We start from the raw sequence: 60948 nt of genomic DNA, 5'->3' as shown, positions 1-60948 counted from the left end.
AGCTGCGGGGGAGGGGGGAGGGGTGCTCCATTGTCAGTGCATATCCTGGGGGGGGCCACGAAGGTGTCTGTATAATGATGCCCCCCCTTGTCCATCCATCAAGTGGCATCTGGTGCCAGGAGGGGGAAGTGGGTGGCAGCTTTGGGGCCTACATTCCACAGTGTGGGGGGGGCAGGGCTGGTTGGGGGGATCCCCCCATTGCTGATGAGTGATGGGGCATTTCCCCTCTTTGCTTGAGACACAAAGAGTTAAACAAACCGGTAGGGGGACCAATTCCAGGCCCCACCCCCACGCCGCTCGGGGGGGGGCAGTCTGAGCCCCCCACCCTGATACGTAGCTCGCTGCCCCTCGAGGTTGGATTTGGCACAAAACAGAGTTTTGACAGCAAACTCCCATTTGGGGGGAAGCGGGCAGAGAGGGGCACGGTGGGGCAGGTACATTCAGCAGCCTGGCTGCCCCCCTGCTTGCCCCCCATTGTCTGAGTCACTGTAAAAAAATTGTCCAGAGAAGCAAGTTCTTGTGGGGGCACTCGTGGGGGGAGGGATCCCCAAAATGCTGGCTGTGCCTCCCCCCGTCCGGGCGCCAATGGGTCTCTGTGTCCCCCAGAACATGCCTGGCGCATGCGTCTCCCAGCCAGGCTAGCGGGTGCGGGGGGGGCGATGGCCTGGCGCCACCCCATGGAGTCCCTGATTGCTGCGGGGTGGGTCCCCGCCTCAGTTCTCAATGGGGTCTGGAAGAGAAAGAGAGAGGAGCAGAAGGACAGAGCAAAAAGACCTGGATCAGCCCCACACATCCATCACCCCAATACCCGGCCCCTTCCCTGTCCCTGGATCAGCCCCATGAGCCCATCTACCCCAGTATCCTGCTCCTCCCTGCCCCGCTGGATCAGGCCCATGGGCCAGGCCCATCACCCCAGTATCCTGCCCTCTCTCTGCCTCTGGAGAACCCATGGGCCCATCTACCCTGGTATCCCGCCACCTCCTTGTCCCTGGATGAGCCCCAGAGGCCCATCACCCCGGTCTCCCGTCTCACTCACTGGCTGTGGGCGCCAGCTCGGCCTCGCGGGGGGCCAGGTGGGGCTCGAGGGCGGGGGAGACGGTGAAGCGGGAGAAGCGCAGGGCATCCATCAGGCTGGGCTCTGCCCCCTTGGCTGGGAGCAGCACGGGGGGCGGCGTCGGGAGAGCCCCCGAGCTGGGGTCCGTCACCATGGAGACGAAAGATGGGTTCTGGGCCATCAGCGGGAAATCGTCGTCCCATTCAAAGCTGCCACCTGGGGGCAGGGGGAGGGTGAGAGGGGGCATGGCCAGCCCCACCCCACTGCCAATGGCCCCTCCTCAGGGAGGGATCCCCACTGGGGCCGATGCCCCTTTTCCCATTGGTCAGCACAGCTGACCTCCCCTCCCCTCATTGGTCAGCATGGCTGATGTCCCCTCCCCAATTGGTTAGCACGACCAACGCCCATTTCCCCATTGGGCAACGCAGCCAAGGCCCCCTTCCCCATGGGGATATGTGGCCTGTGTCTAGCCCCCCATCTCCTCCTGAGCCCCCTTGAGCACCCACCTCCCCCTGGCTCAGCTTCCTCCCCTGCCGCCTGCCTCGGGGCACCCTGGCAAGGGGGTGTCGACCGGCAGCTGCTGTTTATGGCTGTATGCAAATGAGCATTTTAAAATAAGCAAATGAGCCCATGAAATAATTGGTGATGGCTTAGCCCCGCCCACCCCCTGGGGAGCCATTCCCACCCCCGTGGTGCGGGGCTCACTGAATCCGTCGGCGGGCGGGAAGGCCTCGAGGGCAGGCTGCCCCGTGGGGCCCTGGGTGGTGCCGCCCTCACCCTCCGGGCCGCTCTGTGAGCTCAGCTCGTTGGTGGGTGTCTCCTAGGAGCAGAGGGGGGAGAATTAATCCATAGGCCCCGCCCACTCCCGGCCTGGCCCCGCCCCCTTCCCATCACCCCCACACCCATGGCTCCTCCCTATTCCTTATCCCCCGCCTTCCTACACCAGACTCGACCTGCTGCTCTCCTGGCCCCGCCCTCCATCCCCCAGGCCCCGCCCACATCCCTGAGGCCCCACCCACATCCCCAGGCCCCGCCCACATCCCAGGCCCCGCCCTCACCTGGTCAAAGAGGTAGACGGTGAGGTCGTCGAAGAAGGACACCACCGTGCGTTTCCGGTCCAGCCCCAGTCCCCCGGGCCCTGCCCACATCCCCCGGGCCCCGCCCTCACCTGGTCGAAGAGGTAGACGGTGACATCGTCGAAGAAGGACACCATCTTGCGTTTCCGGTCCAGCCCCAGTCCCCCAGGCCCCGCCCACCTCCCCCGGGCCCGCCCACATCCCCCGGGCCCCGCCCTCACCTGGTCGAAGAGGTAGACGGTGACGTCGTCGTAGAAGGACACCATCTTGCGTTTCCGGTCCAGGCCCAGTCCCCCGGAGCCCGCCCATATCCCCTGGCCCCGCCCACCTCCCCCGGGCCCAGCCCACATCCCTCAGGCCACACCCTCACCTGGTCGAAGAGGTAGACGGTGACATCGTCGAAGAAGGACACCATCTTGCGTTTCCGGTCCAGGCCCAGTCCCCCGGAGCCCGCCCATATCCCCTGGCCCTGCCCACCTCCCCCGGCCCCGCCCACCTCCCCCGGGCCCCGCCCTCACCTGGTCGAAGAGGTAGACGGTGACGTCGTCGTAGAAGGACACCATCTTGCGTTTCCGGTCCAGCTCGGCAGCCCTCCTCGGCCGAGCGCGGGGACTTGAGCAGCCCGCGCAGGTTGCGCCCTGTCGTCCGAGTCGCTGACCACGATGGGGACGCCCCCGGCGCCCGGCGCCTCCTCGTCCTCCTCCTCCTCGCCCGGCCCCGGCGCCCCCCGCCCGGCCCCCTCCTCCTCCGGCGCCAGCCCCCCCGCAGCCCTTCCGCCCCCCCGGGCCGGCGAAGGGCTGCAGGCTCAGCGGGGGCAGCGCCAGAGACAGGCGCGAGACCTTGGCTGCAGGCGGGGATGGGGCAGGGGGAGAGAAGGGGGGGCAAAGGTCAGGGTCAGGGTTGAGAGGTCAGGGTCGCCTCCCCCCCATCCATCCCTGCCACCGTCCCCGCCGCCCCACACCCCCATCCTCCCTCCTTCCACCCCCCCACACCTCCCTTCCTCTGTCCTGCAGAGGGTACCCTTCCCCCTCACACGGTCCCTCTCCCTGCCCCCAGATGGCACCCCCTTCCCCCCCAGATGGTCCCCATCCCTTCCCCCAGATGGCACCCCCCTTCCCCACCCAGACGGTCCCCATCCCTTCCCCCAGATGGCACCCCCTTCCCCCCAAGATGGTCCCCATCCCTTCCCCCAGACGGTCCCCATCCCTTCCCCCAGATGGCACCCCCCTTCCCCCCCGACGGTCCCCATCCCTTCCCCCAGATGGCACCCCCTTCCCCCCTAGATGGTCCCCATCCCTTCCCCCAGATGGCCCCTATCCCTCCCCCCAGACGGTCCCTGCGCCCTCCCTCCGATGGCATCCCCGGCCCCTGGCGTCTCCCCACCTTTGATGTCCTCGCTGCCTGGGCTCCCCGCCGTGCTGAAGTCCGAGTGGGGCTGCGGCTGCTCAGACGCCGGGTCGGCCCCCTCGGGGCTGGGGACAGGGGCCTCCCCGCTCAGCTCCGGCACCCCCTGGCCGTCCAGCTGCCCTTCCTCGCTCTCCGCCCCTTGCTCCTCTTCCTGGGGTGGCCCGCCTGCCGCCTCTCCGCTGCCCCCTTCCTCCTCGTCTTGGGTGCGCTGGGCCCCCTCGGGCTCCAGGGCCCAGAGCCGGATCACGGCCTCCTCCTTGGCAGCTGGGGCCCCGGACGCCGGGGTCCTTGGGTCCCGGTAGCTGCAGAGCAGGTTGCGGGTGATGTTCTCCCGCAGCGACACCAGCAGCTGCTCCTTGCACACCTGCACCACGAAGCCGGCCTCTGTCTTGGCCAGCTGCCCCCCGCCCTGCCCCGCTGCCGGCACCTCCTCCTCCCCCTGGCCCCCCTCTGCCTCGCCGTCCGAAAAACAGGCCAGCCCCCGCCCCACGTCCACCTCCTCCTCCATCCCCGGCGTCGCCTCCGACAGTGTCAGGTCGCTGGTGGACTCCGAGAGGGGCGTGGGGGGCAGCTGGGGGGCGTCCCCTTGGCCGGGCAGCTCCCCGTCCTCTTCCTCCTCGGTCCGCGCCTCGGCCTCCCGGACGAGGAGCTCCGGGGAGAAGGTGCTCTCCGTCTCGTAGCCGCTGTCGGGGAACTTCTGGCCCGGCGAGGAGAAGCGGGAGGCCGGGCTGCAGCCCTCGGAGGAGCTGGCGTTGGAGGGGAGGTCCAGCGAGTCCCCGGAGTCCAGCGGGCCCTTCGGCCGGCCCGCCAGGGCCAGGCCGATCTGGGGGCCGTCCGCGAAGCCGTCCGCAGCCTCGGGCACGATGGCGATGGTCTCCTCGTCGGTGCTCTCCGCCAGCGTGGCCAGGGGCGGGATCTCCACCGGCACGATGGTGCTGCAGCAGGCGGCCGTCAGGCCGGGGAAGGGCGAGCCCGGCGGCCGCCCGGCCGCCCCCCGCTTGGGGTAGTCCTGGAGTTCGTAGCTCACCACGGCCGCGCCCATCAGCGGGTCGTAGAACGCCGAGGGCGGGGGCGGGGCGAGCGGCCCGGCCCCGCCCTCTCCGGCCCCGGGGGGCCCCTCCCCCAGCAGGATGGGGCAGTCGGCCAGGGAGCCCCGCTCCACCTTGAGGGAGGAGTCGTCCTCGGTGCCGTAGCTGTCGCGGTGGGGCCGGGGGATGGGGGCGTGGTTGCTCCAGCCGCTCACGACCTCCCCCCGGCCCGGGGCGCAGCGGCACCGCCCGCCCCGGCTGCAGAGCGGGCAGAGCAGGGGGTTGCGGCGCCCGCCCCCCCCCGCTGCTGGCGTCCTCCCCGTCCGTGCTGCCGGCGGAGCTCTGCTCCTCCATCAGCGAGGGCTCCCGGTCCCAGGGGGGCGAGGGGCGGAACTCCGAGGGGTCCCCCGCCAGCGTCTCCCCGGCCCCCCGCTCCTCCAGCCCCTCGCAGTCCCAGCCGTGCTGCTGCTCTTCCAGCTCCCGGTACACGTGCAGGAGCGACTCCCCCAGGAAGACGCCCCCCGGCGCCGGCTCCGTCAGCGAGGTCTCCTGGATCTCGGCCCGGAAGGGGTTGGCGCCACGCCGCACCGGCTCCCGGGACGCCGAGATGAAGGGGTTGGTGGCACCGGGGGCCCAGCTGGACGGCCCCTCTGGCAGGAGGTGGCGGCGGGCTGGTGGCGGGGGGCTGCCCCGGCCTGCTTCAATGGGGTCCCAGTCGGAAGGGAAGAGGGGCTCTGGCGGGGAGCCGGGCACCCCGTACTGGCGCTCGTAGACGGGGCTGGGGGTGCAGACAGTGCCCTCGGGCCCTTCCCCGTCCCCGTGCTCCTCCAGCCGGATGTAGTACTCGCTGCTGACCGAGGGGCTGCGGGCGCTAATCACCGGGACCACGCTGGGCGTCTCCAGGCTCTGCCGCGCGGGCGCCTCGTAGAAGGGGTTGGCGCCGGGCACGGCCAGGCCGCCGTTGCTGGAGGGGGCAGCCCCGGCCTTCCAGCGCCCCAGCCGGGCCTTCTCCCACATGTACTCGAAGTTCAGCCCCCGGCTGCTCTCGGTGACCGTCAGGACATCGTCCAGGTCGGCCCCCTGGAAGCCATCCAGCAGCGGGTAGGCCGAGATCTCCTCCGAGCGGCGCCGGCTTGCGGGGGAGGCGGCCGGCGAGCGCTTGGGCTTCAGGGCATTCCAGCGCCACTCGAAACTCTCCTCCGCCTGCGCATGGCAGCGCTCCGTCAGCAGGTAGGTCAGCTGCAGGTGCAGCTCCTCCAGCGTGGGACGCTGTGGCGCCGGCAGCCAGCAGGACTGCATCACCTCGTACCTGCAATGGGAGGGAGAGGGGGCGGTCAGGGCAGGGAGGGATTGAACAGTCAGAGAAGAACAGTCGGAAAACAAACAGCTGGAGAGGTGGAAGAACCACCAGAGGGAGAGAGAGACAAGAGTCAGGAATAAGCCAGCTGTAGAGACTGAAGAACAGCCAGAGAGACACAGAAGGACAGGCAGAAAACAACAGCCAGAGAAACAGCTGGAGAGAGGTGAAAGAACAGTCTGAAAACAACTGCCAGAAAGAGACAGAAGAATTGGAAAACAGACAGAGCAGTCAGAAAGTAACAGCCAAAGATACAGAAGAACTGTCAAAAAGAAGCAGAACAGCCAGAAAAAAACTCAGAGAGAGACAGAAGAACAGGCAGAAACAGAAGAACAGTCGGGGGAAAAAACAGCCTGTCAGAGAGAGACAGAAGAACCGTTGGAGAGAGAGAAAACAGTCAGGAAATAACAGCCAGAGAAGAGAACAGCTGGGAAGAGAGGCAGAAGAACAGTAAGAAAATACCAGCTGTAGAGACAGAAGACCAGTTGGTAACAGAAGACAGAAAAAATCAAGAGAGACAGAAAAAAAACAGTCAGAAAGCAGCCAAAGAGAGAACAGGCCGAAAATAACAGCCAAAGAGACAGAGAACAGTCAGAAGCATCAGCTGGAGAAACAGAAGTCAGAAAGAGCAAGAGAAGGGAAAACAGCCAGAGACAGAAGAACAGCCAGAAAAAACAAACAAACAAACAGAAAAGTAGAAAGTAAAATCTGTAGAGACAGAAAAACAGTTGGAAACGGAAGAACAGTCAGAAAAACACAGCTAGAGAGAGGGAGGCAGAGGACCATTCGGAAAACAACGGTCAGAGAGAAAGAAGAACAGTCAGAAAACAACAGCCGGAGACACAGAGCAAAGCAGGACAAGATGAACGGCGAAATGAAGCAGTGATGGGGCCCAGCAACAGCCCAGCCAGGAACCACCCACGGCTGTCAGCGATGGAAGAGCCCGTCAGGCGCACACCGAGTCCGGTGGTCCTCAGCCCTTTGGAGCGGCTGTACCAGGCTAGGGTCATGGCCAGCTAGCTCCCCACAGACCCAGCCGCTTGCTGGGACCTGCCGGGGAGCTGGGGCGGCTGTGGGGCAGGGAGCCAGCGCTCACCAGTAGTCGGAGTAGGGCAGCTTCAGGCGTGGCTTGGCCAGCTTCATCTGCTGCTCTTTGATGACGAAGGCGAGAACCTCCTCGTCCGACAGGTGCCGGTAGGGCTGGCTGCCGAATTCAAACAGCTCCCACATCGTCACCCCCAGGGACCTGGGCAAAGCAGGGTTACGGGGTGAGTGTGGGGACCCCTCGCCCGGCGCTGAGATGCAGCTGCTCTGGGGTGAGGCGCGGAGGCTGGGTATACGGGGACCCCTCGTGTGGTGCTTGGATGTGGCCCCTGTGGGGTGGAGTGCAGGGGCTGGGTATACGGGACCCCAGCGCTGGGACGCAGCCCCTCCGGGGTGGGCACATGGGCTGGTTAAACGGGGACTCCTCACCAGTGCTCAGATGCGGCCCCTCTCGGGTGGGGCATGGGCGGGGGTATATGCTGAGACGCAGCCCCTGTGGGGTGGGGTGTGGGGGCTGGTTATATAGGGACCCCTTGCCCGGTGCTGGGATGCGGCCCCTCTGGGGTGGGGCGCGGGGGCGGGTTAACAGCCACGTAGAACAGGTAGCTCTGAGACAGTGCTCCCGCCAAAGCTTCCCCCTTACTGACCCTTTGCCCCTCAGGCTGGGGGCGGCCCCGGCTGCCCGGGGGCTCGGCAGGGGGCAGAGGGCGCCAGGACACAGTGCGGGACTCACCAGACGTTGCTCTCCTTGCTCTGATCCACCACCACGAGCGTCCCGTGAACTTCGTCCAGCAGCTCCGGCGCCGCCCAGCGCAGCGGGATCCACAGCCGGTCGGGGGTGATGTAATAATCCTCCTGCACGGGGGGAGAGGGGTCAGCACCGGGCAGGAACCCCCCTGAGTCCCCTGAGCCAGCCAGTCCCTGGCCTGGGGCCGGGTGGGAGCCGGCGCCCCCTAGAGGGGAAAGGCCCCATGACCCATTTCCCACCCCCCTGAGCCAGCCAGTCCCCGCCCTGGGGCCGGATGGGAGCCGGCGCCCCCTAGAGGGGAAAGGCCCCATGACCCATTTCCCACCCCCCTGAGCCAGCCAGTCCCCGCCCTGGGGCCGGATGGGAGCTGGCGCCCCCTAGAGGGGAAAGGCCCCATGACCCATTTCCCACCCCCCTGAGCCAGCCAGTCCCCGCCCTGGGGCCGGATGGGAGCCGGCGCCCCCTAGAGGGGAAAGGCCCCATGACCCATTTCCCACCCCCCTGAGCCAGCCAGTCCCCGCCCTGGGGCCGGATGGGAGCTGGCGCCCCCTAGAGGGGAAAGGCCCCATGACCCATTTCCCACCCCCCTGAGCCAGCCAGTCCCTGCCCTGGGGCCGGGTGGGAGCTGGCGCCCCCTAGAGGGGAAAGGCCCCATGACCCATTCCCCACCCCCCTGAGCCAGCCAGTCCCCGCCCCACCCCAGGGCTCGCACCTTGTAGTTGTTGTGCGAGAGGCCATAGTCGCCGACCCGGACGGTGAGGTCGGAGGTCAGCAGGCAGTTCCGCAGGGCCAGGTCGCTGTGGGGGAACGTGGGGAGACCCCAGTCAGCAGCCGGCAGCTTCCCCTGGGGACACCCCACCTGAGTCACACCTGCCCTGGGGAGAGCGCTACCTCCCAGACACCCCCACTCTAATCCCTCCATCCCCCTCCCCTCCCGGAGGTGGGATAGAACCCAGGAGTCCTGGCCCCCAGCCCTCCCTGCTCTAACCACTAGACCCCCCCTCCCCTCCCAGAGGTGGGATAGAACCCAGGAGTCCTGGCCCCCAGCCCTCCCTGCTCTAACCACTAAACCCCCCCTCCCCTCCCGGAGGTGGGATAGAACCCAGGAGTCCTGGCCCCCAGCCCTCCCTGCTCTAACCACTAGACCCCCCCTCCCCTCCCGGAGGTGGGATAGAACCCAGGAGTCCTGGCCCCCAGCCCTCCCTGCTCTAACCACTAAACCCCCCCTCCCCTCTCGGAGGTGGGATAGAACCCAGGAGTCCTGGCCCCCAGCCCTCCCTGCTCTAACCACTAAACCCCCCCTCCCCTCCCGGAGGTGGGATAGAACCCAGGAGTCCTGGCCCCCAGCCCTCCCTGCTCTAACCACTAGACCCCTCCTCCCCTCCCGGAGGTGGGATAGAACCCAGGAGTCCTGGCCCCCAGCCCTCCCTGCTCTAACCACTAAACCCCCCCCTCCCCTCCCGGAGGTGGGATAGAACCCAGGAGTCCTGGCCCCCAGCCCTCCTTGCTCTAACCACTAGACCCCCCCCTCCCCTCCCGGAGGTGGGATAGAACCCAGGAGTCCTGGCCCCCAGCCCTCCTTGCTCTAACCACTAGACCCCCCCTCCCCTCCCAGAGGTGGGATAGAACCCAGGAGTCCTGGCCCCCAGCCCTCCCTGCTCTAACCACTAACCCCCCACTCCCCTCTCGGAGGTGGGATAGAACCCAGGAGTCCTGGCCCCCAGCCCTCCCTGCTCTAACCACTAACCCCCCACTCCCCTCTCGGAGGTGGGATAGAACCCAGGAGTCCTGGCCCCCAGTCCTCCCTCCTGGCACTAACCCCCTGAATCCCCTCCCCTCCCGCAGCCGGGAGAGAACCCCGGCGTCCGGGTGCTCACCTGTGGATGTAATTGTTCTTGTGCAGGTGCAGCAGCCCCAAGGTGAGCTCATAGGCCATGCGCTGCAGGGTGCCGAGGTCGCGGGTCAGCAGGTCGGGGGTCAGCCCCTCGGCCTGGCGCTGGGCTCGCAGGTAGCGCTTCAAGTCGCCCTGGGGCAACGGGGGAGGGATGGGGGGGAGGTCAGGCAGGCCGGGGCACAGATGGGGGCACCGGGGACCCCGTGGGGGCCACCGTACCCCTCCAGCAACCGGGAGCAACCTCAGCAACCACAGCAGCTGGTAGAGTGGGGATTCCCCACCCAGCTTCCGGCAGCATGGGGCTATGACACACAGGTCGGCAGTGCGCACTGCCCCCAGGAGAGGGCGCACTCCCCTTCTCGGACAGACACACACACGCAGAGCGGGGAGTTCTGCTCCCAGCCACCGGAGAGCAGTGGGACGACACACACACAAAGAGAGCCATTCTGAGCCCAGCCATCAGGGGACACACACACACACAAAGCCATCAGGACACACACACACCCCCCCCACACCCCCACAGGGCTGTTCTGAGCCCAGCCACGAGGGAGCAGCGCTGCGCACCCCCCCCTCCCCATCCCCACGCAGCCCCCGCCCGCGCTCACCAGCTGGCAGAACTCCATGATGAGCAGGAAGGGGATGGTCTCCGTGCACAGCCCCAGACACTGCAGGATGTTCGGGTGCTGAAGGCTTCTTCAAAGCCGGGGGGACAGAGAGAGAGAGAGAGAGAGCACTGTCATTCCCCATGGCAACAGCGGCACCCGGATGCCTGGGTTCTATCCTGGCTCTGGGAGGGGAGGGGAGTCTGGTGGTTAGAGTGGGGAGGGGGCTGGGAGCCAGGACTCCTGGGTTCTCTCGGCAGCTCTGACAATGATTTAGTCTGGGCAAGCCCCTCCCCCACGTGCCTCGATTTCCCCCTCCGCGAAGTGTGTGTGTGTGGGGGAGAGGCTCCTGCCCTTTCCACAGGGGGCAGAAAGTTTCCCAAAGGGCTGGAAAATGCTGTGGGATCCTCAGTGGAGAGGGGTGGGGGACGATCCCAGTGACTAGCTCCTCCAAACCCTTCGCAGATCCTCCCCTACTGATGGGCTAGGGAAGGAGGCGTGGGGGGGGGGGGTGTGTGTGGTGATTTTTAGCGGTGGGACTTTTATCTCGACGCTGTGGCTTTAAACACAGGTGTGGCAACCCCTGGCCCCAATCTCAGTAAGTCTGGGTTGAAACAGGACCACCATGGGCTGCTTTCACACCACTGCATGATACAGGTTTCCTCTTATCTTTGTGCTCTAAGGATGCTGAGATGTGACTGCTTCTGGGGTGGGGCGCGAGGCCTGGGTATACGGGGACCCCTCGCCCGGCACTGAGATGCAGCCACCTCTGGGGTGCAGCACAGGGACTGAGTATACGGGGACCCCTCGCCCAGCGTTGAGATGCAGCCACTTCTGGGGATCCCCCATCCCCTAATTACCGATAGGGCTGAGCCTCCGACAGGAACTTCCTCTGCTCCAGGGGTCCGGCGCTGACCCGGAGCTCCTTCACCACCACCTGGGCTGGGGTGAAGTCAGAGAAGATCTCCCCCAGGATCACCTAGGAGACAGATCTGACAGTCATACCACAGGGTCTGCACCCCAGTGGGGCCCAATCCCCCCCCCATGCTTCCGCCTGTGGTGGGGCGCCCCCACTAGGGGAGCAGATTAGCGTGCAGTCTCTGAGGCCCGTCCAGCCCTCGGCCTCTCTGGTGCGGGGGCTGCTGAGACCCCGCAAACTTGTTTCACACAGGGGCAACAAAATGGCGTGTCAGATGGGAACAGCTCCCCGTCACTAGAGCGGAAAGGCCCTGAGCCCCATTCCCACTCCCACCCCAAACCAGCCAGTCCCTGCCCTGGGGCGGAGTGGAAGTTGGCGTCCTCTAGAGGGGAAAGGCCCCGTGCCCCATTCCCTGCCCCCTTGAGCCAGCTAGTCCCCGCCCTGGGGACAGGTGGGAACTGGCTCTCCCTGGATGTGACACCTGTGGAGGCCGGGGGGGGCGGGGAGCAGGTAGCAAAGTGGCAGGGGAGGCGCACTCACCTTCCCAAACCAGCCGTTCCCGATCTCCTGCAGGTAGCTGAGGTGCTGCCGGCTCAAGCCCAGATGCTTCACTAGGTCTGGAAGGGGACACAGGAGGGTGAGGAGGGGCTGAACCCTGCCAGCACCTCCACCGGGGAGAAGGGAGCTCCCGTGACGGCCCTCTACCCACCTTCATCCGATCCCTCCTCCTAGCAGGAAAGAGGTTAGGACCAGGGGGTCGCAATCCTCCTTCAGAGGCCCCCAGGAGGCTGGGTCATCGGCTCCTCCGCAACACGGCTTCCAGAATCACTGGCTAATCTAGAACCATGTTCCCAGAGTCACCGCATCCCCATTGGGTCATCTAGAACATGGCTTCGAATGGAGCGGACACCTCGATTGCTAGTCTAGAATGTGCTTTCCAGAGTCGCTTCATCTGCACCCACTCATCTAGAACCTCACTGGTCTAGAATCGGGTTGCGAGAGTCATTGCACCTGAGAACATTTTTTCGAATATACCCCTAGTGTCATAGACTAATCTAGAACATGGTGTCCAGAGCTGCTTTGTCCACACTAGTTAGTCTAGAACATTACTTGTCTATAAAGAGATTTCCAGAGCTAGAACATTGTTAGTCTAGACCCTCTTTCCCAGTGTCATTACTTCCACATTTGGTTAGTCTAGAGTCTGCTTTACAGTGTCACTGCTGCCTCATTGGTTGGTCTAGAACCTGCTTTCTTGATTTGCTGCATTTACATTGGCTACTCTAGATCCCAGCCTCCAGTCACTGAATCTTCACTGTTTAATGTAGAATGTGGTTACCAGAATCTCTGCGTCCTCATTGGGTAGTCTAGAACATGGTCTGTGGTCTTTTGCCCTATCTGCTGATCCAGAATGTGGCATCTAATGCCATTGTGTCCCGGATGCTAGTTCAAGGCTGCAGCCATTTCAGCCCCTTTGTCAGGTCTAGTTTTGACCTAATAAATAATTAGTGGCTGATCTAGATCCTGGTGGGTCTACACATAGTGTCTCAACACTCACTGGGTAGCTTAGAACCTTATTTCCAGAGCCATTTCATCCCCATTGGCTAGCCTGGAAACAGAGTCAGTCCATCTCCACTGACCAGAATAACCTCTTCCATGTTGATTAGCCTAGAACCAGAGCTTTCTCATCCTCGTCAACTACCTAAAATAAGAGTCACCACATCCCAGTTGACTAGTGTAGAACCAATGCCTCCCCATGGACTAGCTTAGAACCAGTACCACCAATCGCACTGACAAGCCTAGAACCAGAGTCTCCCTGCCTCCATAGACTAGTCTAGAACCAGAACTCCCTCTTGCCCATTGACTAACCAAGAACCAGAGGCACCCAGTCTCCATTGACTAGCCTAGAACTAAGCTAACATAGCCCATTCCCACTGGACAACCAAGAACCTGGTTTTCCAATCCACCCCATCCCCACAGTCCAGGCAGGTATCACACCCAGTTGGGAGACAAGCATGTCCTCTACCTGTCTTGGGCATCTGCTGGCTGGGAGCCGGGAGCGAGACCTCAGAGAGCGGCAGGATGTAGACGTCTGGGATGGACTGGGACGATGAGGTCTCCTCGGCGGGTGGCGTGTACTCCCCTGAATACTCCTCCCCATCCGGGTTCTCGAACTCCTGCAGGGTGCAAGCAGACAGGGACGCATGGGGACCTGGGGTGTCGTGTCTCTCTCTACTTGCTCCCTCCTTTCTAGGGCCTATGTCTCTCTAGGCACAGGGCCTGGGAACCACAAATCCCAGGGGTGGAAGGCAGGTGGTCCCGGGCTCAGAACAGGGGTGTTCCAGGTGTGTGGTTTTCCCTTAAAAGGCCAGTATGCCCTGTGACACCCAGCTGTGCTCCTCCCCAGCCACAGCCACCTCTCACCTTGAAGCCAACATCGCCCCGTTTGCAGCACAGACAGGTGAGCAGGAGAAAGATGAAGGCCAGGAGACCCGAACAGGAGATCAAGACCACGGCATATGGGGGTGCAAGAGGGAACCGGCCTTGGGACAGACCATCTAGGGGAGAGAGAAATGAGAGTAAGAACTCGCCCGGCGCTGAGATGCAGCCCCTCTGGGGCGGGGCACGGGAGCTGGTTATACAGGGATCCCTTGCATGGCACTGAGATGCGGCCACCTCTGGGGCAGGGCGGGGGACTGGTTAGACCACTGTGCTCAGCTATTGATATAACAGCTCATTTCTGCATAGCTCCCACACGGTCGTTAATTCAGGCCCCCTCCCCACTCTTGAAGACCACTGCCCAGACTCCTCTTCCCCCCGTCACAACATGCCCCAGTGGTCCGGACCCTCCCCCATTCCTGGGACTGTCGTGATTGAGCTCTGTGGGGAAAACCCCATTGGAACCGCTACCAGTTCCGGGCGTTACAGGGCAAATAACGCCCAGTCCCCGTTGAAATGGTAATTCGTGGCAAATGCAGGATTTAGGGAGGGGGCGAGGGATGGTTGAATGGATGTGGAGTGCGGACAGACAGACAGACTTCTCCGAATTCACCCATCAGGAACTGGGCCAAGACCCCTCCCCAAATCACTGACTAGGAATTGGGCCTTGATCCCCAACTGCCCCACTAGTAACCGGGCCAAGACACTACCTGCAACTCACCCACCGGGCACCAGGCCGACAGCTCTTGTACCCCAAATTACCCCTCCCGAAACCTGACCCAAAACCACCCCCAAACACCTGCTCTGGGGACTGGACCCAGACACGCCCCCTCAACCAACTTGCTGGGAACCAGGCCCAGGTCCCACACACTCCCGTCATACCAGGGTGCCACAGATCAGTGGCCCAACAGGCCCAGCTGCCCGAAATGTGGACCTCTCCCCTCCCCGCAAAATCCATAACGCACCCCCCCCACCAGCACCCCAACTCCCAACACCCCATCCCCACCCTCCTGCCGCCACACAAACACATGTCACTAGCCCGGGACTGACTAAGCCGCTCTGTGGAGGGGACAGGCCTGGCCACCTAAGAAGAGAAACTTACAACCCAGCCACGGGGGAGGAAAACCCCCATCCCGACCCAGCCCCCCAAATGACACACAAAGTGATGGGGTCGTGTCGGCGGAGGGGACGGGCGCGCAAACTGGTGGTGCTCGATGGAGGGGTGGAAAGCAGGTGGAACAGAAGTAAGGAAGGAGAAATGGGACATGGCAGGGAGGGAGCAAAGGAAGGGAGGAAGGAGGAAGGGGATGGCAGAGGGATGGAGTGAAGGAAGGGAGGGAGAAGGAATGGGACTGCGGAGGGATGAAGGAGGAATGGGATGGCGGAGGGAGGGAGCGAAGGAAGGGGACGGCGGAGGGAGGAAACGAAGGAAGGGATGGAGGAGGACAGCGGATGGAGGGAGCGAAGGAAGGGATGGAGGAGGGAGGGGATGGTGGAGGGAGTGAGCGAAGGAAGGGATGGAGGAGGAAGGGGACGGCGGATGGAGGGAGCAAAGGAAGGGATGGAGGAGGAAGGGGACAGCAGAGGGAGTGAGTGAAGGAAGGGATGGAGGAGGAAGGGGGTGGCAGAGGGATGAAGGAGGAAGGGGACAGAGGATAGAGGGAGTGAAGGAAGGGATGGAGGAGGAAGGGGACGGCGGATGGAGGGAGCAAAGGAAGGGATGGAGGAGGAAGGGGATGGCAGAGGTAGGGAGCAAAGGAAGAGATGGAGGAGGAAGGGGACGTCAGAGGGAGGGAGCGAAGGAAGGGATGGAGGAGGACGAGGACGGCGGAGGGATGAAGGAGAAAGGGGACGGCAGATGGAGGGAGCGAAGGAAGGGATGGAGGAGGAAGGTGACGGCGGAGGGAGGGAGCAAAGGAAGGGATAGAGGAGGAATGGGACGGCAGAGGGATGAAGGAAGAAAGGGACGGTGGATGGAGGGAGCGAAGGAAGGGATGAAGGAGGAAGGGGACGGCGGAGGGAGGTAGTGAAGGGAGGGATGAAGGAGGAAGAGGACGGCGGATGGAGGGAGTGAAGGAAGGGATGGAGGAGGAAGGGGACGGCGGAGGGAGGGAGCGAAGGAAGAGATGGAGGAGGAAGGGGACGGCGGAGGGAGGGAGCGAAGGAAGGGATGGAGGAGGACGAGGACGGCGGAGGGATGAAGGAGAAAGGGGACGGCAGATGGAGGGAGCGAAGGAAGGGATGAAGGAGGAAGGTGACGGCGGAGGGAGGGAGCGAAGGAAGGGATGAAGGAGGAAGGGGATGGCGGAGGGAGGTAGTGAAGGGAGGGATGAAGGAGGAAGAGGACAGCGGATGGAGGGAGTGAAAGAAGGGATGGAGAAGGAAGGGACGGCAGAGTCAGGGAGCGAAGGAAGGGATGGAGGAGGAAGGGGACAGCAGAGGTAGGGAGCGAATGAAGGGATGGAGGAGGAAGGGGACGGCGGATGGAGGGAGCGAAGGAAGGGATGGAGGAGGAAGGGGACAGCAGAGGTAGGGAGCGAATGAAGGGATGGAGGAGGAAGGGGACGGCGGATGGAGGGAGCGAAGGAAGGCATGAAGGAGGAAGGGGACGGTGGATGGAGGGAGCAAAGGAAGGGATGGAGGAGGAAGGGGACGTCAGAGGGAGGGAGCGAAGGGAGAGATGGAGGAGGAATGGAATGGTGGAGGGATGAAGGAGGAAAGGGATGGCGAAGGGAGGGAGAGAAGGAAGGAATGAAGGAGAAAAGGGATGGCGGAGGGAGGTAGCGAAGGGAGGGATGAAGGAGGAAGGGGACGGCAGAGGGATGAAGGAGGAAGGGGACATCGGAAGGAGCGAGTGAAGGAAGGGATGGAGGAGGAAGGGGACGGCAGAGGTAGGGAGCGAAGGAAGGGCTGGAGGAGGAAGGGGATGGTGGAGGGAGGGAGCGAAGGGAGGGATGAAGGAGAAAAGGGATGGCAGAGGGAAGTAGAGAAGGGAGGGATGAAGGAAGTATGGAGAGCAGGTTAGAGCAAATAAGGAAGGGATTGAGGAGGAATGGTAAGCAGGTTACAGCAACGGAAGGGATGAAGGAGAAAGGGGATGTCGGAGGGAGGGAGCGAAGGAAGGGATGAAGGGGGAAAGGGATGGCGGAGGGAGGTAGCGAAGGAAGGGATGAAGGAGGAATGGGACAGCGGAGGGAGGAAGGAGGAATGGGGTGGCGGATGGAACAAGCGAAGGAAGGGATGAAGGAGGAAGCGGACGGCGGAGGGAGGGAGCGAAGGAAGGCATGAAGGAGGAAAGGGATGGCAGAGGGAGGGAGCGAAGGAAGGGATGAATGAGGAAGGGGATGGCAGAGGGATGAAGGAGGAATGGGACAGCGGATGAGGGAGCGAAGGAAGGGATGAAGGAGGAAGGGGATGGCGGAGGGATGAAGGAGGAATGGGACGGTGGACGGAGGGAGTGAAGGAAGGGATGAAGGAGGAATGGGACAGCGGAGGGATGAAGGAGGAAGGGGATGTCAGAGGGAGGTAGTGAAGGGAGAGATGGAGGAGGAATGGGACAGCGGAGGGAGGAAGGAGGCATGGGACGGCGGATGGAATGAGTGAAGTAAGGGATGGAGGAGGAAGGGGATGGCGGAGGGATGAAGGAGGAATGGGACGGTGGACGGAGGGAGCGAAGGAAGGGGATGGCGGAGGGAGGGAGCGAAGGAAGGCATGAAGGAGGAAGGGGATGGCAGAGGGATGAAGGAGGAATGGGACAGTGGATGGAGGGAGCGAAGGAAGGGGATGGCGGAGGGAGGGAGCGAAGGGAGGGATGGCAGAAGAAAGGAAAGCAGGTTAGAGCGAACAAGGAAGGGATGGAGGAGGGATGGTAAGCAGGTTACAGACAGAAGGGATGAAGGAAGCAGAGGAGGGATGAAGAGGTGGAAGGACCGGAGGGGGGTGATCCGCCAGGGGATCTGTCCCCTCCGCATGCCCAGACGCCGGGGAGGCCGTCCAGGCCCGGGGCTCACCGTTCTCCAGCGGCGCTGCCAAGGCTCTGTCCGGGTTGAAATACGACATAGAGGCGGCCAGCAGGACGACAGGCCCCTGTCTTAGCATTGTCGGGGCTCGGCGGGCATCGATCGGCGGGGGCCACCGGCGGGGAGATGGCCTAGGTCCGGGGAGGGAGCGGGGGAGACCCGGGGTAGGGAAGCCAGGCGCGGGCCCCGCCGCCTGAAACGGGGGAGGTGCGCAGGACAGGGGGGGCGCGCCCGGTGGCTTTCACACATCCGACGGGACGAGGGGGACCCGGGCCAGAGGGCACCCCGGCTTCGCATCTCCGGGAAGATGGGCCGGCCTGGCCTGGGCTGCTACCGGGTTTTCATCCCGAAGCATCTTCCTTCCTTCCTCCGCCTCAGGGCCCCCAGGGGAAGGAGGGAAGGGGCCAATCCGCCCAGCGGAGGGCTGGCGGGGGCCAAGCGATAGGAAGGATCAGGCACGGGCTATGCCCATGCCAACAATAGAGTGGGGGGAGAAGAATTGGGGAGGGTGGGATGCAGGGCGGAAAGGAAGACTGGGGCGGGGGAGGGGAGATCCCGGCCGACGTCTGGGTTTCCCCCCCTTTTCCAGGGATGGGGGGGGGGCGGGGAAGTGGATGAGGGGGGGAAGGGGAGAAGAAAAGGAGGATCAAATCCAATGGGAGGCTGGCTGATTTCGGCATCCGCCTGGCTGGGGAGCGGGGCTGCTGGAATTGATGGAGACAAGACCCACCCCCTTCGGACAGACCCCCCCCCCCAGTCACCTCCGGGCTCGCTGATTGGGCCCAGGAGCTGTCCGTCAGGGCCAGAAGCCCAAAGAAAGGAGAGAGGAAGGGAGAGGGGGGAGGGCGGAGAGATGCAGGAGATGGAGGGGGGGAGCGTCTCCATGGTTACCTTCTCCCTGGTACCAGCCTCAGCAGCACTGGGGCACTGTGGGAGAGGGATGGGGAGGGAAGGCGTGTGTGTGTTGGGGGGGGTATTTTGGGGAGAGGGTGGAGTTTGGGGGTGCAGGGTGTTGGGGGGAGCCGCCGGGGGATTCCCCAAGCCAGAGTGTGGGGAGAGAGCTGGGTGGAGGTGTCATGCGCAAACACACGCAGTGTCACATACACAATGGGCCACACACACACACACAAACATACACGGCTCGCACACACCCTGACAGTGTCAGATACACACACGGCTCACACACACCCTGACTGTCACACACACACAGCTCGCACGCACCCTGTCACACACACACGGCTCACACACACTCTGACAGTGTCACATACACATGGCTCGCACACACCCTGACAGTGTCAGATACACACATGGCTCGCACACACACTGACAGTGTCATGCACACACCCCCTGACAGTGTCACATACACACATGGCTCATGCACACACACTGACAGTGTCACACACACATCGCTCGCACACACACTGACAGTGTCAGATACACAAACGGCTCACACACACCCTGACTGTCACACACACATGGCTCACACACACCCTGACTGTCACACACACATGGCTCACACACACCCTGACAGTGTCACATACACACATGGCTCATGCACACACACTGACAGTGTCACACACACATGGCTTGCACACACACAGCTCATACACACCCTGTCACACACACATGGCTTGCACACACACTGACTGTCACACATATGTGGCTCACACACACTCACAGTATCACACACACCCAGCTTGCATGCACACACTGACTGTCACACAGACACACCCAGCTCGTACACACACTGACAGAGTCACACACACACACACAGCTTGTACACATCCCAACAGTGTCACACACACAGTTCATACACACCCTGACAGTGTCACACACACATGCCTCATACACTCACTAAGCGCTACACACACTTGGCTCATACACACCCAGAGTGCCACGCAGGCGGCTCATACACACACTGACACCCTCACACGCAGACATGTCCATGTGATGTCTCATACACACACAGAGTGTCACACACACATCCTGGCTCCTGCATACTCACAAGGCCCCCCCCACACACAGCGTCACACACACACACAGAGTTTCACACACCCACACAGTCTCTCTCTCCCTTTCACAGAGAATCACACACACACGTGAAGTTTCACGTACCCATAGTCTCTCTCTCTCTCTTTCACACACACACCAAGTCTAAAACACAAACACACACACAGTGTATCACACTAGCTAAGCAAGGGGCCTCCAAATGCCCCTGAAAACAGGGCACCCTCCTTGAGTGGGTGTGTTTCCAGGGTGGGGTGGGGGGGCACCAGGCTCGGTTCTTGGACATGTTTATTATCAATGACCCGGGAGCAAACAGAGCACCCCGTGCCGATAACGCCAACGACCCGCTGATGGGGGCTGCGGTAAATGCCGCCGAGGACAGGCCACCGAGACAGAGCGACCAGGATCGCTGGGGGCACGCAAAAAACATGCACTGGGCTTCGGTGAAATGCAGAGTCCTCTGCCCAGGAGCAAGGAACCAAGGCCCGTGCTATTGGACTGGACGGGGACTCGGTGCCAGGACGCGGCATCTGGAAAAGATCTGGGGTCTTGTTGGAGAATCAGCTGACCACACGGGCACTACGGCCCAAAGGGGTAAGGCCAGCTGGGGGTGCACAAACAGGGGGATCTCGAAGAGTTTATTTCACCTCTGGGTTTGGCCTTGGTGCGACCGCGGCTGGACTCCAGGAAGGGCGGTGCTCAGTCGATAGGGCCCTATCAAATTCACGACCATGGAAAACATGGCATGGACCGTGAAATCTGGTCTCCCCCGTGAAATCGGTACAGCATAAGGTAATATGAGATTTCACGGGGGAGACCAGCGTTTCTCCAGCTGGGGGGCCTGAGACAAAAGGGGGTCATGGGGAGGGGTCACAAGGTTATTGTAGGGGGGTGACGTTATCGCCACCCTTACTTCTGCGCAGCCTTCAGAGCTGGGTGGCCGGACAGCAGCAGCTGCTGGCTGAGGGCCCAGCTCTGAAGGCAGGGCTGCTGTCAGCAGCAGCGCAGAAGTAAGGGTAGCCAGTACCGCGGCCCCCCTACAATCACCTTGCGACCCCCCTTTTGGGTCAGGACCCCTACAATTACACCAGCATGACAGTTCAGAGTTGAATACCTGAACTCACGACATTTACAATTTTTAAAATCCTATGACCCATGAAATTGACCAACATGGACCATGAATTTGGTAGGGCCCCATCAATCGGCGAGGGGGCCAGAGAAGAGTTCTCTCATGTGGGGAACAAATATTTAATCACGGGCTCCTCAGCCTGGCAAGGGATGGTTGGAGCCTGATCCCACGGCTGGAGGTTGGAGCTAGACGCATTCAGATGGCAAATCGGGGCCGGGTTTTGAAGAGGGAGGGGAAGTTACCAAGGGGCCTGGTGGATTCTCCTGCCCCGGCAATTACTCAGCCCAGGTGGCTGGTTTTGGGGATCTGCTCTCGTCAACCGGGAATGAATTCAGGGCAGCACCCTGGGTGGGGTCATACAGGAGGTCAAATAAGCTGATCGCAAGGGTCCCTGCTGGCCATGAATCTATGAACCTAGGAATCATGGCATCAGACACACACACACAGCCACCCACACCCCCCCCCCAACACAGCCAGGCAGGGGCGGAGGGCGCAGTCCCAGGCCGGTAGTCATCCTGGTTGGGGGCGCAAGATGTGTTGGGTGCAGTTGAAAACCACCCCCCACGTGCACACACACACAGGGAACCAGCACCGAATGTGAGCAAACATCTCTCATGCATCCAGCACCCCTATGCTGGGATCCCCCCTCATCCCACAGCCCCCCCCACCCGCTGGGATCCCCCCTTCCCTCCCCTCCCAGCCCCCTCCCCTGCTGGGTTCCCCCTCCACCCCACAGCCCCTCCACTGGGATCCCACTCCCCTCCACACCACAGCCCCCCTCTGCTGGGATCCCACTTTGCACCCCTGGCCTCTATCACAGCCCCCCACCCCGCGATGCTGAGTGGGTAGCATAGAACCCACAGCCCCACTGCTCAGCCCCGCCAGGGGATCGCTGAGAGACCCCGGGGAGCTGAGTCAGTTTCTAGATGGGGCACAGGCGGGGGGGGGGAGCTGAGAGGAATGTGATGTCATCATTGTCACAGACAGACAGACTCGCGTGCGCACACAGTCTAGACACACACACCCCCAACCACACAGACACACACAACCCCAGCCACACACACACAAATACACAGAACCCCAACCACATAGACACACAGACATCCCCACCACACAGACACACCCACCCACAACCACACAGATACACAACCCCAACCATACACACACACACACAACCCCAAACACAGACAAGCCCAAACACACAGATATAACCCCAAACACGCAGAAATATAGAAACAACCCCAAACACAGAGATCCAACCCCAAACACACAGACACTTTCATACGCACAGACAATCCCAAATATACATGCCAAACACAAACACACAGACACTCACACAACCCCACATACTCATGCACACATGCACAAACAACCCCAAACACACACACATGTGTATGCATGCACCTACAACCCCAAATACACACCCAGAGACACACACAAACACACACAGATGCACCCACACAGACCCGAGTGTGCACAGCCACAGAGATGCCCCCACACACAGCCACAAACATTCCCACACACATAGGAGACACACAAACTCCGCCCCCCTCACCCCAAGTGCGCATGAAGAAAACAGCCGCCACAAACACCCGTCCCCCCTCACACACAGCCACTCCCCCACACTGACTGCACACAGACAAATACCACCTGCTACTGCCTGTCTGCATCTCACTCGTCTCTGGGCAGGGCAGTGGGGGGTCTAGTGGTTAGAGCAGGGGGACTGGGGGTCCAGACTCCTGGGTTCTATACCTGGCTCTGGGAGGGGAGTGGTGTCTTGTGGTTAGAGCAAGGGGGCTGGGGATTCAGCACAGTCGGCTTCTCACACAAATACCAGGTTAGGAGAAAAACACCCAGTAAATCAGCAGCTTAATTCTCTGCCATTTGCGGTGGCTGGGCACTTTACAGCTTTCCCAATGAAAAGGGAGATTTACAGGCTCCCGGCTCAGCCTGGGCCACCAGCCACGGGCTGTGTCTGGGATGGGGGAGCGGGCCAAGGGGAACCGGCCAGACCTCAAAGGGCTACAGACACATGGCCCTTCAGACTAGTCACCCCTGACTGCAGCGGGGGCAGGGCTGGGTTCTGATCTCAGCTAGACCAGTATAAAATCCACGCAATCAGACCCAGGCCTGGGACGGGAGGATTCGTTAACATTATTCTCTCCACTCCAGTTCCACTGTCCATTTCCATTGAGATGGTCCCTCTACCCCCTCCTTTCTGCTGCCTTTTTCCTCCTGCTCTTTTTCCTCCTAAACTTCCCCTAAGACAGACCCAAACCCTGCGAAAGGTTTGGCGTGAGATGGGGGGGATCCGGTGCTTGCAACCCCTCTCTTCCTTTTATCATACACTCAACAGCTTCCAACGTTTTCTTTGGAACTTGATCTCAATCCCACCCCAAGGGTGGCCATGCCAAGGTCCCCACCACACGCTGGGCACCTCCCATGTGATGCCAGGCGCTCTGGCCTCCCACCGGCTGTGGCTCATACTGGGTGGAGCAAGTCTACGATCTACAGGCCATGGTCGGTTGGCAACTAAAATAAACCAGCCTGGACGCATCACACCCCCAGTATCAGACTGCCCCAAGTGCGCCGAGCACCAATTAATTCAAGCAAGGTCCATATGCAATGCCCACCGAAATCAGGGGGGAAACGCCCACTGATGGGTCAGTTCTCCAGCCGGTGACTTCCCTGGAGCTAGGCCGATTTATGCCAGCCAGGGACCTGGTCCCACGGGTCGTGCTCTGGTTTATGAGGTCTCACCCTGCTCCCACTGAATCTAGAGCAAAACCCCTGTGGGTTTCATGGGGGGGGCAGGACTAGCCCCAGTCTGGGGAGTGACGCACGGGCCATACAGAGGCTGCGTTATCTAGGGAATCATTTCCCAAACAAGGGGTCCCAACCCACCAGTGGGTCGCAGGGAGATTCTAGATGGGTTGCCTTAGTGAAGGGAAGGGGGTTCACCCCCACACAGCAATGGCGGCCGCTCCCCCCTGGGACGGGAGGAGGGTTCACCCCCCCCACAGCAATGGCGGCCGCTCCCCACTGGGACGGGAAGGGGGTTCACCCCCACACAGCAATGGCGGCCGCTCCCCCCTGGGACGGGAGGAGGGTTCACCCCCACACAGCAATGGCCACCCCCAGCCACTCTCCCACGCGCGTACGACCCTCTAGGAGTCTCTCTCTATGACCCCGGGAGCATTCAGTCATTGGCCAGCGGGTGGCGCGAGGCACCGCCCTCCATTGGTCATCGGGGCCCGGCGGCGCCCGGCCATTGGTTAACGCTTCGGAGGGCGGAGCCTTTCCCGTGCCCTATATAAGGCAGCCCCCGGCTACGCCGCTCTCTTTTTTTTCATCCGCCATCGCTGTGGCTGTTCGTGTGAGGTGAGGCCAGGGCGGGGCGCGCTGGGCCGGGGACGGGTGGCCGCAGAGGGGAGGAGGGCCGGGCCGGGCCGAGGGGGCGAGCGCGCGGCAGAAGGCGGGCGCGCGGGGCTCTCTGCGGGGCCGGCGCGCATGCGCAGAGGCGGCCGGCGCGCTAGCGACACGGGCGCGTGCGGCCCCTGGGCCTGGCGCGCGCTGCTCCTGCAGCGGGAGGGGTTTGCAAGGGGGGAGGGGCACAGCACGTGGCCCGGGAGGCTCCTTCCCCCAGCCCCGTGCATTGTGGGGGCGGGATTCGTCTCCCCCCCCCCCCCCCGCACCCCCCCCGCCTGGTGCAGCGGGGTCGGACAAGTGGCTCCCCCTGTTGTGCCTCAGTTTCCCCACCTGCAAAGCGCCCGGAGCGCTGCGGGGTTCTCGCAAACAGGGCTGCGAAGGAGAGACCAGCTGCGCCCGAGCCGAAGCTGCCCCCGTGCCGGCCCCCAGGGCACCCCCTACACACCCCCCAGATGCCCCTGTCGCTTCCAGCCTTGCTGCGGGCTGGCCCGCAGCGCCTCCCTCTTCACCCCGGCACGGCAGGGGCCCTGGGCTCTGCTGGCTGCAGGGGCCTGGCAGCCCTGGGGCCCCTGTCCTCGTGCATGGTGTCACCCTTGCCCCTGATTCCTGTAACGAGGGTTGGGTCCGCGGCACCGTGCAGTAGGTTGTGTAACTGCTGCGCTTGGTGCTGTACAGATCCCCAACAAAGACTCCCCCTCCTAGGGCTTGTGGGTCCCAGCTTCATAGCTTTGCTGACTTCATTGCACCCACCACGGGCTCCTGCAATCCCCCACCCTTATGCCAGGGGCTGTATGTGCCACCTTCTCCAAACGAGTGTCCTGGTCTGACAGCCTGTCCTGGTCTGACAGCCGTTCCCTCCCGGGAAAGGCTGCACCCTGGGTTTGTGGGGTGGCTGGGGATGCAGCAGAATTGTCCTGTCTCTTCCTAGCTCATTCCCTCTGCCTCTCCCGCAGGGCCGGAGCCCACAGCCTTGGTCGCGATGCCCGTTGCCAGGAGCTGGGTGTGCCGGAAGACCTATGTCACCCCCCGGCGCCCCTTTGAGAAATCCCGCCTCGACCAGGAGCTGAAGCTCATTGGTGAGTTTTGGGGGTGGGGTGGGGGGGAATCAGGCTGGTGCCTGGCTGGAGCTTAGCAGGAGGCACTGTGCTGTGGGGGGGGGCTCATAGGGGGCACTGCTCCAGGGAGTGGGTCAAGGGTGCTCTCCCTTGGCAGTCAGGGCTGGCCCTGGGGCTACATTAGGGGGTGCTGGGCTGCAGGAAGCAGGGTGGGGGGGCTCAGCAGGGGGCGCTCTCACTCGCAGTCAGGGCTGGCACTAGGGTGTTAGATGCACCCTAGTGCCAGCCCTGTGTTAGATGCAGCATTAATGGCCCAGTGATTTGTTTTCTGATCTTTAGGAGATTTAACCCCATTAAGCCAGGTAATATTCAACCTGCTGCCTCTCTAGTCAGTAGGATGCAGTCCTGAACTGTGTCCCAGTGCCTGGTGAGGGGTCCCCCATATAACCAGCCCCTGCGCCCCACCCCAGAAGTGGCTGCCTGTTGGTAACAGCTCTGCTCCTCCCCAGGTGAATACGGGCTGCGGAACAAGCGTGAGGTTTGGCGGGTGAAGTTCACCCTGGCCAAGATCCGCAAGGCGGCCCGTGAGCTGCTCACGCTGGATGAGAAGGACCCCAAGCGCCTCTTTGAAGGTAGGGGGGCAGGATATGGGGGGTGACATGGTGGGGGGTGCTGGGAGCTGGTCCCAGTGGATGTCTGAAGTTGGGAGGGGAAGGGGCAGGGTCCCTGGGATCTGACTCCTGTCTCACCCCCCCCCCCCCCAGGCAATGCCCTGCTGCGACGGCTGGTGCGCATCGGGGTGCTGGATGAGGGCAAGATGAAGCTGGATTATATCCTGGGCCTCAAGATTGAGGATTTCCTGGAGCGGCGCCTCCAGACCCAGGTCTTCAAGCTGGGGCTGGCCAAGTCCATCCACCATGCCCGGGTGCTGATCCGCCAGAGGCACATCCGGTAGGGCAGCCGTGTGCCACGCTCTGTGTGTATGGGGGGGTGGGGGAGTCTAGTGGGTTACATCAGGGGTGAGGGCTGAGAGCCAGGACTCCTGGGTTCTCTTCCCTGGCTCTGGGAGGGGAGGGTCTAGTAGTGGGTTACAGTAGGGGTGGGGGCTGGGAGCCAGGACTCCTGGGTTCAGTTATTGACTCTGCCACCTGGACCTGCTGGTTCGCTGGGGTGGTATCTCCCCCGGCTGGTGAGTTCGTGAGGAGGGGCCATGTGGCAGGCAGGTCAGTGGCCCCGTTCTCGGTGATTGACCCTGCCAAGGACCCAGGGCAAAGCTGATCCCAAGGACGTGGGGAGTTTGGCTGTTGCTCCGACCCTCCCCGTGCTAAAGCTTTGCTCTTGCTGTGTTGTGTAGCCCTCCTGGATGAGCCTGTGAGGTGCATGGAGCCCCCTGCCCAGAGGGGCAGGCTCTGGCCTGGGGAACCCCCCGGTTGGTCTAACCCTGCACTCCAGGTAGTGGGCGGTAGGGCCGCCCATGTCGGCAAGGCTCACTGCGGCAGAGCCGTACACCTTGCGAAGGGCCAGGCCGTTCCACCAGCCCCCTGCGCTTGGGGCTGCTGCAAAGGTAACGAGCCACCGCCTGCTCCGTGCCCCACACTGGGAGGGGTCTGCCAATGGAGATTGGATCCCAGGGCTACCTGGGAATGGAGCTTGGTTCAGTGGGACCTGGTTCTGATCTCGGCTCCCCTGGTGTCAATCTGGAGTCACTCCTCTTTTGCAGTGGGAATAGGGCTGGCTTCTGATCGCTGCTCCCCTAGCATCAATCCAGAGGGTCACCCCTTTTCTTTGGACTCTGGATTCACACCTGGTAACAGCAGGAGCTGGCTTGGAGCGTGAGGTGGAGGGGACTGGGAATCTAGGAGCAGCTGATGTGCAGCTGGCTCTGGGGAGTGTCTGGGAGGAGCTAAGAGATGGCGAAGGGGTGGAGCATTTTCCCCAGGGGTTGCATGTTAAATCCTGAGGGGTCCCGTTGCCCCAGAGCACTGTGGGTAGGTGGCTTCCTGTGCCTGCCCTCACCCCTCTCCCTTTCCCCAGTGTGCGGAAGCAGGTCGTGAACATCCCATCCTTCATCGTGCGCCTGGACTCGCAGAAGCACATCGACTTCTCGCTGCGCTCGCCCTATGGGGGCGGCCGGCCTGGCCGTGTCAAGAGGAAGAACGCCAAGAAGGGGCAGGGTGGCGCCGGTGGGGCGGATGAGGAAGAGGAGGATTAAAGGCCTGGGCGGCTCCCCTTGCTGGGCAGCCTGCATTGCTGTATCTCTCAATAAACCAGTTTGGAGTGGAGCTTGTACTGGAGCTGAACTGGACTCCCCCCGCCCTGGGATTGGGCTGTTAGTGGGGTCCTTGCATTGGGGCATCAGGGCTGCTGGACCCCAGCCTCACAGCAAATGCTCAGACCTCTCTTGTGCCTCACTTGGGGGGTGGGGGAGGGCTCTGGGCTGTGAGCGGGAGGCCCTTTGCAGTGTCTCCTGGGCTCTGCAGCAGGCAGTTTCCCCAGCTTGTTCTGTCTGGAAGTGAGCCCTGTCCTGCCTGCTGCTTGCCCTTCCCCCCCTGCAGGCTGCACCGGCCCTTGGAAATAAAACTGGGGCATGGACCTGCTGCCTGTTTCCACACTGGGGGTGTGGTTGGGTTGGAGGGTTAACCCTGATCAGTGGCTGGCTGATGCTAATGGGGGTGGAGGCTACTCCCAGGGAGGGGCAGGAAGGGGAAGTAGCTGGGGCCTGTGTCACAAAGGCCATAGGGCCCAGTTCAGTATGGCTGGGCCCTCCCTCTCCCTGCCCCCCAGCTCAACACTGGGGGAGGAGCTTGGCCTGTTTGTGCCCTGGGCTGGGTTCTCCAGGTGCTGGCTGCTTCAGGGACATTTCTAGGATGCCTCTGTTCTGGGGTTAGACTGGGGCATTTGGGGGGGGGGGTGAAGAGGAGTACCCCTCCCTCACACTGAATGGTCCCCTGGGTCCTAGCCCCTCTGGCCCAATGCTGCCCCAGCCAAGCTTGGGGGTGGGGTGGGGGGAGAGATGTGCTGGGGTCTGGGCACATGGGTAGGAGGTGTGCCATGGCCTTGGGGGCTTCAAGAAGAGGGGAAAGGCCCATTCTCTGAGGGACTTGAGGTGGGACCCCTGCCCTGCTGTTTCTTGCCTCATGGCACTGGGGGATGCCAGGCTGCTGTCAGCTAGACCTCACTCCCCTCGTATTGTGCCAGAAGCTGGCAGTGGGCACACCAGGATGGATCAGTGGGTGGTCACCTGTTGTGTTCATTCCCTGGGGGGCACCTGGCCCTGGCAGAAGTTAGGGTCCAGGGGTAGCTGGACCTTTGGTCTGACCCAGTCTGGCTGCTCTTCGCTCACCCCAGGAGTCCTCCTGGCCTGAGAAGGGGGCTGGGGCCCCTGCCTGGCTGAGAAGCAAAGGGGGCAGCAAGCAACTGGCTGGACGGTGGCTTTATGGGGGGGCTGGTTAAGGAGAAGGGGGTGAGACCTGCCCTGTCCCCAGCACCTGGCGCTGTATCACCTGGGGGAGCCCCACCCCCCAGAGGGAGGTGGGTCCAGGGCTGGAACCTGCTGGGAAATGAAGGTGAAAGGCTGGAGCTGGGCCAGGGATGGGAAAGGGGGGGTTGGGGGAACAGCCCTGGGCTGTAATAACTGGCACAGTGCAGCTGGGGGCCCCCCCCACGCCGGCCCCTTGACCCTCAGCCCAGCTGCTGGGGGAAACGAAAGCCGGAGGGGGGGGAAGCAGCTGGGTTTTTTCCTGAACCGTGGAGCGACTTTCAGTAACTTTGCTCCCCTGAGTCAGCGGATGTGGTGCCAAGAGCCTTACGGGAACAGCCGGGCGCGGAAGGGGGTCAGGACGGGGTCAACTCTAGATGCAGCAGCCCCTGGGGTGGGGCCCGGGGGGGCTGTTTACAGGAGGATCCCTCAACCAGCCCTGAGCTGCAGCCACTGCTCCGGGGGGCACCAGCCCGGCTCTGGTCCCAGGCCTGGGTCTTGGCTGGCTCATGGGGCTTTTCCCTCTTGGGGTGTGGGGGCTCTGAGGGGCTGCCCCTGTATCCCCCGGGTCCCAGGCATCCCCAAAGCAGTGGCGGGAGGCAGGGTGCAGCAGACCGAGGTTTATTCTGTCCCGATGCAGCGGTACAAGCCCACGGCCCAGCCCGGCTGGTAGTGACGGGGCCACGAGCGCTCCTGGGGGGAAGACGAGGTCCGTGAGGTTGGCGGGACGCCCTCCAGGGGATGAGGTGGGAGCCCCAACACGGGGCCACGGTCCGCTCTGGCTCCTCTGGCTATAGGTGGGATGTAGACCCCATGCCCTCCCCAGAGCTGGGGAGAGAACCCAGGAGTCCTGGCTCCTAGTCCCCGCCCTCCAATCGCTAGATTCTGCTCCCCAGAGTTAGAGAGAGAACCCAGGAGTCCTGGCTTCCAGTCCCCACCAATTCCTGTGTCCCCCTCCCAGTTCTTATCCTGGGTCGCAGCCCTGGCCCAAAGAGCCCCATCCACTCCAGGCCTTTCTCCCCCTCCAGTCCCGTCTCTCCCACACGCCGGAGCTGCCAGGGGGCTGATGCCAGTCTGCCCCCCCCCCCACCCCCGGTCTCTCCCAACCCTGTGGTGCTGGGTTTTCCACAGGGTGTGGGGTACAGGCCCCTTCCCTGGTCTTCCTCCCGCTGCGCTGGAAATACCGGGGGTGTCCCAGAGGGGGTCCTGCTCTGGGGTTTCCTCCCCTGCCCCACCTGTTACGGGAGGCTCCCTGGACCCCCCCCACCGCCTCCCCTGAGCGTTGGGGGGGCGTCCCCCCTCGCTCCTCTCCCCTCCCGCTGGGCCGACAGTTCGGTAGGGCCTGGGGCGTGGCCCCCTAGCAGCGCAGGGAGTTGCGCAGGGCCCGGGGCACGGGCAGCCCCTCCAGATCGGGCCCCCCCGTCCCTGCCCGGACGCTGGCCCGCACGGCCCGCCGGCACAGCTCCTGCAGCGAGGCCACCTTGCAGCGCAGCGGGCGGGCCAGGGCCAGGGGCTCGGGGCGGCTGCCCCGGGCCTCCAGGTAGCAGGGGGCCCCCGGGTGCCCGGCCCGCCCCAGGTAGTGCTCTACCAGCTGCACCACGCAGGCGAAGGCGGGCGGGCCGGGGGCCCCCGGCTGGGTCTCCAGGTGGAAGGCGGCCCCCCGCTGCTGGATGCGCAGGTTGGTGATGCCGGCCCCGGTGCGGAGGCTGAGGGTGAAGAGGTGCCGGGGGTCGGAGGAGTCGCGGACCAGGAAAGCCCCCGGCGGGTGGGGGCTCAGCAGCCGCTTGGCCTCCGCCCCCGACAGGCTGCCCCAGTAGAAGCCGCTGGCCTCCAGCCGCTCCAGCGCCGTCTCCACCCGCTCGAAGTCCCCGCAGAAGCTCCGGTAGCGGTAGGACGGGCCGGGGGGCCGCGGGGCGGGGGGCCGGCTCATGGCGGCCGGGGGGTCCGGGCAGCAGCGCACGCAGGGCCAACACAGCGGGACCATCGCGCTGCCCAGGCCGGATTCTCCTCCCCCCCCCGCCCACCCCGCTGAGTCCTCCGGCTCACCGGGGTCCCTCCCGCGGGATCATCTGTGGAGAGAAGGGGGGAGGGGGGTCAATGGAAAGGGGGGGGGTGGGGAGCCCGGGGTTGCGGGTCGGGAGTGAGGGGCGTCTCAGGGCAGGTACCTGCAAGGTCTCGCACAGAATCCAACACGGGCTATTAACGCTCCCCACGATCTAACGACCCTGGGGCTGGGGAGAGAACCCAGGAGTCCTGGCCCCCAGCCCGCCCCGCTCTAATCACTAGACCCCACTCCCCTCCCAGAGTCGGGGAGAGAACCCAGAAGTCCTGGCCCCCAGCCCCCCCCCCCCGCTCTAATCACTTGACCCCACTCCCCTCCCAGAGTCGGGGAGAGAACCCAGGAGTCCTGGCCCCCAGCCCCCACTGCTCTTACCACTAGACCCCACTCCCTTCCCAGAGTCGGGGAGAGAACCCAGGAGTCCTGGCCCCCAGCCCCCACTGCTCTTACCACTAGACCCCACTCCCCTCCCAGAGTCGGGGAGAGAACCCAGGAGTCCTGGCCCCCAGCCCCCACTGCTCTTACCACTAGACCCCACTCCCTTCCCAGAGTCGGGGAGAGAACCCAGGAGTCCTGGCTCCCAGCCCCCCTTCTCTAACCAGTCTAGTATTGGAATCACCTCCAGGTGTCGAGGGGTGTGTGTACACTTGTGTGCTGGGATTTCTGTGCAGGACACACACACACACAGCGACAAAGGTGCACACAAGCGGGCTCAGACACACATGTACCCCACAGAAACATACCCTTAGAGTCACCTACAACGTCCACCCCACACACACACACACACACACACACGCGTACACAAACGTCACACTGTGGCCAGCCAGCAACACACAGCAAACTGCACCCCATACAGTTACACACAAACACACACAAAACATACACACACTCACTCCCAGAAGCACCTCTGCATACCAGGGATACACACACCTAATCACACCCCACAGAAGGACATACCTAAAAAGCTATGGTGTGTGGGTGCGCGCCTGCCGCCCCGTGCTGGAGGGGATGAGCTCTGCGCTGTGTGTGTTTGTATACACACCATACCCTTAAGACGCACCCACAAAATATACACACAAACAAACCACCCCCACATCCACACACTTATAACACACGCCTCAGAAACCCCATCGCAGATCTACACACGCAACGTATTATTCCATATAATTATACACACACACTGAAAACACACCTGTGCAAACACAAGCATTCACAACAACCCATACACACACCCTCTCACACACGTATAACATACAAATGCACACAGATATGGTAAACACAAAGAGAAATGTATATCTCCTGTATGTCTGGTTTCTTTGTGTACATTATACACAAAGCATGAGAGGCATAAACACACACACACAATATACACACACAGAGAGGAGTGTGTGGAACACACTCATGGACAAAACGTGTACATTCACACCAACAAAATATGCAAACATACTCATAACATATACAAACAAAATGTACACCCACCCACTCAATCCTCCCCTTACAAAATGTACACACACAATCCTCCCCTCCCCACACAAGATGTACACATGCACGCACACACAATGTACACACACGCTATCCTCATACAAAATGTACACACAGTACACACACACTCCTCCCCGCACAAAATGTACACTCTCACACACACAGTGTATACACTCACACACATACAAAATGTACACACTCACACAATCCTCCCCACTCAAAATGTACACACACATACAAAATGTACACACACACACCTCCCCACACAAAATTTACGTACACACACACACACACACAATCCTTCCCACACAAAATGTACACACACACCTCCCCACACAAAATTTACGTACACACACACACACACACAATCCTTCCCACACAAAATGTACACACACATACAAAATGTACACACACACACCTCCCCACACAAAATTTACGTACACACACACACACACACACACACACAATCCTCCCCACACAAAACGTACACACACATACAAAATGTACACACACACACCTCCCCACACAAAATTTACGTACACACACACACACACAATCCTCCCCACACAAAACGTACACACACATACAAAATGTACACACACACACAATCCTCCCCACACAAAATATACACACACATACAAAATGTACACACACATACAAAATGTACACACACACACCTCCCCACACAAAATTTACGTACACACACACACACACAATCCTCCCCACACAAAACGTACACACACATACAAAATGTACACACACACACAATCCTCCCCACACAAAATATACACACACATACAAAATGTACACACACACACAATCCTCCCCACACAAAATGTACACACACATACAAAATGTACACACACACACAATCCTCCCCACACAAAATATACACACACATACAAAATGTACACACACATACAAAATGTACACACACACACAATCCTCCCCACACAAAATGTACACACACATACAAAATGTACACACACACACAATCCTCCCCACACAAAATGTACACACACACACCTCCCCACACAAAATTTACGTACACACACACACACACAATCCTCCCCACACAAAACGTACACACACATACAAAATGTACACACACACACAATCCTCCCCACTCAAAATGTACACACACACACAATCCTCCCCACTCAAAATGTACACACACATACAAAATGTACACACACACACAATCCTCCCCACACAAAATGTACATACACATACAAAATGTACACACACACACAATCCTCCCCACACAAAATGTACACACACACACAATCCTCCCCACTCAAAATGTACACACACATACAAAATGTACACACACACACCTCCCCACACAAAATTTACGTACACACACACACACACACAATCCTCCCCACTCAAAATGTACACACACACACAATCCTCCCCACACAAAATGTACACACACACAGAGACAGACACACACCCCACCACAAACTCTTCTGCTCTCTGCCTGCCGCTGCCCCAGCCCAGCAGCCCCAGGGAACAGGGAGCAAATCCCACTTTGTCTGTGTGTGTGTGTGGGGGGGGGAAAGGGGAACAAACATTTTAAGGCTGCGCCAAATTCACTCCCTGCTCCAACTTCCTCCAGGAAACCCTGAGGCTGGAACAAACCTCCAGCTCCGGGGGAACAGGAACTCTTGTTGGGCCTAAAAAACAAGAAACCCGGCGGGTAGATTATTTCAAACCAAGCTCTTATAAAAAACCTGACCCTATGAAATGAACGAAGGGCCTGAGCTGCGTCGTGCTCCACGAAATCGGGGAGCCCAGTTCTGGGAACCCTTTTCCTAAGGCTCATGCAAACCCTCCCGGATCAAAGCCTCGAGCCTGGCACAGATTTCCTCACCCGCTTGGATTTGTCCCATTGATTGCAGTGAAACACACTCCCGCACGTCACTTCTTTGGATGTACCGGGGCCCAGAGCCAGTGTGACGGGCACCCGCGGCCCGGGCATCCCAGTGTGAGCCCAAGTAACTACACTAAATGTCAAAAAACCCAACCCGTCAACTGGCCCCAGCTAGCAAGTGTGAAAAACCGTGACGGGGTGGAAGGTAACAGGTGGGGATATTAGACAAAGCCCTGAATATCGGCATGGTCCTTATAAAATCGAGACATCCAGTCCCCCATAACCCCAAATAACTAACCTAAAACCAATGTTAAAAAAACCCCAAACCAGCCTAGAAACTGACCCCAAATAACTAACCTAAAACCAATATTAACCCCCCTACCCCCAACCAGCCCAGAAACTGATCCCAAATAACTAACCTAAAACCAATGTTAACCCCCCACAAACCAGCCTGGAAACTGACCCCAAATAACTAACCTAAAACCAATGTTAACCCCCCCACCCCCAAAGCAGCCCAGAAACTGATCCCAAATAACTAACCTAAGACCAATATTAACCCCCCACAAACCAGCCTGGAAACTGACCCCAAATAACTAACCTAAAACCAATGTTAACCCCCCCCACCCCCAAAGCAGCCCAGAAACTGACCCCAAATAACTAACTTAAAACCAATGTTAACCCCCCCACCCCCAAACCAGCCCAGAAACTGACCCCAAATAACTAACCTAAAACCAAGGTTAAAAAACAAACCCCAAGTGTAAACTGACCCCAAATCAGTGGGATATTAACAATTAACAATTAAGGAATGGCAGAATTAAAACAGTGGCAAAAAGAGACAGGTCAGGAGGGTGGGGGGGGGGGGGGGAAAGAGGACAAAAATTGCCCTTAAAAAAAACCAAAACCCCGTGAAAACTTTAAAATAATCCCTTTAAACCAGGCATTGGAAAGCTCTTCCTTCAAATCAACCAGCCCCCAATTTCTCCCAGGCAGGCCCCTTCTTAATGAGGATTGTTGTTATCCTCATTAACAGCCCCAGCTCCTTGGAGCAGGGAGTTGGGTGTTGCTAAAAGTACCCTAAAGTCCCATTGTCTTGCCGGCTACTCTGCTCCATGGGTGACGGGGGGCAGGGGGCAGCGGGGCAAATTTGGGGGCAGTTGTGCCAGGGGTGCCCTAGGTCCAGGCCCCCCACCCCTGGGCAAAAAATAAAAACTACTTGCAAAATCCCCTGGTGGGTAGTTTTTGTGAGTGTCTGCCCACGGTCGCTCCCGCCCTCCCCCCCCCGCCCGAAATAATTGCCCGTTTTAACTCACCCCTTTCTGATCCCAAACCAGTCCAGATTGATGCGATTTCGCTCGCCGCCCGTGTAGACCTATTCTGGCGTGATGGGAAGGGAAGCTATTCCTGGAGTCCTCGCTGGGCAGGGGGGGGGGGGGGGGGGGGGGGAGGGAAACAAAGCAAATCAACTCCACTCCCCCAAGTCACAGGAAAGCCTCCCCCTTGGGGGGCACATCCTGGCCAGGCAGCCGGCCCCCCAATCTCCCGGGGGGGGGGAGGGAGCAGGGCCCCTGGAGAGGGGAGCTGCCGGGAAGCCGCGGTAGGCACCGCAGGGGGAAGGAGGAAAAACCACTTTCCCTTTCGCACAAGCAGGAGGCTTGGATGCTTTGGGAGTTGTGGGTCTGGGGCGGGGGGGTGGGGGCGGCACAGGAAAGGTCTTTCCCCCCCACCTCCCCCGCCCAGCCCGGCCCCTAATCTCGTCAATTTCACACCCCACCCCACCCCACCAATTCAGGCTGAAATTGACACGCGGCCAGAGTCTCTCCTGGCTGGACTGGGGAGGGGGGGGTGTATCCTGGGGTGGGGGTGGGGGGGTCTCATATTTATTTTTGTGAATGGGCCCCATCCCCATCCCATTGGCCACAGGGGGTGCTCGGGGCCGGCTGGCTGGGCTATGATTGGCAGGCGGAGCTGGGTTAACCCCCCCAGGCTCAGGGTGATTCCTGGAAGTGTGCAGGGCACTGTTGGTAAAAGGGAGGGGATGTTCGCCGTGGTCCCTCCCCCTCGCTGCCTGCACGGGGCTGAGGGACACCGGGGAGGGGGCAGGGCTGGCTTTCCTCCCCTTTCCCTCCTGGGGGGGGAGTCCCGTAACCCCCCGCCCCCGCCAAGAAACACACAGCCCAGGCGTTAACCCTTCCGCCCAAGCACAGGGGACGGTCACAGACCTTCCCAAAGGCTGGGAGCGGAGCTCACCCCCCCCTTCGGCTGCCCCTTCCCCCCCCCACTGTCCCCCCCGCTTCCCCCCTGCCCGCTCCCCTCTCCCACCTCCTTCCCCCCTCCTCCGTCTACCTCTTCCCTCCCTGCCCTCCCCTCAATCCCCCTGCCCCGCCGCCCTCTCCCACCTCCTTCCCCCTCCTCCTTCGTCTGCTCCTCCCCCACCACTGCGCTCCCCCCGACGCCCCTGCCCGCTCCCCTCTCCCACCTTCCCCCCTCCTCCGTCTACCTCTTCCCTCCCTGCCCTCCCCTCAATCCCCCTGCCCCGCCGCCCTCTCCCACCTCCTTCCCCCTCCTCCTTCGTCTGCTCCTCCCCCACCACTGCGCTCCCCCCGACGCCCCTGCCCGCTCCCCTCTCCCACCTTCCCCCCTCCTCCGTCTACCTCTTCCCTCCCTGCCCTCCCCCCAATCCCCCTGCCCCGCCGCCCTCTCCCACCTCCTTCCCCCTCCTTCTTTGTCTGATCCTTCCCCCCCAACTGCCCTTTCCCTCTGAGTCCCCCCTGTCCCGCTCCCCTCTCCCACCTCCTTCCCCCCCACCTCCGTCTACCTCTTCCCGCCCTGCCCTCCCCTCAACCCCGCTGCCCCTCTCCCACCTCCTTCCCCCTCCTCCTTCGTCTGCTCCTCCCCCACCACTGCGCTCCCCCCCGACGCCCCTGCCCGCTCCCCTCTCCCACCTTCCCCCCTCCTCCGTCTACCCCTTCCCTCCCTGCCCTCCCCTCAATCCCCCTGCCCCGCTGCCCCTCTCCCACCTCCTTCCCCCTCCTCCTTCCTCTGCTCTTCCCCCCCACTGTTCTCCCCCCTGCCCCACTTCCCTCTCCCACCTCCTTCCCCCTCCTCCTTCATCTGCTCTCCCCCCCACTGCGCTCCCCCCCGGACTCCCCTGCCCACTCCCCTCTCCCATCTCCTTCCCCCTCCTCCTTCTACTTTGTCTGTGCTTTCCCCCCTTTCTGTCCTACCCCTCTCCCTTTGTGTCCTTCCCCCTCCCTCTCCCTCTTTCTTTCTTTGCACTTCACATTTTTCTCTTTCTTTATCTCATCCCTGAAGTCCCCCACACACACGGGGGGGTGGGGGCAAAAAGGGGCCAGTCTCCCTGGCCCTTCCAGGGCTCCACTAAACCACCTGGCGGAGGAGAGGGCTGCGCATTGTGGGTGCCCAGGAAGTGGGGCTGAGACCCAACAAACTCATTACACACACGAGTCACCCAAGAAGGACTTTTGGTATCTACTGATCTAGGGCTGGATCTCAGCTGGCGCCCCCTAGAGGGGAGAGGCTTCCTGCCCCATTCCCCGCCCCCCTGAGCTAGCCAGTCCCTGGACTGTGGCCAGATGGGAGCTGAACAAGGGATATAACGAAAAACCATTTAAAATCTGGGGGCCTGCTGGTGCCCCCCGCTGGGGGAGGGCACCCCGCCAATACCAGCCACTATCCCCCCACCTCCAATAGAGCAGCAGGCATAGTGGCCCCTGTCTCCCAGAGAGAGAGTCTGGGGGAACCTCTGCAGAACCCAGGAGTCCGGAGGGAGAATCCCTGCTATCCCCCCCACTGAGGTTCGGCCACCCCTGAGGTATTGGGGAGTGGCCAGGGGGTGTCAGAGCCCTATGGTGGAGTAGGGGGGTTGACGGATGATTGACAGGTGTCAGTAGCACCTGGCTGGGTGCTCAGTTCTCCCTGCTGCCTGTTCTCAGAGCCAGGTCCCGGGGGTCCTGAGCCCTCGCTGGGTCTCCTCCATCGCCGGCCCCCAGATGCGGGCTGGATGCCTGAACACAACCCATGGCCCTTTGCTGGGAATTCACCAACTCTTGCAACCCTCCCCTGGGGCCAGCCAAGAGCCCTCACCCCATGGGGCAGATGGGGAAACTGAGGCACTGAGAATGGATTTGTCCACAGCTGTGGCAGAACTGGGCTGAGAACCCAGGAGTCCTGCCCTCTCACAACCACTATACCAAGCTCAAACGACTAGACCCTGCTCCCCTCCCAGAGGTGGGCATAGAACCCAGTAGTCCTGGCTCCAAGCCCCCATCCCCATCCTCTTCTCTTTTTCCCCTTTCACTCCTTGCCCCCCTCCCTTCCCCACGCCATGTGCAGGAACCCTGCTCACCCCCCACCCCCCACGACAGGTTCCCCTTTGGCTGCAGCTGGTTGGCAGTGAGTTCATTTCATTTCCCAGCCTGAGTGACACACACAGGGCCCCAGAGGATAGCGTGCGAGAGGGACGCCCCATCCGGCCCCAGTGCAGGGACTGGCTGGCTCATGGGGGCGCGGAATGGGGCACGGGGCCTCTTCCCTCTGGGGATGCCGGCTCCCATCCGGCCCCAGCACGGGCACTGGCTGGCTCAGAGGGGTGGGGAATGGGGCGCGGGACCTTTCCCCTCTAGGGGGCGCAGCTCCCATCTGGCCCCAGCACGGGGACTGGCTGGCTCAGCGGGGGCGGGGAATGGGGCGCGGGGCCTTTCCCCTCTAGGGGGCACCGGCTCCCATCCGGCCCCAGTGTGCGGACTGGCTGGCTCAAGGGGGTGCGGGGCCTTTCCCCTCTAGGGGGCACCGGCTCCCATCCGGCCCCAGGGCGGGGACTGGCTGGCTCAGGGGGGTGGGGAATGGGGCACGGGGCGTCTCCGCTCTAGGGGGTGCCGGCTCCCACCCAGTAGTGTTATCCCTGTTCTGTGGCCTTCACGCTGGGTCTCAGCCCCTCTCCCAGGTGTCTCCCTCCCACCCCCCAGGCATGACACCCCGTGGTAACACCTGTCCCCCGTTCCACCCCAAGAGAGAGGCCCAGTCCCAGAGGTCCCTTCTGCCCCTTGCTGGGGGTGGGGATGGGGGTGCATCGGTGGAGGGAGGAGCTGTGTATGTTGCTCTGGGTGGGTGTGTGGGGGGGGTGCTCCAGGCCCACTTACCCCCGTGGCACACACAGTCGTGGGGAGGGGAGCCCTCCCACGGGGTTTCTGGCTGGCCCGGTGTTTACAAGCAGCTGGTTCCTGGCAGAGGCGAGATGCCGGTAAGGCCGCCGGCTTCCTAGCAGCCCTTAGCGGAGGCACACGGCAGAATGCTAAACAGCAATCACAACAAAGGCCGTGCGCCGGGGGGGGGGGGCTGCCGGTCGCTCCCCAGAGCCCCCCCCATTGCCATCAAAGCACCCTCCCCCCTGCCCACGAGGGTTCTCCACCCACTCCCCTGTTCGGCCCTTGGCGTCGGTGCCACCTGGCAACCCGGAGCTGAGGCCTGGCAGCTCGGTGCATGAGTGGGGATGGGAACGGGTCTGCTAGAGCAGCTCCCCCACCCCTGCAAGGGCCAAAGGGGGGGGAGGGGCTGCCAGGGGGGATGTCAGAGTGCGGGGCATATGTTTGTGTGTCCCGGCCACCCCCTGCTGGAGGGAACCAGGAATGCCCTGCTCTGTGTCGTAGCCCCCACACTGCTCCCAGCTAGCGGGGATTCCCCGGTCGGCCCAGCGGCAGGGCCCGGGGCCCCTGTGGGGAAGGGCCAGGCGGGCGGGGGGCTGGAGCACCAGGTTACACTGCTTCCGGGCCGGCCGTTCTCTCCTGCCCGTGCCGCTCGGCCAGCTCGGTCCCCGGGCCTCTCCGGTTCGCAGCCACCGACTCTCTGGGTGGAACAGCTGCCGCACCCCACCCCAGAGGTGTCACGTCCCAGTGCTGGGCGAGGGGTCCCTGGATACCCAGCCCCCGCGCTCCACCCCAGAGTGATCCCACCTCCCCCAGGTGAAACACACACTCCCGGCGCGGGTACAGGGGGGCTGCAGGGTGCCCGGGGGAGGGCAGGTTTGTGGTTCTGTGTTTATTACAAATCTGGAGATTAACAGGATACAAAATAACACAAACAGCTGCCACAGCGTGTCCCCTCCCCCCTCATGGCGCTGAGCCCTCCTGGCCCCCCACCCATGGGGCTGGGTGGGGCGGCACCAGCTGGAGGGAGGGCTACGGGGGGGCTATAAGCCGAGCCCGTTCTCTGGGGGGGGGAATCAATCTGTCACCCCCTGGTGGCCGCCGCTCCCTGTCCCGTCGCTCTGATGACTCCCCCTGGGTTCACGCCGTGGGGGGGCGCCCCTGCACCCCCGGCTCACGCTGATGGCAGGACGGGCTCGGGGGCAGGGGTCGGACACCCCCCGCTTGGCCTACAGCACCTGGGTGTCCACCTCAGCGTAGTCGGGGTCGGGCTCCTGGGGCTGGGAGGGGAGAGAGGCAACGGGGTGCTAACACCAACCCACACACATCAGACTGTTCTGATCCCAGCCACTAGGGGGCAGCGATGCCCCCCACAGCTCCGCCCCCCATGCACAGTTGCTCTGACACGCTCTGTCCTGTCCAGCAGGGGGCTCCTGAGAGCTGCTCTTCCCCCTGCCCCCCAGGGAATCCAGGATCACCCCCCCCTCCCCCCGCCCGCTCACTCCAGCCCACAGAGCCCCATGGGGCAGAGATGAGGGAAATTCCCCCACCCTGGCAGCTGCCCCCCATGGAATTCCGCTGACCCTCCGCAAATCTCATGCAAACGTTTGCAGGATGGTTTGAGGGGGTCAAGGTGAGTTTGCGGGGTGCAGGGTCAGGCTCTTATTCTCTGTGTTCTGGGTCTCCCGCCCCTCTCGTGGGGGAGCCTCGGTGCTGATCCCCAGCTCCGGTGTCTGCCCTGAGGGGGCACGGGGGAGGGGAGGGTGAGAGACCAGGCAGAGTCTGGGGGGCCAGCGTCAGAACATGGCTCTAGTGGGACCTGTGCAGGGCTGGATGGTGGCTGGGTGGGGGGAGGCTGGATGGTCCATTGGTGCTGGGGGGGGTGGTGAGGAGTGGGGGCCGCTTACCAGGACATCCAGCTCCTTTCCTTCGCCGATGAGGGTGTCTGTGGAATAGACACACACACACACACCTCGGTGAGTGGCTGGGTCCCTCACCCCGGGCCCAGCTCCCCACCCCCATCTGAGCCTTTTGCAGGCTGGCCAGCCTGCCCCCCAGCGCACTGGGGTGGGGCAGGGTCACTAGCCCCATGGTGCAGCAGGGGAAACTGAGATACAGAGTGTGGCAAGGGTGCCCCCAAAGGTACACAGTGAGTCAGGGGTGCACCCACATCAGCATTAACCCCGCCCCCCCCAGGACACAGCCCCTGCCAGGGGACACCCGCCCTTCCCCCCTGCTCCATGGCTGCCCCCTCATGTGTGACTTACAGACTGTGGCTGCAGCGTTGGACTCCCTACTGGGAGAAAGAGAGAGCGAGATAGTGATAGAACCCAGGAGTCCTGGCTCCTAGCCCCCCCCCCCGTTGTAACCACTAGATGCCACTTCCCATCCCGAGTTGGGGAGAGAAACCAGGAGTCCTGGCTCCCAGCCCCCCTGATCTATCAATTAGATCTCACTCCCCTCCCAGAACCCTTCCCTCCCAGAGCCAGGGAGAGAACCCAGGAGTCCTGACTCCCAGCCGCCCCCAATCTAACCATAGATCCCACTCCCCTCCCTGAGCTGGGGAGAGAACCCAGGAATCCTGGCTCCCAGCCCCCCTGATCTAACCATTAGATCCTAGTCGCATCTCTGAGCTGGGGAGAGAACCCAGGAGTCCTGTGTCGTGGGGCAGGTAGATCGGGGGTGAGGAGCAGAGCTGGGTCTCACCTGCTCTGTCTTGGGTCTGGTGCTTTCCCTGCAGGGACACGAAGCAAAATCGTCCATGAGTCGACCTGGATCCCCATGTACCAGCCCTGCCCCCCAGCCCTATAGGGCAGCTGGGATGGGGGGCCCAGGAGGGAGTCCCACACACCGCTCTGCCCGGGGAGCCCCGCCCCCTCCAGCTGCGGAGCCTGGATACCTTAGAGACAGGTCCCTGCCCCCTGCAGCACAGCGCCCCCTAGTGCCCCCATTGCTCTTCTTACTGCAACACGGTGCCCCCTAGTGCTGCCCATGGGGTCTGGGGCCCGCTCTCACTGTAGGGTGACCAGAAGTCCCGATTTTAGAGGGACAGTCCTGATTTTGGGGGCGTTTTCTCACATAGGCTCTTATTACCCCCCACCCCCTGTCCCGATTTTTTACCCTTGCTATCTGGTCACCCTCTCTCACTGTCAGGGGAGAGCACCCCCCTGAGGCCTGTCTCCCATCCAAGCCGTGACCCCTTCCCAGCCCGGCTTAGCAGCGGGTTTAACCCTTCCCTCGCTGGGCGGGGCACTCACTTCCTTGGGTGCTTCTGTAGCAGAGGAAGGCCAGGAGGAGAAGGAGGAGGCCGGCGGCCGCCGCGCTCACCCCGGCCATGATGCGGCGGGTCAGATCCGGTGCTGCGCTTGGTTCCGATCCACCTGGGAAGCAGCACCAGGCCGTGAGCGCCATGAGCGGCTGGTTCGTTACCTGCTGCCCCAGAGCCTTCCCCTCAAGGACCCAGGGACCCACAGCAGAATATTCTGTGGGGCTAATGGGGGGAGGGGCAGGAGCAGAGGGGATTCTGGGTAATAGTGGTCAGGGGGTTCCCTCCCAAAGGCAGAGGGCTGTACTGGGGTGGGGGCAGAGTGTGTGTGGGGGGTCTACCTCAGGCCCCATGCTTGTGAAGCCAGCTGGGCCCAGATCCTGCATCACCCGCCCCCCTGCCCTCGGGTCCTGCCCCTGTCCTGGAAATTTCTCAGCAGCTTCAGCTCACTTCTGCATAGGAACCATATGGGTAGGGGGATGGCAGTTGGAGGGGGCTTCTGGCCCGAGAGGGCGCTTTGAGATCATTGGGAGAACTGTGCCCTGGTGAAGTGATCAGCAGCGGAAGATGTAACGGTGTTGTCATTGGAACAGCCATCATTAGGTTCCAGAGTCAGCAATATGTCACTCTGAATCAGTGGGTTCAAGTGTTAACGCCATGTCTATCTGCATTCATAGGTTCCAGGGATAATGCCACACTGGGCAGCACCCCTGCAAAGGGGGATTCCTGCTTCTGAGCCATTCCCCAGGGCTGTCTGTAGACTCAGGCAGACAGATGGGATACACGGGATCATTATCCCCAGTGCCGTTCTCCAGGGGGATACGCACTGAGCTGTGCCCCACACGGGTGGCTTTGTGGTGCCAGTGGGCAGCATAGCAACCCAGTTTGTGGGGCCACCGAGGTGGGATTGTTTCCAGGGCTGGTTTGATGTTGATTACCCCCCACCAGCCCCGGTACCTGGCCCCATGCTGCCTGGGCAGGTGGAAGCAGGCATCGCTCCTGACCGAGTCGGGTCAGTTCCCTCTGAGGGAATAGAACCAGCGTCTGTCGGGGCAGGGGACAGGGGTTAGAAACCTGGAGCCCTAGTGTCTGTGGTTAGTTATACGGGGACCCTCTCCTCCCCGCAACCGGCAATGGTGGCTTTTCCCCGGGCTGAGCCGACGTCCCTGGGGAGAGGATGTGACCCAGGGATTCGGGCTGGCTCAGCGGCCCTGGGATCCCAGAACAGGGAGGATCGGCCCAGTGAGACCCTAAGCACAGATACAGCCCCTGCCTGGCTCCACGGAAACTGAAACCAAAATCATTACTGACTAGTATTAATCACCAGGAGCCCCCATCATGAACCAGCTGCCCCGTGTGCTCGGAGCTATACGGACAAATGACACAGAGATGGTCCCTGCCCCAGCCAGGTGCCATTCCCCCCTGGAGTCACTGCAGAGCAGGTCTGGGAGCGGCTCTTCCTATTTCAGAGGAGGAACATCCCTGTGTCTACAGAGGTACAGGTGAGCTCGTCTGCCCAACGGGGCTGTATCGATCCAGGAGGCGCGAATTCCAACAGCCCAGACTCGCTCTGAGATCACGGGGGGGGTTGGGAACGACACAGGATTCAACATTTGGGTCCAGTTATCACGTAGACAAGGTCTTAGTCCATCTTTCCATCCCTCACCAGATGTGCTCCCATCTGTCCACCGCCCTATGTTCCCAAGGACCCACATCCCCACCGACCCGTGGCCGTCCGTCCCCATGGATCTGTCCATCACCCTCTATACAGAAGAATTGAACCCATCAGTTCTGTCTGCAGGGACCAGCCCCCTCCAAACGGCCCAAAAGCCCCGTGGGCATCTGAGCGGGGAGCCCCGTTCCCTGGGGGATGAATTGTTCCATTTCTCCCACTCACCTTCTCCCGCCGGCTCCATGGGCAGGTGGGGGATCCGGCTGCTGGCGCCCAGCTGGGTCAGTTCCCTCAATGGGATGCAAACGAGCATGGGCTGGGATGGGGGAGGGAGGCAACCGAGCTCCGAGCCATCAGCCCTGAAACTCCAGCGGCTGCTGCCACCCCCTAGCTGGGGAACCCCCCAGTGACTCTGTCCCCGCTCCCCACCGGGGGGTCCCTTCTGCTGGGTCCAGGGCTCAGGCCAGAGCCTGGCCCTGAGCATCCCACTGGGGCCAAGACCCCCTGAGGGTTCGGCTGTGGGAGGGGCTGCGTGCGGGGACGCCGAGCCAGGACCCTCACCTACTACCACCAGCAGCACAGGGTCGCTGGGCTCGGACCAGAAGGGCAAGTCCCACTTGGTGCTATATTGGCAGCTGTAGCCTCCTCCATCTCCCCCGTCTGTGGGACCCCCGGGGTGAGGCTATCCGTTGTGGGGAAGCTCTCCCAGGCCCTGTCCCCACCAAGCTAATCTGGCATCTTTCCAGTGACACCCTCCCCCCCGCATATGAAATGAATCTGTGGTGGGGGAGGTTTCAGATGGGGCATTTGCTTTGGGGATCTGCCCCTGTCCCAAGCAGACAGCCCCTCGTGGCTCCCCCTCAGGGCGGCTCCTTGGGCTGCACAAACCTGCTTCTGGGGGGGTTGATGGCGATTTCCTGCCCCCAGTACTGGTACCTGGTCCCATGCTGCCTGGGCGGGTGGGAGCCAGCGTCGTTCCCAGCTGAGTCAGTTTGGTTCCCCCTGCGGGAATAGAACCAGCGTCTGTCAGGGGTGGGGCACAGCGGAGAGAAAGCTGGAGTCCTGCTCTCTGTGGTTGGTTATACAGGGAACCTCTCCTCCCCCAAACAGCAATCGCGGCTCTTCCCTGGGCTGAGCTGGCGTCCCTGGGGAGAGGATGGGACCTAGGGACTCGGGCCAGCTCAGCACCCTGGGGATCCCAGAATGGGAAATATCGGCCCAGCAGGACCCTTAGCGCAGATATAGGCCCTGCCTGGCTCCACAACAGCCGGAACCAAAATCATTACTGACTAGTATTAATTACCAGAAGCCCCTGTCATGGGCCAGCTCCCCCATGTGCTCGGAGCTGTACAAACACAGACAGTCCCTGCCCCAGCCAGGTGCCATTCACCCTTGGAGTCACTGCGGAGCAGGTCTGGGCGTGGCTGTCCCTATTTCGGAGGAGGAACGTCCCTGTGTCTACAGAGGTACAGGTGAGCTCGTCTGCCCAACGGGGCTGTATGAACCCAGGGGGCGCGAATTCCGACAGCCCAGACTCGCTCTGAGATCACCAGTGTGGGTTGGGAACCACACGGGATTCATCATTTTGGATCCAGTTATCATGTAGACAAGATCTTTATCCATCTTTCCACCCTCACCAGACGTGCTCCCATCTGTCCACCGCCCTATGTTCCCAAGGACCCACATCCCCTCGACCCGTGGCCGTCCGTCCCCATGGATCTGTCCTTCACCCTCTATATAGAAGAATTGAACCCATCAGTTCTGTCTGCAGGGACCAGCCCCCTCCACACGGCCCGAAAGCCCCGTGGGCATCTGAGCGGGGAGCCCCGTTCCCTGGGGGATGAATTGTTCCATTTCTCCCGCTCACCTTCTCCCGCCGGCTCCGTGGGGAGGTGGGGGGTCCGGCTGCTGGCGCCCAGCTGGGTCAGTTCCCTCAATGGGATGCAAACGAGCATGGGCTGGGATGGGGGAGGGAGGGAAGCGAGCCCCGAGCCATCAGCCCTGAAACTCCAGCGGCTGCTGCCACTCCCTAGCTGGGGAACCCCCCAGTGACTCTGTCCCCGCTCCCCACCAGGGGGTCCCTTCTGCTGGGTCCAGGGCTCAGGCCAGAGCCTGGCCCTGAGCATCTGTGAGGATGTGACGCAGCAGGGAGGGGGGAGTGTTGACCTGGGAATGTGCCCTGGGGATGGGAGACCTGAGAGCCTGTCACCTGAGCCAGGAGGGGGAGGGGGAGGTAACACCTCTGCCAGGAATGTGGACAGAGGCTGCAGCAGGGAACCTGCTGGGGGTGTTATTTTCAGTTTGGGGCTGGGTGGAGGAACGCAGGGAACCCCAGGGCTGGGGTCTAAGCTCCCTGCTCCCCCAGAAGGACTCGACTGAGAGGTCCTGGGTGTACCCACAAGCTCTGTTTTGGACTGTGTTCCTGTTGTCCAATAAACCTTCTGTTTTACTGGCTGCCTGAGAGTCTCAGTGAATCCCAGGAAGAGGGGTGCAGGGCCTGGACTCCCCCACTCTCCGTGACAGCATCCCACTGGGGCCAAGACCCCCTGAGGGTCCGGCTGTGGGTGGGGCTGCCTGTGGGGACGCCAAGCCAGGACCCTCACCTGCTACCACCAGCAGCACAGGGTCGCTGGGCTCGGACCAGACGGGTGAGTCCCACTTGGTGCTATATTGGCAGCTGTAGCTACCTCCTTCTCCCCCGTCTGTGGGACCCCCGGGATGAGGCTCTCCATTGCGGGGAAGCTCTCCCAGGCCCTGTCCCCACCAAGCTAATCTGGCATCTTTCCAGTGACACCCTCCCCCCCGCATATGAAATGAATTGGGGAGCGGGGAGGTTTCAGATGGGGCATTCGCTTTGGGGATCTGACCCTGTCCCAAGCAGACAGCCCCTCGTGACTCCCCCTCAGGGCGGCTCCTTGGGCTGCACAAACCTGCTACTGTGGGGGTTGATGGCGATTTCCTGCCCCCAGTACTGGTACCTGGTCCCGTGCTGCCTGGGCGGGTGGGAGCCAGCGTCGTTCCCGGCTGAGTCAGTTTGGTTCCCCCTGCGGGAATAGAACCAGCGTCTGTCAGGGGTGGGGCACAGCGGAGAGAAAGCTGGAGTCCTGCTCTCTGTGGTAGGTTATACAGGGAACCTCTCCTCCCCCAAGCAGCAATCGCGGCTCTTCCCTGGGCTGAGCTGGCGTCCCTGGGGAGAGGATGGGACCCAGGGACTCGGGCCAGCTCAGCACCCTGGGGATCCCAGAACGGGAAAGATCGGGCCAGCAAGACCCTGAGTGCAGATACAGGCCCTGCCTGGCTCCACAGCGGCCGGAACCAAAATCATTACTGACTAGTATTAATTACCAGAAGCTCCTGTCGTGGGCCAGCTTCCCCATGTGCTCAGAGCTGTACAAACACAGACAGTCCCTGCCCCAGCCAGGTGCCATTCACCCTTGGAGTCACTGCGGAGCAGGTCTGGGCGTGGCTGTCCCTATTTCGGAGGAGGAACATCCCTGTGTCTACAGAGGTACAGGTGAGCTCGTCTGCCCAACGGGGCTGTATCGACCCAGGGGGCGCGAATTCCGACAGCCCAGACTCGCTCTGAGATCACCAGTGGGGGTTGGGAACCACACAGGATTCGTCATTTCGGATCCAGTTATCATGTAGACAAGATCTTTATCCATCTTTCCAACCCTCACCAGACGTGCTCCCATCTGTCCACCGCCCTATGTTCCCAAGGACCCACATCCCCTCGACCCGTGGCCGTCCGTCCCTATGGATCTGTCCATCACCCTCTATATCAGAGATGGGCAAACCATGGCCTGTGGGCCACATCCGGCCTGTGGGACCGTCCTGCCTGGCACTTGTGCTCCCGGCCGAGGAGGCTAGCCCCCGGCCCTGCCCCGGCAGCCTCAGCTCACCGCACCGCCAGTGCTCTGGGAGGCGGGGCTGCGAGCTACTGAGAGGTGCAGTGTGTTAAATTGCTCCCCGTAGGAATGTCCTACACACAGAGCACCAGGACTGGCAGCTGTAAATCGTACACAGTACATAGCACATTCCTATGGGGAGCAATTTAACACACTACAGGCTGTGACGAAGCGGGACTGTTCTTAATGTTTCCTCTGAATAGTGTGGAGGTGCCTCAGTTTCCCCTCGGCAGTTCTCAAGTATCTAGGGGGTGGGGTAAGGGTGTATGATCCTTGCAGAGCCCTAGAGGGCAGGTGTGGGCAGGGGTCTGGACACAGAGAATGGCCGACACCCTGTTTCCTGGCAACTGATGGCCTGGGCCCTTCCTCCCTGCAAGGTGAGAGCTAAAGGGCTGGAGAAGAAAGGAATCAGGTGCCCTCCTGGCCCGGGAAAGGAACAAAGCCCAGAGGAAGGGTTTGGGGGGCTGGAGGGAGTTTCAGTTTGGGGCTGGCTGGGGACATGGAGTGAAGGGCAGACTGGGTTGTCTGGCTCACTGCCCCCCAAAATGGACCCAGCTGAGGGGTCCGGTTCTCTGCACCTACAAGCTCTGTGTTAGACCATGTTCCTGTCATCTAATAAACCTTCTGTTTTACTGGCTGGCTGAGAGTCACGTCTGACTGCGGAGTTGGGGGGCAGGACCCTCTGGCTTCCCCAGGACCCCGCCTGGGCGGACTCGCTGAGGGAAGCGCACGGAGGGGCAGAGGAGGCTGAATGCTCCGAGGTCAGACCCAGGAAGGTGGAGCCGGGAGAGCTGTGTGCCCTGCAGACAGGCTGCTCCCAGAGAGGAGACTTCCCCAGAGTCCTGCCTGGCTTCATGGGGAGCAGATCCAGAGCATCGCCCGGGGACTCCGTGACAACAGGTACCTGGGTCGAAGCTGCCTATGCAGGTTGGAGCCGGCGTCATTCCCGGCTGAGTCAGGTTGGTTCCCTCTGTGGGAATAGAACCAGCGTCTGGAAGGGACGGGGTGTGGGGATGAGAAAGCTGGAGCCCTGGTGTCTGTTGTTAGTTATACAGGGAACCGACATCCCTGGGAAGAGGACAGGACCCGGGGATTTGGGCCTGTTCAGCACCCCCGGGATCCCAGCACGGGGAGGATCAGCCCAGCGAGACCCTGAGCGCAGATACAGCCCCTGCCTGGCTCCATGGAAACCAGAACCAAAATCATTACTGACTAGTGTTAATCACCAGGAGCCCCTGTCGTGGGCCAGCTCCCCCGTGTGCTCGAAGCTGTACCACAGAGTTCAGAGTGGGGAAGGAACCTTGACAGGGGTGCTGCAGGGTGGCTGGTGCCTTCACTGTGTATTTCCTGGGGGGCAGAGCATTGAGTGCAGGGGACTTCACGCTGTGTGGTGCCCATCCCTGTAATGAGCGGGGTGAGGTCTCAGTCCCCACTTCTGGGTGTGGAAGGGAGCATGGGTCTGACAGGATCATCCCTTTGTGGGATCTGCACCCCTCACCCCCACCCATGTTCCTCATCCTTTATGTGGAAATTCCCCCAGCTGCCCCATTCCCCACAAATACTCACGTCCAGACACCCCGCTCCACCCGGCCAGCCAGCAGCCTGGAAAGGAGATGGGCCATTAGGGACCAGATCCCAGAACAGCTGGATCCTACACCGTGGTCTCAGATCCCACCCCCCCAATGGGCACACACCCTGGTCTCACAACCCCCACCATGGACACATGTCCTGGTCTCAGGTTTCCCCCCTCCCCATGGACACACGCCCTGGTCTCAGATCCCCCCGCCCCATGGACACAAGCCCTGGCTGTCTCCGATACTCACTAAGGAGGAGGACGGTGAGAGCAGATGCCATGATGGGGGCAGTGAGTGGCCCCTCCGCACAGCCGCCAACACCCCAGTGTCCAGCTCCACCGAGACCCAAATAAAGAACTCAGCTGCTGGCTGCTGCTACAGGAAGTCCACGATGTCTCGTCTCTTCCTGCGTCCATCACATGTTGTCTCTAATCTGCAGGTGAAATCTAGTGCATTGAAAGTAAGCAGAGGTCCCTTCAAAACCCAAGAAACCCAGGGACCGTCAGCCTGGCCAAGCATCATGCAGCTCCCAGCTTGTCTGTGTCTCTGTGGAGAGGGGGGACAGGTCACCCGCAACGCACCCTGCAGCCTTGAGGAAGGTGCCTCAGGCTGAGAGCTGGGCGACCACGGGGTCTGGTTTTCAATCTGCCACTGACCACGATTGCCATGAAAATTCCGTCCCCTTTTCATTCTGGGTTCAAGCCCAGCTGATGACCCATGTAGGTAATGTTAATACATGATCATGCAATTGAAGGCTGGCATTGTAATGGACCTACATGAGGGAGCACAGTTAAGGTCGTTCAGAAAACCGTAACTGTGGCATTTCCTGGTGCTGGAGGGTTTGACTCTGCAGCCTTCCCGCTCAGCCTGCCAAGTTGCCCACCTGTGACAGGAGCCGTGGCACCGTGTGAGGAGCGGATGCGATGGGGGACGCCTGGATTTCCTGCCCCTTGGGCCCTAGCTGAGAGGTGATGACGGGTTTACACCATAAAGCCTGGTTCGAAGGGGCTTTTCTCAGCGTGTGAATAAAATCAACCAGGTTCAAAAGAAAACAGGAGGAAGAGAAATTCCATCCCAGGCCCCCAACGGGTCACCAGCCAGGAGAGACCCAGGGACCTTCTAATGCCCTCACAGAGACCCTGCCCCCGAGCTGGAGGAGACCCTGTCAGTGGTTATGTGGCCAGGCCCCGAGAGAGGGACATGACACAGGCTTTATTTATATGCCATTGGCTGCAGGGCAGGAGAAAGCTGGGGGTCAGGGGGCTCCATTCCCGGCTCACCCCCTCCCTCCCAGCCAGCCAGAGGTGCCCCAGCTCAGCTGGAGTTTTGGCCGAAAAGCAAATCCCTTCACACACCCCCCATACGCCGACCCCGTCTCTGTGAGGGGGGAGCCATCCCCATCCCCCCATCCCGCTCGTCCCCATTCCCCTTCCACCTCCTCCCGCTCTCCCATCTCCTCTGAAACGTCCGTCCGGTCGCCAGCACCCACACACCTGCCCCCTTTGTGTCTCCCCTCATATTCCTGTCCCCACTCCCTCCCTGATCTCAGCCTGTCTCCCGTCTAACCCCTACATCCCTCTCAACCTCGGCCTATACCCCAAATTCCCGGAGCCCTGCTGCTCTTTGCAGAGAGTCTCACAGGCCCAGAGGGTTCAGGGGGGTTGGAAACTCTCCCTCGCCAGCGTCACACAGGCTGGGAGCCGGAGGGGGCTCGTTTCAAACCGAGCCCCTGGTTCTACTCAGCTCCTAGGAAAACTCCCAGCAGCAGCCATTCAAAGGCAAAGCTTTTTGGTTAAACCCCCGGACAAGGAATCAAACCCAGCCTGTCTATTGAAACGGGGGCTGAGCAGCCGCGGCCAATAGCCGGAGTCAGACCGGCTCCAAGTCCCTGCTCCTTCGGGAGTCACCAGAGCAGAGCCGCTAGTTTCCAGAACAGCCGGGCTTTGTGGGGAGGGACCAGTTCATTTCACTCTCCGGACGGACGGGCAGGGCGGCCGCTGACCCCGCTCCTAGTGTAAGCGGGGGAATGGTCCCGCTATTGTGGGGAACTTTGCTGGCTTATACACGCCCCGGTGGGATTGACTGGCGAAAGGATCTGAGTCTTTGCTCCCACTCACTTTACCCAGAGGCCTGCCTGACCTCGAGGGCTCCCCTTCCTCCCTCTCGTGCAGCAGAGGCCTCCTAACCCCAGCAGGGCTGGGCCCTGGATCCCTGCGGGATCGACCCCCAGTCTTGTCATGGTCGCTTAGGACAGGGGCGAGGTTGTCCCCACTCTGGGGCACTCTCTTGGCACCGGATGCTTCCCTGTCCCACGGATCATTACACAGAGTTCAGAGCACGTACAATTTATTAAACAGCAACTCATAAAAAACAAGTAAAAATGGGGAAGGTGAAAGGAAACAAGTGACCTCGCCCTGTGGGCAGGGGACACCACAGACAGCCACTTCTGCAAGGGAAAGGAAGTTCACAGTCTGTTTCCCAGGCCCTGGTCATGCCAGGGTGATATCACAGTGTGACAATCTGTACCTCAGAGTAGCACCGTGGAGCCCCCGTGTTCACCACTGCAATAGAACTATGGTAGGTTGGGTCCAAAGTTGCCTTGTGAGGCATCATTTTAAAAGTCTTGATCCCTTGAACATTCCTGTCCTGGTGCACTGTATGTGCGACCCTTGTAGGGGAAGGGATGAAGCATTGCTGTGTGTGCTACTGAAACATGGTGTGAGGTTGGCAGACGCCCACAGCCAATTTTCAACTGCAACAAAGGACCAGGCAGACGCCCTTCGTGGCTCATCAACACCCCTCAAGGAAAGAACCCACCATCCCAGAGACTGGGTACAATGGAGATTGCTTGACTACTGGGGACTGCCTGATCCCCCGGTCACAGCAAAGATCTTTCCAGCAAACTGGAAAATAATATCAGGGAGGGGAAGGGACATAATCCCTGGCCTTCTCTTCCCCACAAATCAACACCTGGAGGAACATCTGGAGGACAAAGGCTTTGAACTGGAGAAGGGTGGTCCCAGGCTGGGATGGAGTCCAGTCTGTGTACTGAGGATCTGTAACCTGCTTGCACCATCTGTCAGGGGAAGACACCGCCTGATTCAAATCCTGTTTCGTTTGTAGAACTTAGACTGCAAATATTTCCTAAGTAGCCAACTCTGATCTCTGCGCCTCCTCCTTATAACCACTTAAAATCTCTCCTTCTGCAGTTAATAAATCTGGTTTATATTTGACCTAAAACAGTGTGTTTTGGTTGAAGTGCTTGGGAAATCTCTGCTCCGTTTACAAGGGCTAGCGTGTGTCCACTCCACACTGAGAGAGGGGCGAACGCAATGAACTTACACCAGACTGGTTTCTGACCAGGGCAGGATGGTACCGATCTGGGGTGCAAGGCTGGGAGCTGGAGGAAATTGGCTGGAACCTCCCTATTAATGGTTCCTGAGTGGCTGGGAGATCATTCTGTGACGTTGCACGTCATATGGTTTATGGAAATATGCTTATGAATATGCCATAACTGGAATATGCTTTATGCTAAATACCCCTTGTATGGTGTCATGAGAAAGTTTGTTTGCTTGTATTATTTCTATATCTGGAGTTAGGAGAATAAGATATAAACTTGTGTCACTCCTGTAAACACATTAAGTGGAGCCAGGGCCCTCCCTCACCTGCTACAATCATCTCGATGGGGTCGCTGGGATTCGACCAGCGATTCTGTTCCGTTATGGAGCGATATTCGCAGGTGTAGCTCCCTCCATCTTCCTGGCTGACACTGGGGGTGGGTGTCCAGCTTTACACAGAAAGAACTTCATGGATTGGTACCAACCTGCAGAGCGGATGGTAACGTTTCCCCTGAGCACCAGCACCCTGCCGGGGCTCACCCAGATGGGGGGGGTGAGGAAGTGGGGGTTTTTCTTGGTTTTTCCTTGGTTTTTCCAATGGTTTGCATGCAGCGGGGGTGGGACTCAGCTTCCCTGGGTGTTACTGGTTTCACGAGGTAATGGGAGAAGGAGTTGGTTGGTACAGGGGACTGGCGACGGAACTTGGGACCCCAGCCAATGGCCTGGAGATTGGAGAGCGACTGGTGACCTGGTGGCCGGGAGGCCCAGCTCGGGAGTCACAGCTGGGTCCGGCCAGTGAGAGGACAATGGGCTGCAGAGAGAGGCCCGGGTGACCGGACCAGCCGGTTCCAGCCAGAGGGGCCAGAGGACAGAAGAGGGGAGAGGGGGCCCTGGCGACCCTGTTTACTTGGAGAGAAGACAATGGACAGAGGGGGGCTTGGGTCCGGTGAGATCAGATGCCCAGCTGGGAAGCAGGGGGGTTTGGGGCTGGAGGGAGGGAGCAGGCAGAGCCCACCTGGATGCAGGGGAGACTGGGATGTGCTGTGCGGAGGGAGGCCAGGCCTGAGGGGTCTGAGAGTTTCTCGTGCTGGGTTCAGATGCTCAGTAAATCCTCCTGTGTTACACTGGCTGAGAGTTGCTCCGGGCTAGAGATCAGGGGGGCATCGTCCCCTTCGGGGGTTGCAGGCTCCGGGGGTCCAGAGCGAGGGGACTCCCCAAGGGGGCCCATGGCAGAGACAGGCATGCTAAGGCTCGGAGAGGTGTGGCTCCAGGAGCTGGAGGGGCCTAACCCCCGAGAGAGAGTGGACCCCTGAGAAGGGCTGTTGCACTGAAGGGGGTTCCCCTCACACCCCTGTTCTGCCCCTCAGCCTGTCCCCCCTCCCCCCAGACATGGCCGCCATCTCCCATTGCTCTCAAAGGGAGGGAAGCCTCTGGCTGGCCTCAGTTAACATGGCCGCCCGCTTTCTTTCTCATGCTGCCCCCTGGCAAAATGGCCGACATATCAGTCTGGGGGGGAACAATCCGGCCCCCCGGACTGTCAGGGTGGGGTGCTGGCTACGTGGAAATGAGTGCCCCCCTCACGCCTCACCGCTTCTCTGATCCAGACTGTCCCCAGCCTGTGCCTCCCTGAACTGCCATCTCTTGATCCCGCCCCATGGCCATGGGGGGTCGTTGCCTCCATGCCGCCCACCCTTCCACCTGGCTGGACCTGCCCCATCTCAACTGGGAGCTAGTGTGAAAACGATCCCGCTTCCCACCCCCAGCTTTGCTGTGTGAGGGACCTACACGGGAAAGAGCCCCATCTCCTGCCCGGCCTGTTCCCCTAAACTCCTGGCTCCCTCCATCTGGATTCCCCCCAAACACCCGCCAAGGGGGGGCCCAGAAGCACTGGTGGCTAAATCGCTCTGCACCTTGTGTTCATGGAGACGCAATAAAGGGCCTGAGATGAGAACACGCCCCAGCCCCTGCCCCACACTGAACAGGGTTAAACACGGGCCGGGGGCGGGGTCCAAAGCCTGCAACCTGCTCATGGCAAACTCCCCCATTGACCCCTGGGACCGGCTGTTACAGACCCAGCAGAGCAGGAACCAGGGGAGCCGTGGCAGGCGCTGTGTGAAATGAGGGGTTTGTTCCAGCCCCAGCCCCATTCTCTGGAGCGAGTCTCTAGCTGGAAAATCCCCTGGGGTTGGGCATCTTCCTGCTGGCCTGGGAGATACTAGTGACTGTCCTGGGGGTGGGGGGGCGGGGGGGCAGGCAGAGGAACCAGAAGAGCTGGGCTGGAGCCGGCGTTGCTGCGGCTGCTGCTAAAGTCCCACTGTGACGGGTTCGGTTACAGAGACCCCCTTGGGACTGTCACCTGACGTGCTGAAAGTACCTCTGAGCCCATTTTCCCTGCCAGCTTGGGACTCCAAAACCCTGCCTTGTTGAGCCAGACATGCCAGCCTCTGCAACACAGACCCCGGGTCTGAACCATGCCCCCAAAGCTGCAGATTTCAACTGAAAGCCATTCAGCAGGTTTCCTGTCTCCAGCACCCAGACCTCAATGAGATGCAAACCCCAAATAAACCCATTTTACTCTGAATAAAGCTTAAACAGGGTAAACTCATAAATCGTCCACCCTCTATGACACTGATAGAGAGAGATGCAAACAGCTGTTTGCTCCCCCAGGTATTAATCACTTACTCTGGGTCAGTTAATAAACAAAAGTGATTTTATTAAGTATAAAAAGTTGGATTTAAGTGGTTTCAAGTAATAACAGAGAGAACAAAGTAAGTTACCAAGCAAAATAAAACAAAACACGCAAGTATAAGCCTAATACATTTAAGAAACTGAATACAGGTAAATCTCACCCTCAGAGATGTTCCAAAAAGCTTCTTTCACAGAGTAGACTCCTTCCTAGTCTGGGCCCAATCTTTTCCCCTGGTACAGTCCTCGTTAGTTCCAGCTCAGGTGATAACTAGGGCATTTCTCACGACTGACTGCCTTTGTTCTGTTCCACCCCCTTTTATAGCTTTAGCCCAAGGCGGGAATCCTTGGTCTCTCTCTGGGTACCCACCTATCCCGCTAAATGGAAAAGCACCAGATTTAAGATGGATTCCAGTATCAGGTGACATGGTCACATGTCCCTGTGAGACCTCCTACTTCATTTCCCACAGGCTGGTGCCCATGTCCACAAGAAGGCTTGCAGGTAAATAAACCCTCTACAGCCATTGTCCTAGTCAATGGAGGCCATCAAGATTCTAAACCACCATTAATGACCCACACTTTCCATAATTACAAGAGGACCTCAGAGTTAACTTCCTATTTCTAGTTTGAGATACAAGAATGATACAGTCATATAAATAGGATGACAATACTCAGTAGATCATTAGTTTTGTAATGATACCTTATGTCATAAATATAAAGGGAAGGGTAAACCCCTTTAAAATCCCTCCTGGTCAGAGGAAAAATCCTCTCAACTGTAAAGGGTTAAGAAGCTAAAGGTAACCTCGCTGGCACCTGACCAAAATGACCAATGAGGAGACAAAAGCTGGGGGGAGGGAGAAAAACAAAGGGTCTGTGTCTGTATGCTGCTTTTGCCGGGGACAGAACAGGAATGGAGTCTTAGAACTTTTAGTAAGTAATCTAGCTAGGTATGTGTTAGATTATGATTTCTTGAAATGGCTGAGAAAAGAACTGTGCTGAATAGAATAACTATTTCTGTCTGTGTGTCTTTTTTGTAACTTAAGGTTTTGCCTAGAGGGATTCTCTATGGTTTGAACGTAATTACCCTGTAAGGTATCTACCATCCTGATTTTACAGAGGTGATTCCTTTACTTCTATTAAAAGTCTTCTTGTAAGAAAACTGAATGCTTTTTCATTGTTCTAAGATCCAAGGGTTTGGGTCTGTGGTCACTTATGCAAATTGGTGAGGATTTTTACCAAACCTTCCCCAGGAAGTGGGGTGCAAGGGTTGGAAGGATTTTGGGGGGAAAGATGTGTCCAAACCACGTTTCCCAGTAAACCCAGATAAAGTTTTGTGGTGGCAGTGGAAATCCAAGGGTAAAATAATTTTGTACCTTGGGGAAGTTTTAACCTAAGCTGGTAAAAGTAAGCTTAGGAGGTTTTCATGCAGGTCCCCACATCTGTACCCTAGAGTTCAGAGTGGGGAAGGAACCTTGACACCTTACAAGAGACCTTTTGCATAAAGCATATTCCGGTTACATTATATTTACACCCATAAGCATTTTTCCATAAACATATGGAGTGAAACGTCACACACGACATCGAGGTTTCAATCCTGGGGAGCTGTTGTCAGGTCGGGAGCTGTTGCGGGGCAGGATTCTCCGAGGCAGGGGTGTTTGGGGGGTAGGGGAGTTTGTGCTGGAGTCTCAGCACCCGACGGGGAAGCGGCTCATCCCCTGGGAGATTCTCTTCCCTGCACAGCTAGATCCAGGATAAGCCCCAGGATGAGCAGAACCACGGTGCCCAGCACCAGGCGGGCGATGTTGGCGTTGGTGAAATCCAGGGGGGCTGCTGCTCCTGGGGGAAGGGAAGAGTCACTTGGTGGCGCGAACGGGGAGATCAGCAGCTGGCGCTGCTCTGGGAGTCTCCCAGGCACTGCGGCTCTGGGGCCCCCCTGGGGCCAGACCCCCTCAAGGGAGACCGCGTCCTGCTGCCCCGAGGGGCCTGAGCCTCAGAGTCCCTGGGAAGGGGGCTCCCAGGTGGACGAACTGCCCCCGAGACACCCCAGGACCAGGCCAAGGATTAGGACAATCAGAGCCTCAGGGTCTTAGCCCCCCACAACAGGGAACCACCCCAGCTCCCTGTCCCCATAGGACCCCTCTGTCCACCCCCACAGGTACCTCTGCCCCGGCCTGTCTGCTGTGCAGTGAGCTCATCCCTGGGGTATCTTGGCTACTGCCAAACACAGCCAGGAAATGTGCGCCGGGGGGAGGCTGGTACGTCACCTGCTGCCCCCAACACTCGGGTGGTGCCCAGGGCCCTAGGGACCAGGGTGCAGGCAGAAGCAGCAGATCATCTATTGGGGGGAGGGTCAGGGGGTCCCTAGACCCCAGTGGGGGAGGGGAAGCAAGAACCAAGGGAATTCTGGATGTAAGCAGAGTCAGGATGAGCTCCACCCTGACATCTGGTGCTGAGGTGTGGCAAGTTGTGGAAAAGAACTTCAGGGGCCAATGTCATTTGCATAGACACACCCACCCCACCTAGAATGAGGCTATAGCTGCCCAAATGGTCACTTTGGCTGCTGTGGGATCCCCAGTGTCTCTGTTATTGGGGCAGGAAGAACAAATTGTTATTACCCTGATTATGGGAATCAAGAACAGTGGAACTGCACTTGGCTTTTTGGTCTGATGGAGGGACTCGCCATCAACTAAGTAGCACTCGCTAGGCAAGGGACATGGGTTCCAAAACTCGGTGAATAGAGAGGGGCTGGGGACAGGTGTTTAAAATTTGGGGGTATGCGTCCCTTGTGAGGGCCTTACATGCTAATTGCAGTTCCTCCTCTCTCCACTGTGGAATATCAGAGATAATTTTGATTCTACTAGGAGTCTAGTTACAGGCTGCTGAGCTGAATTCACTTTGGGCTAATGGTGCCCCAGCACTGAGGCTCCCCTACTACAAGCTGAAATCACAAAAGAGCTAAACTGACTAAGAGCTGAAATCACTGAGTGTTGTGTTAAGTAGTGGGGGAGCCTGCAGATATATGGCAGAGCAGTTTGCAGGATGGTGAGAAGAGCAGTTTGTCGGATGCCTAGAGCAGCTCATGGGGCGGCTGGCAGAGCGAAGCCCCATGGAGAGGTGGGGCCATCAGCTTTGGACCACGTAAGGTGCCCCTTAAACCACTCCCCCCTCCCCAGTCTCCACCCAGGTTGGGAGGTAAAACTCTGCAGATAAACTTTCGAACTCTGGGGCTGCCCTGACCAGGGACAGAGACTTTTGGGTGGTTGGACTTTTGGGACTTTGAGTGATTTTGGGTTGCTGGACTCAAGAACCAAAGGGAAAGGACACACCCCAATTTGCTTGGGGTGGGTTTTTTGCTCATGGGTTGTGTTATAAATCCTGTTGGTGGTGTTTCCCCAACACAATGCCACATTGTTTCTCTCTGTTATTAAAAGGCTTTTTGCTATACTCAGACTATGTGCTTGCGAGAGGGGAAGGATTGCCTTTTGGAGGCGCCCAGCGGGGGTGGTATATATTTGTCCCAGGTCACTGGGTGGGGGCTCGAGCCGGTTTTGCATTGTGTTATTGGAATGGATCCCCTAGATACTGAACCCAGCCCTTCTTGCTGCCAGCTCTGACGGGCAGAAGGGTTACGTAAAATACAAACAACAAATCCGACGACTACATCAGCGTAACAGCGACCGGCGCTATTCTCAGGCGAGCAATGCGGCACAGAGACGGGACAGGGGGGTGGGGGTTGTGGTTTCTGTTCCCCGTGAGCAGGGGAGGGAGAGAGAAATGTAGATCCTGAATTGTTAAAGGAGCCGCCGATAAATCCGCGAAAGGGGAAGTCTGCCCCGACGTGGCGTTCACTTGGCGTTTCTGCTACTGACAGTGAAACTCTGCGTAAACCTGATGCCCGGCACCTGCCCTGTTTATATACCCCGGCTCTGGGAGGGGACTGGGGGTCTAGCGATTGCGGGGAGGGAGTGGCTGGGAGGCAGGACTCCTGGGTTCTCTCCCTGGCTCTGGTTGGGGGGTGGGGTCTGGTGCTTAGAGAAAAGGACACAGATTAGAGGCAGCCCCCTAGCGGTGTAAGGCCCGTGTCTCTTCCCCAGCCCATCCCCGGGGCAGTGGGTCTGTGCAGCTCAGGGCCCGGGGCAGAGCTCACAGGGGCCGACGGCTGAGCCAAGTTTCCCACTCCCCCCTCAGGATGCAGCAAAAGAGACATTGGAGGGGGGAAGCCGACCAGCCCCCCAGAAAGGGAAGGGGGCAAGAACATGGGGACAGAGCTCAAGAGAAACTGCCATCCCCCCGCCCCCCTCCGGCACATGCCCCAGCTCTGGCTCCCCAGCTCCTTTGCCCTTCACCCCCCACCCCAGACGTTCACGCATTCAGCCCCTCAGCCCCCTGGCCTGCGTTCTCTCCTCCATTCACTTCCCCCTAACACCACCCCGTCCCATGTCCTCTCGTCCGCATCCCCCCCGTTCTAACCCATGGCCTATGTCTGCTTCCCCATACACGTCCCCAACTCCCATCCAATGTCCCCCTAGGTCTCTGCCCCGCCCCTTTCTGCCCCCTGGCCTATCTCTGTACGGACAAATGACACAGAGACAGTCCCCCCCGCAGCCAGGTGCCATTCCCCCCTGGAGTCACTGCGGAGCAGGTCTGGGAGTGGCTGTCCCTATTTCGGAGGAGGAACGTCCCTGTGTCTACAGAGGTACAGGTGAGCTTGTCTGCCCAACGGGGCTGTATCGACCCAGGGGGCGCGAATTCCGACAGCCCAGACTCGCTCTGAGATCACCGGGGGGGTTGGGAACGACACAGGATTCAACATTTGGGTCCAGTTATCATGTAGACAAGGTCTTGGACCATCTTTCTATCCGTCACCAGACGTGCTCCCATCTGTCCACCGCCCTATGTTCCCAAGGACCCACATCCCTACCGACCCTTGGCCGTCCGTCCCCATGGATCTATTCGTCACCCTCTATATAGAAGAATTGAACCCATCAGTTCTGTCTGCAGGGACCAGCCCCCTCCAAACGGCCCGAAGGCCCCATGGGCATCTGAGCGGGGAGCCCTGTTCCCTGGGGAATGAATTGTTCCATTTCTCCCACTCACCTTCTCCCGCCGGCTCCATGGTGGGCTGGGGGGTCCGGCTGCTGGCGCCCAGCTGGGTCAGTTCCCTCAATGGGATGCAAACGAGCATGGGCTGGGATGGGGGAGGGAGGGAACCGAGCTCCTAGCCATCAGCCCTGAAACTCCAGCG

General features: G+C 60.6%; 3 protein-coding genes and 1 long non-coding RNA gene across 4 annotated transcripts; 1 reads left to right on the top strand and 3 right to left on the bottom strand.

The window, feature by feature from the left end:
• Nucleotides 1–713: 713 nt before the first annotated feature.
• LMTK3 (lemur tyrosine kinase 3) lies at nt 714–17663 on the bottom strand. The gene is given in 19 exon segments (XM_077840184.1): nt 714–730; nt 1037–1270; nt 1760–1874; nt 2649–2720; nt 2722–2769; nt 2771–2893; nt 2895–2974; nt 3514–4867; nt 4869–5874; nt 7019–7168; nt 7700–7821; nt 8427–8511; nt 9592–9740; nt 10214–10301; nt 11071–11189; nt 11670–11746; nt 13153–13303; nt 13551–13684; nt 17576–17663. Coding segments are annotated over 19 exon segments (4212 nt in total).
• A 6388-nt stretch (nt 17664–24051) lies between these two features.
• On the top strand, nt 24052–27486 carry RPS9 (ribosomal protein S9). Its single transcript, XM_077840495.1, has 5 exons — nt 24052–24101; nt 25103–25225; nt 25714–25836; nt 25969–26155; nt 27239–27486. Exons 2-5 carry the CDS (start codon nt 25129–25131, stop codon nt 27414–27416), a joined length of 585 nt encoding a protein of 194 aa, XP_077696621.1. The 5' UTR covers nt 24052–24101; nt 25103–25128; the 3' UTR covers nt 27417–27486.
• A 2532-nt stretch (nt 27487–30018) lies between these two features.
• Nucleotides 30019–30666, bottom strand: LOC144279052 (suppressor of cytokine signaling 3-like). Its single transcript, XM_077840488.1, has one exon. The coding sequence runs from the start codon at nt 30664–30666 to the stop codon at nt 30040–30042; it is 627 nt and encodes a 208-aa protein (XP_077696614.1). The 3' UTR covers nt 30019–30039.
• Nucleotides 30667–30717: 51 nt separating this feature from the next.
• Nucleotides 30718–35499, bottom strand: LOC144279075 (uncharacterized). The gene is made up of 3 exons (XR_013348644.1): nt 35410–35499; nt 33868–33902; nt 30718–30751 (listed from the first exon to the last, which is right to left on the bottom strand). It is a non-coding gene; the product is annotated as an uncharacterized LOC144279075 (long non-coding RNA).
• Nucleotides 35500–60948: the final 25449 nt, after the last annotated feature.

This window comes from Eretmochelys imbricata, chromosome 23, assembly GCF_965152235.1.
Source record: "Eretmochelys imbricata isolate rEreImb1 chromosome 23, rEreImb1.hap1, whole genome shotgun sequence".
NCBI lineage: Eukaryota > Metazoa > Chordata > Testudines > Cheloniidae > Eretmochelys > Eretmochelys imbricata.
This window is presented reverse-complemented; position numbering and strand designations above follow the sequence as displayed.

Bases quoted from the DNA above. Each gene is read 5' to 3' on its own strand.
- RPS9 (XM_077840495.1), top strand. From the start codon at position 25,129: ATGCCCGTTGCCAGGAGCTGGGTGTGCCGGAAGACCTATGTCACCCCC. The intron at 25,226-25,713 runs GTGAGTTTTGGG...GCTCCTCCCCAG, and splicing joins CCAGGAGCTGAAGCTCATTG to GTGAATACGGGCTGCGGAAC. The intron at 26,156-27,238 runs GTAGGGCAGCCG...CCCTTTCCCCAG, and splicing joins ATCCGCCAGAGGCACATCCG to TGTGCGGAAGCAGGTCGTGA.
- LOC144279052 (XM_077840488.1), bottom strand. From the start codon at position 30,666: ATGGTCCCGCTGTGTTGGCCCTGCGTGCGCTGCTGCCCGGACCCCCCG.